The following is a 72089-nucleotide window of genomic DNA, read 5'->3' as shown; positions in this document are numbered from 1 at the left end:
TTCATTTGTAGGGAATGATCTGCAATGTCATAATTGTGTTTATTTATATTTTGACTGGTATTGTTTTATTTTTACTAAATTGGAGAAATTAACATATACAGTTGTAAAAACAGATTCTGGGCTTCATTTTGATGTATATGTTGTGGGGAGTTAAAAAAAATGCAGCATCCTCACCAGGTTTATGTACAGATCGATCCACAAACCCATGGGTCTGAACATCGATTGGATTCAAGTTTTAGAAACTGGTCAAAAAGAGACAAACAGCATTCCAAGTAGGCTTGAATTATTTTAAAAATTCCAGAAATGTTATGTGCAATAGTCCACCTTACACCCTCTCTTTCCCTTTTCTCTCTCATACACACACATTAACACTGAGAGCACACTCAGTCCTCAGTCCTGACAGTTGTGCTACTATAATGCATAAAGTTGGTAGTTTGCAGGTCAGGTTGTGTTCAGGTCGATGACTGATACCCTGACTTGTGTATCACTCAGCAGAACAGCACAGAACAGCACAGAACAGTCAGCTCTCAGCACGCTGCCTGATGTGTGCTTACTCAATGGGAGTGACTACAGTGATCACTTTTGTAATAAGTCTAATGTTGGAGACAAAATGGACCACAGTGATTTGAAGAGACATAACTGCTGATGCTCAAACATGGTGACTGCTGCCTCATTGTTAGAAACATATTAAAAAGGGCCACAAAGCCACAGAAACAATTAAAATATTTTTATTTTGCTGTAAATAATTGGCTGCAGAGCTATTAACCTTATGTACAGTCCTTGTGTAGGCTAGTTTTGCACTGAAATGGGTAATCTCTGAACTAAACATAATGATTGTACGTCTACTATCTGAAAATGTTAATATTTAAATGACATTTTGTCTCTTGCTCTTCACCGGCTATTCACTCTGACTTTGTAACAATTATAAATAGTTAATAATAGTTAATAGTTAATAGTTAATAAATTAATTTCTCATCTTGTCGACAACACATCTTACAAACTGGTTCTGAGTGAGCATAGCCAGAACTTTTAGTCAAACGATCACATTTACCACAAATGAATGTCTTTAACTGCAGTGGAGGGTCTGACAGAGAGATAACAGACAGTCCACTGTGGGAACTTTGAAAGACAAATGGCCGACAGTTTGACCGGTTGAAATGTTATGATTGTACTTGCATCAGATCTGTTGGCAGAGACTTCTAACAGTGCAGTTGACGACTTTAGGCTATCAGCTTTCTTTGGTATAATATCTTTGATATTTGATTGCAGTGGCTCACTTTTGTCAGTGCTTCCCTGTCAAGCTGTCAAATTCTTGAACCCTGCACACGATCAGAGCACTTGTAATTCTAATGATGTTTTTATGTTAATGAAAGAAAGCTAAAATGATAATTAGTATTATCTTATTTCATTTTAACTAAATTAACAGAACTAAATGCAGGTTTGTTAGCACATTTACCTTAGCTCTGCATCATGGCCCATTCTCCCTGTACGGTTAGCTTGGGCATTAATGAGGTTTTAACAAAGGCAAGAAACAACAACATTATTTAATGAACTATCCAGTTTTTCTTGATAAAATAGCCTCTTTTCTTACAATCCAACCCTGTCTTGGCAAAACACTGATTAATTCTGTGAACCTTGTTTAAGAATTTGCCCGGGGGTCTAGAAATGACTTTAATCCTCTTCCTTTAGTCTCTTTGAAAAGCAAAACAAAGGGACTGATTTGCAGTCTTTGAGATGCAATCCACCTAATCAACAACAGATTCCAGTAAATATCCTGGCCTTTTGACAGCATCCACATGCATCTTCCCTCAGTAGAAAACAATAAAGTACTTCAGTCGTTTGATCAAAATGGCTGGTCAGAACACATGCGCACCCACAATTATTTCAGCCAAGGTTAACATCACAGTAACAGAAAGAAGTGGGAGATTTCTGTGAGCTGCTTCCCTTGAAATGTTCAGCGGTCTCTGCACCCCACATTTGTTTTAGACCCGCAATTTCTACACTTTACTGGAAATGATCGGATTAGCCATACACATTATCTTTGGTCTGCTCAAATTTCAGTGTAATTATTCACATTGAAGAGACAAACCAGGAAATAAAGTCTACATGCCGTCGCCACTGAAGGCGCCCTTATCGCCCCGTTCAAACCAGCTCCAGCTGCAGAACCGGGATTTCTGCGGAGCGTCCCCTCTAAATGAAAGAAAAAAGGTTTTATCCATCCACACAATTAGAAGGAGACACTGAGCTGGGTTTGGCTCTATTGCCTGAAGTTATTAGCTCAGGGTAATTAAGTTTGCATTATTCTACCCCAACACTGAAATGATTTTTTTCAGTTTTCTGTCATTGTAGGCAGGGCGTTCGCTGGCCTGACTCGTGGAGATACCCGTGAGCCGACCCCGTGAGAGCATGAAGACATAGCACCAGGAGGAGGGGAGGGGATGACACAGACATAGACACTGTCCTCAGCAAAGTGAAAACCTTGTCAATGACTTCAAAGGTCTGTCAGTGTCTCTGTTGGATTTTGATTGCAAGGGTTTGGGATTTGAAAAGTTGTGAGACGGGCTGAATAAAAGAATTATGGTGACTACTTCTCCTGAATATATATTATGTAAAAATGTATGTTTTTAAGACTTTACGTAGCTATTGATAATGTTGATTAAGTAGGAAATTTGGGGTCACAGTGGCTTGTACGTATTTTACACTGTTATATAGATTCTTCAAATTGTGTCCAATAACCAGAAAAAAAGCCTGTGGCAACAGCTCCCCTGTTCTGAAATTTGATTGGTTCAATAATTCTATACAGGCACTAAAAAATAGTTTTTCATATCACTTAAACACAATGGCAGTTAACAAGCTTTGTAGCCATTGTTTAGTCCAGTCTTTGATTTGAACACTTTGTATTTTGTTTGTTTGTTTGTTTGTTTGTTTGTTTTTTGTTTTGTTTTTGTTCTCTAAATACCCTCAATGATCGATAGAATGTAGGTTGTTCAAGTGCAGTCAGGCAGTTATGAGTTATGAAAATGATGGAAATATTTAGCAGAGAGAGGGAGAGAGATGGTCCATAATTTGCATAAGCATATGCAAAGTGCATAAAGTCCTTGTTCTTTGTATATGAACTGTATGAACTCTTTTAAGTTCTGTAATTAAAACAATACTGAAAATTAAATAACTATCTAATTTTCTGCACTGGGTCAAAGCAACAGCTATAGCTTGATTTAAGTAAAAAAAAAAAAACTTTTTCCACCACTGCTCATACATAAAGATATGATGGAAGAATTCTATGGCAGGCACAGAAACAACAAAATGAAAATGAAGGTATATATTTAATCACAGGTGAAAAAAAATATGTGGAAAATGTTGGCCAAAAACTATGTTTGTGTTTACATAGGAGATATTATCTCCTACATAAGAGATACTATACTTACTATCCATGGTGCTGAAATAATGGCTAAGCAAAACCCAACCTGTAAATCAAATGTGTGCAGTAGGCTAATTACAGTTTTATGTTGGTGTTGTATCAATAATTTTTATGCAAAAATATATTACTCAATCTCTTTTTTTCATGCACACTCACCTGCTGACTGAGTAGACTGCATATGTGTTTGTGTGGGAACTAAGACATTGCAGATAAGCCATTCTTGTGCGTATAATGTGGAAATCTGATGGCACAACTGTACAGTTTAGTTATTTTATACAGTGGGCATTTGTAGTTTGTTAACTGAGAGGGTAAAACATATTGTTTATAAAATCTCATATGTGGGAGATAAAGTTGCTTAACATTTCCTGCAAAAACAAAAACAAAAAAAAAAAAAAAACCTTGCCTCTCAGGGCTTCCACACTGATTCCATATATTGAAATGTTCTATAATTCATTGCTTCCGTCTTGTGACTGTGAAACCTTTTTTTCTGACAGCGACAATGGTATAAAACACATATGTCTCACAAAAACAAACAAGCCCAGCGCAGGAACACGTGTACTGTAAAATGCACTGGAGTCGCCGTGGGACCGTACAGGCTCAACTTGTTCTGTCAGTGCAAAGCAGTGAGCCGGCTGAGATGCCAGCTAAAATAAACATAGCATTCTCTTCTCACAACCAAGGTAAAAGCTCATAGCCCTTTATTAATTCAGCGGCCTTTACTGCATTTTTGGATGACTCTCGGTTTGCCTGTCAGTATGTCTCAGATAATAAATAAATTAAAAGCAACTGGAGCTGTAGATGCTGATGACTGTAATGTAGCCTGAAATTCCCTTTTTCATCCTCTCAACAGTGACTTTAGCTCTGTATACTTCAGCTATATATATATATATACACACACACACACACACACACACACACACACACACACACATACACACACATATATATATATATATATATATATATATTTAATTATACTTTTTATGTGGTTAAGACAAACTGAACAGTTATTGGCCATGTCTACTTCCACATTACAAGTACATGTCAAATATGTTCCTGAAGCGTTATTGTAGAAAATAGCATGCAGGATGAAAAAAAAAAAAAAAACCAGCAATTTAAAACTAAGTGGGGCCCACATTTCATCTAAGCGTCTAATGCATTCTGATTTACCTCTAATGGATCAGAGTCTGAGTTGGTGTATGAACTGAAGTCATACCTTTCATACTAATGCAGGTGAAACAAAATGAGACTGTCTTCCATATCCATCACTTTGAGCCAATCAACATCTGTGCAAGCCTTCAACCCACCTGATGCCTGAGAAAGTGACACTCATTGCTTGCTATTTTGCTAAAAGCTACAGAAGAAACTTACACAGCAGAAGCAAGATGGCAACCTTGTGATTTCGATTGAGTCTCAACTTCAGAAAGTGAATGTATGTAAATTGTATCTGCATTCATGGCGGTTTGCTGCTCTTAATTTGCATTCATACTCTATTGTCCATGTTGGAGCAGGAGCTTGATGTGTAAGATTACAGTGGCCCAAACACTGGGAAAGCATGCTGAAGTAGCATTTGCCCTTCACTTATTACCTACTGGTGATGTACCCTTGAATAGGAAACTCAGTGACCAAGACTGAGGTTGTGGTTGTACTGGGAAGCTTCCAGTTGAGACTGTTTGATTGAACAGCAGGGCATTGCAGGAAAATTCATGCTAGCAGCATGGCTCTAGAGATGGCAGTGTTGGTTTGTCAGATGGTCCAACGGTTTGTTCTGGACTGAAATATCTTAACAACTGTTGGGTAGACCGCCATGAAATTTCCTAGTGATATCCATTGTGCCAAGAAAATGTATTTTAATGACTTTGGTTGACTTTTCTTCTTCCACTAACACAAGGTCAAAATTCCAATTTGCCTTGCACTTGACAAAATGCCTGTATTCTTATCAGCCTCAGCTTGTGTTTAGTGGTAATTATCAAATGTTAGTAGCTTACTTGCTGAAGTGAGATGGTTAATATTACACCTGTGTAACAATGGCACATTGGCATTGTCATGGTAAGCATGCTAATATGCCAGTGTGTCCAAGAACAGCCTCAAAGAGCTGCTACCATGGCTGTAGACTCTAGTCTCATTATTTTCAGAGCAGTCTTCAAAGGAATATATTTCTTTTAATAAGTGTTTCAATTTAAGTCTATTTTTATATTGTGAAGTTTGGTGAAAATTATCTCAGTTGGGCTCAGGGACACTTCAAAGCAATATCAGAGTGCATAAAGTTTTGTCAGATCAAGTCTTTTGGTGTTTAAAGCCCCTATGTGTAGTTTTTAAACATTTCTGACTCTGGTGCCCCTATGGTAGCCCTGAGAGGCAAAAGAGAGAAAAACCTATGGTTTTCTCTCCTCTTTTTATGACTTGAGAACAGGTGAAGAAAATAAAGCTTTGCTAGGATAACCTTTTTAAGTCTTTAATGTTTTTTTTTTCATCTGTGAAACAAATGGGGAAAGAATTGCCATGTGAAAAGAGAAGAACTGTTTTTCCAAGTTACTAAAATCTATGAAAATAAAAACAGATGTGAAAAATGTTTGGCAGATAAAAACAGTTTCTTTAGTCAAAATCTGTTGTAAAACTCATCCTGGACACAAGAGGTTAAAGCGCACCATTAGCCTACCATATGTTCAGGATTAAAAGCATTCATGTTTACTTCCATGTAAGTAAAAAATGCACTGTGTCAAGCCACAAAAAACACTATAATCAAATAAAAATTCTAAAAATATAAGATTTACATACTGAATTTTCCTTTAAGCTATAGCACCCCCTGAAAGGCAAGGAAATGTATATCCAAATACAAAAATTCAACAATCAGGTTCCTCATCTTTGATTTTTTAATCATAAACCTTCAGTCTAGAGTAAAGCCCCCGCTAGGCCAATCAGTGTAACTCCATAGAAGAGACCTATTCTACATTTCCATTTTCTGAATATTCTTTGAAGTAAACCAGTTCACTGAATTAAGTCCAAAGATGACAGCCATTGTCCTCCTAGGTTTTGTCACCATGAGTCCATATCGCATCTGACAGACAGACTCCAACACCAGTCATTAGGTAGGATAGGATAATACCCTTCTGTAGCACAGAGCATCCTAACAGATTAGAGTTCCAGTTGTTTTGTTTTCTGTTCTGTAGAAATCCTTTTTGTCATTCACCTCAGCCTCCACCTCACTCGACCTGCTGTCTCTCGGGCTCTGAATAACTTGGCTAAATTAGTCAGATAGAGTTGGCATCCCAGATGGATTATTGTGTGGATAGTCATCCGCAGGCCAGTGTGAATTTAAAAATTTTATCTTTGGATGCCTTTGCTCAGTGACATATACAAACTGATCTTTAACCTATGTATTCCACACGTCACACAGAAAAAAGCACACTGGAACTCTTCAGTTACTTTACCGTTTTCAATGCTGATCATATCTTGTAACAATTACCGCTTGCTGACTTTTCTGTAAAGGTTTGAATGTGTTGCATTGAAGTAAAAGTATTGAAATCCATCTGATGTGTGACTGTGTTGTCATTCTGGCAATTTTCCATTCTTACTATCCAACAGTTTGCGACAACAATTGATAAGAAAAGGGCAACAGATAGTGATAACAGGATCCAATCTTAATCTGTAGAAATACTTTTGGCAGAAGCACAAAAGGGTCTGTGGCTCTTTAACAGTTCATTTGATATGGTTGAAAATCCCCTCCAGCGCTCAAAGCTGACATTGTGAACCTTAACATCACAGTCATTGTCTCATTTCACAGTCAAAGTACGATGAGAATGAGGCCGAAAGCTTCCTGATGTGCCTCAGTCTGAATACTCACAGAGCTGTGCCTTCGCAGATGTTTGCCCAAATCCTTTCACTTTTTCAACCTGAAGTATAAACACTGAAAGAGAACCTGACCTTAAACCATGTCAAACAATCAGTTTCTGTCAGTAGCATCTGCCATTGTTCTAATAAATCCCATGAACACAGCTCCATCCTGCTCTCAAGGACAAAATATAATAATAGCATGTATTTATTAGCACACTTCATTGTGCCAGACATCTCAGAGGACTGTTGCTTTGCTTTAAGATGTGCAGGAGGTTTGAGAGGATTCTCGTCCTTCATTGTAAAGAAACACAGGCTATAGAGCTCAAGGTCCTGGTAGCTTTGGCAGCATGCAGTGGTTCAGGAAAAGATGGACTCATACTGTTTACATTACATTTACTGAAGAATGTGTAGCCCTGTCCACCCACGTATCATATTGTGGCTGGTAGCCAAGATCATATGATATATGTATAATACATATAAACAAGATGTATTTAAATAATAGTTTATAGTTATATAGTACATAGTATAGGGCTAGTTATATAGTATATAGTACTAATCCAAGATTAAGCAACCAAATTTTTAAAAAACAACATTTTAAAAAATAAGTCTGACAAAAACTGTATAGGTCGCTTACGCATATCAAAATACACTTGTTATGTCAACCAATAATGAATAAGAACAAGCTGAAATTATATGCAATCTTTTTCTGGATATTTAGCCGTGGGATACATATTCAGATGTAATTAAAATACTTTATGTTAAAATGCTCCAAGTAAATGTTACTTAAAAGTACATGCTTTAAGGTCTAGTGCATAGGATTAAGTTGGTCATCTAGCATTGAAAGTTCAAAAGTGAATCTTCTCCCATGTGCCAAGCATGTAGGAGAACTATGTAGGAGAAAACATTAATGGCCTTATTTAGAGCCAATGTTTGAGTTCTGGGAGAAACAGCATTGCAGATACTGAGGAAGAGGGCATGTTCCATTTGTTGATATAAACAACTCATTCTAAGCAAACAAAAACACAAAAGTTATTATTTCCTATAATAGAACTTAATGTAGAAAAATGCTGTCAGTTAGTTTTACATATTATTATGGTTGCTTAGTTTGTGTGGGGGAAGCAAATTTAATTTTCCTTTTTCTTTTTTCTTTGTTAATATACTGTTGGGTAGTATAATTTCCTTAAATATCCATTATATGTATGAATAACATGTTATAATCTATGTCGTTTAATTTTTTGTTTGCTTTTGTTTGTTTTTGTTTTTGTAGTGGTGAAAAAAAGTACAACATTTTCTTCTGAAATACAGCAGAGGAAAAGTACTTCAAATATAAGATAGGCCTATACATGTACAGTTTGTGTATATTATAATTTTTTTGTGTAACTGCAATCAGGAACATTTTACCACTGGAAATCTGCACATCAGAGCAAAAAAATCAGTCCAATTTTTGAGTTTTTTCCTCCTACTAATTCATATTTATTTGCTAATAATGTTTGCCAAATGCCATATTGGTTTTCAGCAAACAGAGGTCCATCATTTAACTTGTCCAGTTAAGTACATAATCAGTGATGTTATCTGAGGATCAGCGTCTTATCAGCTTTTTTTGATCCACCACTCTCAGCAAGACAACAGGAGGATTGATCAGTCCCTGGAAAGTGTCCAGGCAACATGTATAATCTATGGATGACTCCTCTTAATCTGCAACCATCATAAAACCCTGCCTGCAGCCTGTGCTATAATATGTGCACATCTGTGATCCCCCAGGAGACTTTCACAAATGATTCTGCCCTGTGCACCCACCTCCCTCTTGGTGGTCCACCTCCCCAGGGAGAGGTGTCCTGCATGCCTGCTCGGTTAATCTCGGCCTGCCAGGAGGCTGCAGGGTTTGTGGAAAGACAACTGTGTGACCTTCCTTGATGAGCACATACTGTGTACATCACTCCTAGCTGCGCCGTCAAGCCCTGATACTCTGTCATCTTCTCATCATCAGGCCGGTTCTCCCAGGACACAGTCAGCTCACTTTTAGTTCCTGTGCTGATATTTCAGACAGCAGCACATTGTTTGGACTAAGCATGGTCACTGATGTGAATTGGAGCTGAAAATACTGCTACACTTTGAACTGTCTGTCTTAAACTGCTCAGTTGACCCTCTCGGCTGTGGCTTCTCCCCCGCTCTGATGAAAGTGGAGCCACGCCATGCTGGTTGGAGTATCTCGCCTTCAGCACCTGGCTGTCACACCAGTGATGACTCTCTCCTCCCAGCGCTTAGAGCTTAAGATGTCTTACAGTCCTTCTTTTGTGGCACAGGGGGCATAATATTCACTCAGCAGAAGAAGCTGGAGAGGCAGAGAAAGACAATATAAACCTACTGAATCGGGAAGTTGACACAATGAGGCCTGGTCTATCAGTGGTAAGAACCAGATCTTATGGTCCATCGCCTGCTCCCATCCCGTCCATGCAGCTTGCTGCTTTATTTCTACCATCTTATTGGGGTGTGACACTTGCACTGTTCTTAGCACGTCCTCCAGGAGCTGTTGCCAGTGGAACAACTGCTTCCTGTCCATCTGGATGGCATCAGCATCATACAAAACTGGGGCACAAAGTGGCTGAATTCAGCTTAACTCTGTCCACAAGATTTCTACGTGCCCAGAATCCTCTTTTCCACAAGTAACTACAAAATGCAATTCTATCTTGTCCTTATGTTTGATATTCCCCTGGGAGCCCTCAACAGCAGGATTTGCAGACAAATCCAGGTCTTGATCTCACCTGGCAGCCTTGATGTCCTCACTGCCACCAAAAACATGGTCTAACACCAAAATTATCACCATGGGCGCTGTGTCCTTCAAGTTGCAGTCAAACCATGAATGGGATAATCGATGAAATCACTTCCCATCTTCAACAGCAGAGAGCTTGTTTTGCTGTGGCTCATCTCCACCCAGACAATGTGAATTTTGAGGTTCTAGATCACTAGTTTTTTTATGTAACAATCACTATAAAATGACTTTTTTCATAAGGAACAACAACAACTACAACAGATTTCCTCTCTTGACCAAACGTGTTAATCCTCATATTGAAGCACTGCTGCCGCAGACTATAACACAGGCAAATATATAATTTAGTTTTGACTATATCATTTCTGTTGCAATTAGGTTTCTAGACCTACACTCCTGTTTTCAATTACATTTCCTCCCTTCGCATGTGTGAAGAAGAAGTGTTAAAAGACATGGCGCTACCCTCAAGCGTTTGCACATAAAGCCATCTTTCCTCATGGAGAGACAGGGAGGAAAGAAATCACATGCACATAAATAATGCATTGTTTTGAGTTGTTACAGAGCACTCAGCAAGAGGAGAGAAAAGCAAACGCGACATATTAGAAAGATTCCAGTTTGTTCTTGTTCTTGCTCAGCTCTCGCAACATGGAGACTATTTTCACACATCTGCTGCTGCACAGGAGGCTTCTGTTAGAGTTATGATACCAAACAAGTTCAAGCAAAACCAGTCAGAGGTACAGTAAGATAAGTGATGGCCAAATATGCAGCTTGAATGGAGACTGCTCCTGTTTCTCACATAACCTGGATGATGGGGGCTAGGTTTGGGGTTAAGGTTAGGGAAGGGTTTTGGGGAGGAACAGATTTAATGATAATGACCAGTGATAAGCTGCATTTTTAATCTTTACATTGTTTATTTCCTGTAATGAATTAATGCCAAATAAACTTTTTTAATGACGTAATAATATTAATAAATAGTTACTCTTTGTAATAGGCTACAACCATGAGCAGATTACAAATGGACCCTGGACATGGACATGTAAAAGGCCCCCAACCCTTCCAGGAACAAGGCACACAGAACGAAAGATACAATGTGGCTGAGTCCTTTGCAGTTCTTTTGTGTCTCTTCGTAATAGTTTTGCATCTCTTTGTGATCACCCTAGTGTTCCCCATAAAGGGCATAATGCTCAATTCCAGTTATTTCACTGAATCTGATCTTTCTGCTTAGACTGTTTACATCCATGTTTGAAGTTACCCATATCCGACATCAGTGTGTTTCATATTTGCAAAACAGCCATGTGATAGAAAATGGATGACATAGTAGTGCAAGCTTCATCTTTGAATGATGATTGTTTTTGATAATAATTAACCACATGCTTCTGTTTGGGTGAGTGTATAGAATATTTTTGGAGAAATGCCCCTTCACAGAGCAACGGGCATTTGTTTTTAGGATAACTGGCTGTCGTACAAATGGGCTTGTGATCTACTAGCTCTGTTAGCAGCTACTGTTGGTAGTTCGTGGAGAGAGAGGTGTGGGTGTGGCCTGGAAAAAAGCTGCGATGTGGAAGGTTTCAAAGAGAAAAAGCTCCTCCAAATATCCAGGGCAACACTCCAATATCTCTGTTAGTGCCTTATGAATACAGTCACGGCATGTAGGCAAGCTGTTCCCGTCAGAGAGGGAAGCTGGGCTCTGTTGGCTGGCAAAAGCTAGCAGGCTTCTGTAGTTTAAGTGGACCGCTGCAGCACTGTATGTTGCATGATCTGTGCCTGCGCATTCAAGTATAACGTTGAAAAACCATGGATATATGGGGGGGGGGACACATAAATTCAGATATGAGCGTTTTCACTGCCATCACATGGTCAGTTATCAGATCAGTATAGGTCTGGGATCACATATGTAAGTGGCCCAGATTTGATCAGAAAAAAATTCAGATTTCTGTCATATATGGGGGAAAAAATCAGATTTGGGATACATTTGCTTGTCGGTGAACATATCCTTTACATTTGTTTCACATCATTATGTGTAAGTTTGTGTCTGTAGTCATTTTGGGTCTCTTTGTAGTCATAGCACATCTTTTTGTTGTCATTTTGTCATCTTTTTGGGCCCCTTTGTAATTATTTTGCATCTCTTTGTGGTCATCCTGCACCTCTTTGTGATTGTTTTGCATCATTTTGCATCACTTTGCAGTTGTTCTGCATTTCCTTGAGGCAATTTTGCCTCCTTTTGTGTCTCCTTGTAGTTGTTTTTGCCCAGCCAAACCTCTCTTCATATACACCATCTCAATATAATCACTCTCTGTTTATCATGAACAATTATCGAAACACAGAATGATTCTCTACATACTATGTCAGGTTTTGTTTTGGTCCAAACGGAAGTCTTTGTCTGTGTTGTGCAGAGCATTTAAACATTTGTCTGGATTTCTAGTCACAGCAGTTTAAGCTCAGGGCAGGGAGCCGCAGCCACAGTGTTTATAATGGATGTGGTTTCATCCACATGCTATAAAGCTGATACTCACTCACTGGTTTATTGCAGCATTTGCTGCTTTCTCGAAGGGTGCATCGAATGAAGGAACACTCTGTGTGAGTTAGATTTGCTCAGTGACCCTCTTTATAACACTAATGTTCATTACTGGCTAATGTGAAACTTTGAAGTTCCCCAGATGGTGGTGGTTGTTATTATTCATGCTCAGTGTTCAGGCTTCATGACCTGTAAATAATACTCTAAACTGTGTTGTTTTCAAAGCTGGAACTACATATGGGAGCCTTGCTTTTTCAGATTTTCAACTGTCACTTTTACAGGCTCTTTTAACTAAACAGCCGCACTGCTGTGGAAAATACGTGTATCTTTTTTTCATTTTTTTTTTTTTTTTTGATAAATTGTGCTCACCATTTCTCAACTTCATATTATTCTGAAGCTGGTGACAATAAATTAAATGAGTTTAACAATTCCTTGCTGGATCACGGCAGAACTCTGCAGTCGCAAAACACCAGTGTGCAAAGCATAGAGCATTTATACATAAATAAACAGGAGTGCACCAGCGAGCCTGCATAGCGTAATAAAGGGAATACATTGCATTAATAAAGTAAGCTTGAATAAGCTGGTTGTAATACAACTGAAACAATAACATTTTTTAAAAAATGACAAGAGAGAAATGTTGAAAAATTAAAATTTGAACAAAAAGTAAAAAGTCTGTGGCAACATAATTCCTGTTTACCCATATCTTAATGATAGGAAAGATAAGATTCAGCCTGCTGATTCACATAGATCCATTAAGCCAACACCCCTAGATTCAAAAGCACAACATTTAATGCTGAACAGAGAAATTATTTAAGTGATCATCATACAAAAGATATAAGAAGTCTTTGCCTACAACAAAGGGAGTACAGAGAGGTGAAATTAAGCACTCACATTACGTATTTACATATCCCCCAAAAAAGGCTAAGCTCCTAACATAAGTCCAGTTCTACAAAATCAAAGAGGATTTTACCTCATTGTAACATAAAACCTAGGCTTTGCTTTATTTGCCTAATAGAAATAGGACTTGACTTGAATGTGAGGACCTTTTTTTTTTTTAAAATGCCAGCTAAATTTTAATAGACCAAGTCTGCATATTTGGATTTTTCTGAAGTGGATAAGGGGTGAGAGTGAGCACCTATTTCTTATCTGGACTCGTTGGTCATGCTATCCGTTACCTTGGACCTTGTCTGGCCTGTTAAATGGATTACAGATAAATCAGTTATGTTTTGGTTGGCGTATTTAGCTTATCACTCACTGCAAATTTGAGCTGTGTGAGTGATATTTTCTGATTCCTCTGCACAGTAATTTGGATGAATAAGAGACTCTCTTTGGTATGCAGGTGTGGTTATGGTGGCTATTAGAGTAGCTTTACACCTCAGGAATCAGAAAGAGAGCTCCTGATCCTGACTGATCCTGTGCTCAGGGCAGGCCTCTGCTACCAGCACAATGATTCATCCTTTCATAAGATATATTTATGTTAAGGATAATATTTGATGATATAAAGACATTTTCAATGTCCTTATACCTACAGCATATTGTGCAAAGGCCAAACGTCTCTATTCTAGCTTAAACTAACCACTGTTTTATCTTCCTTTCACTGGCTGTTCACAATTCCTGAGCTTTTTCAATAATAACTCATGGTCATTAAAATGGGAAGCCTAAGGTTTTTAGGGGCCAAAAACAATTTTCTAAAATGCTATATAAACATACCAATAACACACTTAAATCTGCTTATAGAGCTATATAATTATAATTATAGTTACAATCACATAATGCTTTAGAACAATAATTCAAATATTATAAAGAATTTAATAAGGACTTATAAGTTAGAGTATCATAATAATTCATAATTGCTGGTCATTCACTGGCATCTCTGTACAAGGATCATATACTGTAGCATGATAATTTTATAAAGAAAGCACTGTATTTTTAGTTTTTGTGAAAACATTACATTAGTGTAATTTGTGCATCATTTAGTTGTTTATCATCAAAAATGTTTGTCAACTTTTTTTTATGAAGATATCACAATGTACCCCTCTGTTCCCTTTACATCTCCTCTCAAATATATGCAAAAACCACAGCACATACACTAGTGGGAATTATCAACAAATATGAAGACAACAAGGGCTGATATTAACAAATAACATTTCCACAAAAAAACAAAGGGGTGGCTTCAAACATCTATTTGAAATCAAATTTAAGTAAAGTAAATCAAAGGAATTAATATAACAAAAGGAAACATAATTGAAATAAATAACACATGGTAAATAAAAAAAACGACATTTATTTAAAAAAAATAGAAAATTAAGTTAGAAGAATTAAGCTGTATTCAATGTTTTATTGCAAGATTGGACATAAACATTATTCTGATATGTTCAGATATGTTAATAAACAACATTTCCTCATTCTTTTAATAGAAACATAAAGCAGTAGGCATTGCAGTTCCTTTGAAACATTTTTTTCTGTTGCTAATTAGTTGAATATAATAATATCTGAGTGAAAATAACCTGACTCTGAAAATGTGCAGGATATAAATGAGTTTGTGGTGCTCTGTGTTCAGGCTGGCTGCTGGACGTAGCCTGACAAATCTCCCGTGTAAATTATGCGACACACAAAACAACACCGAGGTATGTTAGTCAAAACTATAATGCCCGTGAAGACCATGTCTGATGAGCCAAACCAGTGAGTTGGTGAGTTGGATTTGTTCAGTCATTTCATTGTAAACCAAATGAATCCGTTTGCTTTCCAGCTCACAGATTCTTCATTCATTATGTCTGACCATCTGCTACATGAAACACGGCTGATTTCAACAGTGGGAGGACACCAACGATTAGTGTCATACCCCCCGTTCATCCATCCATTGCCTATACCTGCCTTTTCTCTCTATTCGAGCTCCAAATGTGGGAAAATGCAGGGAAACATCTGGGACAGGTCAGCAGTCTATCAACGGCTAACACACTTTCACCCTCACATTCACACATGTGGGAAAGTCAGACACTGCAGTAAGCCTGACCTGCTTGTCTTTGGACTGCGGGAGGGAACTAGAGCACCCAGAGGAAAAGCCTTGTGAAGTCAAGTCAAGTTTATTTGTACGGCTCAATATCACATAAAATGTCTCAATGGGCTTTACAGGCTCACAACGGCAAAGGTTTCCGACCCAGCTCAAGCTCTCTAAAAAAGGACGAGGAAAAACTCAGTAAAAAAGATAAGTACTGAAGGAAAAAAGAGGAAAACCTCAGGAGAAACAACTCAATGAGAGATTCCCCTTCCTCTGACAGCTGGGGTGCAATATGAGTTATAAGTGAGAGAATGGCAAAAGAGTTGTAACAGATAATAGAAATGTTACATCTCAAATTCAGTTTAATGTAACTTTATTTCAGACACATAAGTCCATATCTATAAATAAATAAATAAATAAATAAATAAATGCAAGGACAACAACACAGGGATATACAGTTGCAGCTCATAAAACATACAGAAATTTTTTCAGTGTTTCCAAAAACAAGAGGAATACCTTGTGTCACTCTGTGTGGTTAAGCCCATTATAATTACATTTTTTAATCAATTAATCCACACATGTATTTGCACATAAAATTCCTCAACACAGCATGATAAATGAGCTGAAAGCTTCAATCATCTGAAACGCAACATGTGGGTTTCCTGTTTGTAGTCTGGAAGTGCTACGTAGTCTTTACAATTAGATGACCACCCACATACTTAGACACCTAGTGGTAAAAGACTATAATTATAAAGTTGATTGACCCCCACTGTGGTGATTGAGTTTTCAGCAGTGCGATTATGCACATTTTTAGATTTGATTTAATTTATGAGGCTTTTCTTCCTTAAGAATCAGTTCCCCTGATAACTCGTGCTGACTGCATGATAAAAAAATACCCTCTAATATATTTGAACTGTGTGGTAATAGGTTATCAGATTATGGTAATGCAATCCAATTGCCAGGAAAAAAAATGTTGGCTTGTTACGTGTCTGCAAACCACATATATGTTACATTTTCACATTATTATGCAGCAGATATGTTGAAACTGTACGTTTCAATAATGTTGGTTAATATATGGTCAAGTCCCGGCTATGGTTAGAAAAAGATCATGTTTTGGCTTGAAATGCCCAGTTTTGGGGACACTGCTGTCAGAAAGAGCAGTGATGTGTTGGCACAAAACAATCGCTCTTCAGGGCACTTTCGCCGCTGACAGGCTGCTACAAAACATCTACATTTGCAGCCTAAAAAGTCAATGAAAACACAATGTGAACACAAAAACTGATCATTATGAAACGCCAATGTTTGGAGCCTAAAAAGCTGATGAAAACTACTGCACAGGTTGCTACAAACAATCACATTCAGAGCCTAAAAAGCTGATGGAAACACAAAAAAAAAACATTTTTGTTGTTTTTTTTTTTTTCGAACAGTGGTTTGCAGCTTGGCAGCTATATTGCCTGGGTGACCTACCATCCACCATCCCATCCACCTGCCTATGAGTTTAAAGTCAGCCTATGTATACATCATTGTACGAACGCTTATGTGATACATATAAAACATACAAATGTAACGGCTTGCAGAAATGCACAATGCCAACAGTTTCATCTGGTGGCTGGGCTGGGTACTGAACATTAAATACAAATTTCATGATCTCAGATGTTTCAGTAGTAACTTTATTCAAAACAGAAACCAATCAGTTTACCAAGTTTTAGACTTCATGTTGTATTCCAGACCACCTTACATGCTTGTGCAGCCCTAATTGATTGATCAAAGTTTATCGATAAGTTGGAGATGTTGTGTGAGATCCAAAAAACCAAAAAAAGTGTAAAACATACAGTTAAAGGGAATTGAGATTCCAGTAAGCAGGTACTCATCAATATAATAATCCTCAATTTTTACACTTGTTTGGTGATGCACAGTCATTGCTTCAGTGTTTTTCACATTACATATGTATAGAGTGTGTTTCCTAACATAAACCACATTATATGCTTTGAATTTTAGCAAGTAAAAAATAGTTCAGCATGGCTCTGGAGCAGCAGAATTACACTCAAATGTTATCTGGATGTTAATGTTCCACTGTATAATCAATGCTGTTATCATACACAGCTGGAGGTAATATATACAGTAAATGAGAGAAAATGAGAACTCGAGGCAAAGCAGTTTAGCGTATGGAAATGTGGTATTTATTCACTTTGTGTTTAGTATCTTAGGGGTGTATCTTGTGCATAAAAATAGCCATGCTATTCTGTCACATAACTGAAAACAAAAGAAAATGGCTTAACTTTTGTTCCCTGTCATGACAACAACATAGCATAAGACATTCATTTGGACACAAATCTCACAGAAAAAGTAGGGTGATGAAGTGGGAGGATCCCAGCTTTCACCATCTTGGCGATGGCTGACTCAACCTGACTCCTAGCTAATTAAAAAATAGGCAAAAAGGTGGAGTGTGGGTGAAGCTGAAGTGGACATAATGAAACCTGATTACTAAAACACAAGAAAGGTTACAATCAGCATTCATTCTGGCATCAAATGACTCTGCAGTAGGCACAGGTATTTTTTGTTTCCAGCTCAAATCAGCTTCCATCAACAGAAATGGAAATACAATACACAGGTGTTTCGCACTAATCTTTTGCTAGCGTGATACAATGATACCACAATTACCATACATCTCACTCAACTATCATTCCAAATTTGTCTGCACCAAGTTTAAAACAGAGTCTGAATAAGAGATATAAGAAAAAGAAGTAGCCATCATAAAACACTTTCACTGGCCTCCACGCAGTTTTACTGTTTATTCACGTGTTGTCCAGCATGCCCATGGTGTCAAGCATAAAATACCTATAAGAAAACTCACACACACAAAGAAAGACATCCTGATCTGCTGCAGAGCCGTGTGCACAGCTCTTGTCTACTTGCGTTGAAAGTCTACCGCCTATTTTTAGTGGGTTTTCCTGTGTTTAAAAAAACTGTGTATGCGTGCGGATTTTAGTGGGAAAAGGGGACCATTTTCATTTTTTCTTTTTTTAGCTTATTTTCTTGCAGTATACTGCAGTATCTATGACACTACAAACTTAACAGCCTGAGTTCATGCAAAAGATATTTGCACTTTCTTTGACCTGTCCTAAACATTATATTACCTGTTGCAATAATAAAAAGAGAATGTATATGATGATGTGACATTAGTGCATAGCAGGCTTTGGACCATATGGATAATTTAGGGCAAGGCTATACATGTAGCTCAAAGCAGCATTGTGCTAATTACATTTAATTATTCTCATCACCTGTTATATTCCCTTTTGATTAAAAAAACATCAGCAGCTCGAAAAAAAGAAGAAAACCCTTTCCTGACATTCCTTTATCAGGACCTGCATGACCCACAGGAGTCATGCAATTATGCAGGCTGTCAGGTACAATTCAAGGAACATGGGAATACATGTACAAAATGATTGAGATGGACTCACATGAAGCCCTACGGATGCCACCTGCTCTGGATTCAGCAATACAGACGGAAGTTTAAGTGTTCCAATATGTCAAACAGCACCACAGCATGACAAATTGAAGGTTTAAAAGCCAAAGATTTTGATGCAATTAGAAAATTAAGTTGATTTGTTCAGGCACCCTATGGATCACTGCATCAGACACAGATAAGACGAATATCCCCAGCTGAAATTATTCTTGCTTGTTTATCCAAAGGAGCAGAATGGGGTGCCAGAACTAGCCATTACCTCAAATTACATTTGCATCTTTTCAAAGAATTACAACCACTTAAGATAAAAGCAGATGTATCTCAGTGTAAGCAGGATTGTTTCAGTAGTCTGCTCTGGAAAAGATCTTCAGCCCTCATCTCTCTTGTGAGGAAGACACTCCTCCAACAAAGCATGTCTAATTTGAAAAAGAATGAGGTGGGGAAAAAAGCGATTTCAATGAGCCAGGAAATGTAATGCATCTGGCCCAGCAGCTTTGATGGGAGTCTATCAACTCCAATATTAATGCGAGGATTTGAGTGGCCATTCATGTGTTGTGCTCTCGAGCTGAGAGAGAACACAGTTGTTCTATTACATGGGTTAGCACTTCTGTGGAGATCACCTGAGACCTGCTGGACATTTTCCCTTCATATCCTCTCTTGCATTTTCACTGCTGTGCTGAGTGAAGCGAAGTCAAACAAATGACACCTACAGTATGCAGATGAGACAAGCCTGAAAACGGCCAATGTATTGTTTGTTGTTTGATTCACTTAAGAGCATCGAGAGGCAAATTATGGAGCTCTTTCATGGCCAGTGAATGGGAGACTGATTTGCAGACATGGTAGCAGCACAAAGTTTGATTTTACCAAAATATGGGCATATATTCTGATTCATAACAGTACAATGAAATGAAACAAATTATTCTGTCCAATGCTGCCTGCTTATGATAAATTTTATCCTTCATTGGGCATCACTGTTGGTCATAATAACTGCACATTGTTTGAAAAAATTGAAGCAACAATCTGGACTTCTTCAGATTTTATTGAAAGATCAATTCTGCCTTTTAGGAAATACATTCTTGCAGAGAGAAAATTGATATGACTCTCATATCTTTGTGGTAACAATGACGCTACCATTAGCAGCTAGTTAGTTTAGCCAAAGGAGAAAGTCAAGTGATGTAGTACAAAGAGTTAGAAAGTCTTCATAAGCAGGTGGTCGGGATAGATGGATGGGTCAAACAAACAGGACTTTGAACCAGCAGACCACTGTTAGTTTTAAACAAAAAGTCAATGGTATTTTAACAAGTACATTCATGTGATGACGTGTCACATGACATGCGTTACGTTATGTTATTAACAAGCATATTTATTTTACCCGAGCCCAGAGGTCGCTACTTTAAGAAATGCTCCTGTGGTGGTATTAGAGGGTAGGAACAAACAACTTCTGTGGTCGTATAGGTTGGAGGACTTGTTGAGATTTTGCCATTTTTTTAAAGAGCCAGACAAGCTGTTGAATGTAGCCTTAAGCTTACTGTACAAAAATGAGCGTATCACCAATTTTTTATCTCAGTCCTAATCTAAGTGTTGGCAAGAATGTAAGGAATGGTATTTCCCAAAATATCCCATTAAGTTTGAAACATTTATCGGTAAAATGTTTATTCTCAATAGCAACTCAAAGTGCCTGCTCAAAGATTAACCATTCAGAAACCATCACATTAGGTTTAGTATTCGAAAATAATACATTCAAAGGCAACTAAATACACGCGGTGGATTCAAGCTCTGAGGCACCCGGGGTACTTTCTTGAAATTATCTTTCTGATCACAGATATGGGAATTGGGATAAACCAAGTATGCCAACATGATGGCAGCAGTCTGGCAATTCATAAGTTCAAATGTCAAAGGACATTTAGGTGCAGTGAAGAGCATGCAGAGGTTGGAGCTTCTCGAACAGGCAGCAGCACAGCTCACCAGCAGTGGGAAATGGAGGACATCTTGCCAGGGTTATGACTTCAAACATGTAACAGCCTCAGCAGCTCCAGGCCAAGGGAACAGATTGCTCCAATTACAGCAAGCCTCACGCACCAGAGTCCCCTTGACACATGCAACGGTCTATTGGAGTGGACTTAGGGTAGTGGTATGTTGCTCTGGAGCACTGGGGGCCCTCACATCCCATTGCCAATCTGTATTCTATTTGAACCCGCAGACATCTCCTTTTACCCCTGCTTTCGTTTCAAATTCTGTTCAGACTGGGTGTTTTTGGCTGCCAACACAGGTGATTGGCACCTTCTCTCTGAATTTATAACAAAATCAATTCTCTAACAGCATCCCTGAGCACATCAATCTAAGAGAGATGCTTTCTACCCCCTCATTTTCAGCTTCACAGGCACAGAGTGGTTATAGATGAATCCCTCAGTATACTTACCCGTATCGCCTCTGAGAGCTGTGGCGGAGCACTGCTTTAATTGGCAGCGTCAAGTAATGCACAACATGTTGGGAGCCAGCAGCATTGGGAATCACCTTGTTAATTGAGGGCCGCAGTTGAGAGATTGACTAATTGATCAAGGCCTTTACAGAGGTAGATAATTCATGGCGGCAACACTGCAGGAGGAGGAGCCTTGTCAAAGATGATTCATGTGTCTGTTGGAGTAGAGTTGGTCTCCATGGTCTATTTTGCTCCGTAGGCTCGACGTGAAGGGGATTGTATCATCAGCACCTTCGCCCAACTGCTCGCTTCTCCCTCTAAATCAGAATTAAAAAGGTGAGGCTGGTGTTGATAGGTTGCCACAAATGATACAGTGTTGTATGTCTGTATGCTTCCCCAGATGGTTGCAGCGCTCCCCGAACACCATCAAGATACAGGAAAGATGTATGGTTGTGTTGTAATGAAAGCATGAAGGGACCCCAAGTCATGGAGGGAATGTCTCCATCACACAGGTAGAGAGGTAATCATGCCCCTGTGTACTGTACTCTGGGAAAAAAATGAAATGTGTGGCAACAATGCAGAGCTTATAAATTGAGGGAGAGACTGAAAAACATGTCATCAGATCTGTGGACTGAGGAGGTGCACTATGTTGTGTAGATTAATCCTGAGTTTGTGTCTTTCATCCAAAATATTTTTGTAAAGGGTGGATTTAGTATAGACAGGACAGTGAGCAGAACTGAGGAACATAGTGAGAGTAATGGAAGAAAATTTTGTTTCAGGGCAAATTGATCAAAGGGGATGGATGAATTAATCTTTATTTTGAATATGTAAAAATGGGATCTCAGACAATTGTATTTTGACACCAAATCCTGTGGCTTTAATGGTGGTAACACCACCAACCCTTGTCCACAGGTGCCTCTATAATCAACAAAATCTTATTAGTTAACCCAACTCCTCATTAATATACCTCTTTAGAAAGGTTTTTCATACATCTTTGTTTGTACCTTTTTTAAGCTCCTGCTCCAAACCATTCCACAAATTCACCCCTCAGATTGATATGCACATACTTTTCATTGTTGTACAAACACAAGTTTTTTTTAATTATGCTCTCCTCTGAAATTATAACTGCCCTCGCTCTCTGGGAACATATATATATTGCTTGGAAGCTTTTTTTTTTTTTTTGGTTTCTTTAATCTTACCACATCCATATATTTCAAGGTTTGTGATTTTATAAACCATGGGTTAGAGTGTTTTTTTGTTGTTGTTTTTTTTATAACATCCTTATGGCTCTTGTTTGTAGTATGCATAATGGCTGTAGGGTGCTTTTGTAGGTACTACCCCATACCTCCACATAGTAACTTAGATACAGTAATACCAGTGGTCAGTACAGAGCGTATAATGATTTTGATCCAGAATGTGTTGTGTTTCCCAAAACTGCAATGCACTTCGCCAACTTTGCTCTCACATTGCTTATATGTGGATTCTAGCAGATTTTGTGATCAGGAATCACACCAAGAAATTTGCTTCATATACTCTTTCTATGTATACATGTATCATTACTTGTACTTGAAAGTTTAGTTTATATTTTCCAGATATCATAATTTTTCTTAATGGTTGTGATTACCTCCAAAAGCTGCTGCAAATTCTCCCAAAAACCAAAGCACAACAATACTAGCAAGTATTACTCCTGTTTGGGTAAAGTTTGAAAACTACAAAGCCCAACTCTTTCAGTTTTACCTATTTTTTAAATGAGTAAATCTTTGTTTCAGGGGTCGCATAGTTTTTTGTTCTGTTTTGGGTTTTTTTGAGATAATATAAAGTCATTAGTGTTTTTCTTAAGATTTACATCTTTAGAGGCAAGTATAATGATGTCAGCTCAGAGGATGAGTTCTTGACTATAAAACAGCAGTGCACACAGCCATGTTGCAATATCCACAAAACCAGTCACTGAACAGATGCAGAAGCCAGTGTGTAACACAGAACACTATGTATATGAACATAAAACAATTGGCTCTAAATGCTTGTGAGGGGTGTCTGAAAGCAGCACAAGAAAGGTGATGTCACTCCACTCAAAGGGATAATGTGTTGATGTTTTTGTTTTCTGGTGTTGCTGTTATTATAGTTGTGTGTTTATTTATCTGATGACTGGTGTATGGCACACAATTAATTTCTGAGAGGACAAATAAATATCTATCTGTCTTGTAGTCTTGTAGTGGATGTATAGCAAAACATCCATGCATTTGATAATTAATTGAAACTACAGGAAAACATGCAGAATAATACAGACCTTTTTCCTTATGAATGGAGCATAGGGAGATACAGCATGTTTTGTTATGTTGGTATGTTTTTTTCAGATGTGCATCATTCTTCTGTTTGCGCAGCAGCAGCGTCTGCTGTTTATATTTTCTCCCAGAACTGAGCGCATCACTTCCAGCTGAAACCAAGCAGAATTGGAAGGTCTCCAAATTTAATTTTGCGAGTGTCTCAGGGGAATTCGAATAAAATACATTTTTGCACAGTTGTAATTTAGGGGCAATTCCTTATTGTAAGACTTGGTTCTGATATTAAAGGTGAAATCTCTGTGTATTAGTTTTCTTTAAAGGACACCTGTTATGTTTATTTTCAGGTTCATACTTGTATTTTGGGTTGCTAAAAACAAGTTATTTTCCTCTTGCTGTCAGTGCTTGAACACCTGTATTCACCCTCTGAGACATTTCATTTTAGTGCTTCTCTCAATAAGCCCTTCTCCAGGAAAGCCCAGTCTGCACTGATTGGTCAGCATGTCTGGGTCTTCTGTATCTCAGCATCTCTGCACCATCATTGCTGCCGTAAAAATGACTAACGGAGGAAAGTGGGTCCTTCTATGAAAAATGACCAATAAAAGCTTCTAAGCCAAAATTCTTACAAACTGATATGTTCCAGCAGGAATATGATCTGAAAATTAGCAATATCTGCAATCAAGATTTCAGATTTTCCTGACATTAGCATGTATCGACATTTAGCAGTGTAGGCTACGTAATGAAAAAACTTGCAGTGCTGTGCCTAAAGCAAATGACAATATAAAAAAGAAAAAAATCTGTCACGAGTTGACATCAGCTTGTCTTAAGAGTATAAAAAATGTTGGAAATAGATTATTCAGAACCATCTGACTCCTGAGGTTTTTGCTAACAAGGCTTACTTTCACATAAGTTTATCTCATTATATGAAACACTGACCACATTTAGCATGAAAATCCAACATTGTAACATCATATATGATATTGATTGTATTCTCTATAGTGTTTATTTTTATGTAGTGTAAGAATGCATGGAATGCATCTATGTATCACTGTGTGCAAATACAAGTGTGCATTTATTCTCTGTTTTGAAGATTCACTGACTGCACTGACAGATGACTTGAGGTGAACAGCTTGAATTATTCTCATGATTTCACACAGACTACTTTCTGCTACAATATTACCATAACGAATCACAATATTTCTATGTTGTACTTCGAATTAGCATCAAGATTAGCGGGGCATATCAGGGGAGAGGCTTGAGTTCGTTACACCAGTGATACCAGATAGACTCTAGTCTATCCGAGCTCAAATACAAACTTGTGAGACTTGCCAAGTTTGCCTGAAGCGTAATCTTCCACATCCTACAAGTAAAGGATTCATCTCAGTGTTTTAACAGCAGAAAATATGGCATCTGGAAATGTTTTCTGTGGCCAGACAGAGAATCAAAGGGTCTTCCCACTCACATTTCATCTGTTTTTGATGGATTAAGTCCACAAAGTGTGTTATTGATTATAGCATAACTACTAAAACCTCTTTGCTTTGCTGCAAATAAAGGTGTGTTGTGAATAATGTTGATAAAATTACACTTTTGGTGAGGAAAATCATCCTGATCATCAGTGTCGTAGTACTGAATTGATTTTTTTGAAACCATGCTGCTGAATCAGTTAAGTTCTGGGATAGGTTTTTCGATTGTCAATGTCAAAAACACAATCAAGTTAACATGAAAGAAACTGTGAGGCCCACAGGCAGTGCAATATAAATCTCCCCCAAGGCAAATCTTCTCTGAAGCAGACAGAAGAGACTAATAAATTGGTTGGGTTTTTGATTTCAAAGGAAATATAAGAAGCTTATAGATGACAGCAGTCCTTCAGCCAGTTCAGCTGTGAGTTTAGATGTTTATTGATTCCTGTTTTAGCTGATTTTAAAAAAAAACAAAACACATTATGCAACAATGTATTCAATTTTTTCATAAACGTTTCATTAAAGGTGTTCACAGTTTCTCATTTTCACCAACGAGACAGGAGCACATTAAAGTTGATTTACGACATATTGCATGAAAGTTGTTGATGGTTGAATAATCTGAAATTTTGAAGGACCCTTGCAACAGCCATTTCAAACAAGACTGCAGTTTCCAAGGTTACCAGTAATGCAGCTTTGTTTTTTTTTTTTTTTAGGTAGCAGGACTTGGGAATAGATCACAATTTGTTTTTTGATGAGGAGCAACAAGGAGATGAAAAATCTGTAATAGGAAATTTGTAAAAGTCTGTTGTATTGGGTGGTAAAAATGAGTGCACAAAAGACTGGCAATCTTGTTGAAATATCCCTCAATAAGACAAAAAAAACACATCATAAAGGGTGGCATAAACACACTCAAGCCCACACATTTTACACAGTAGAATTGTGTGGATATTAAAATTCATTTTTGTTAATTCCAGCTCAAAAAACATGAACATTCAGCTCATTCAAACATATTAACATTTTTTTTTTTTCTGAGAGGTCAAAGTGTCAAAATGTGAACACAGAATTTGGATGATGGATCAGCACCCATTTGACAGCTGGATGTGCTAAGAGCCTGTGGACATGCTCAGAGATGTGTCTGTGTATTGGTGGTTGAAGGACTGCACTGCTTCATTCATGTTTTGGCTTCAGTTCATGCAAAGCACTTTTGATACAATGCAAGGAAGGTAATGTATATCTGTGCAGTTTTGAAGGGGGTTTGAAATGATAATGACTGTCATTAAAAACAATGGAACTTTTGATGGCTCTCCCTGCCATATGGAGCATCTGTGTCACACATGCAGAAGTGAAGCAGGAGCCAGTGAAAGCTCATTGTTCAGAGTCCAGAGTGGAAATCATCAATCAGCTCCTGAGGATTCCTAAATCAATACCATGCGATGAAACTTTGGCAGCGCTCTGCATTTGTCCCCCCAAAGACTGTTGGGCTACAAAGAAAAAAAGAAAGACTCTGTCACGATACATCCTTCTCTCTTCCTCTTTATTCGCCAAGGCAGTTGTTTGTGACGGAAACAGTGGCAGGTCACAGGTGCCATGAAAATAAACCATCTTCCTCCTTCCACTGCAAACAAGTGCGAACATTTACCCTCCCATACACCGACATACAGCTCTGCGGATGCATTCAGCCGGCGCTTTAGATTTCGACTTGCGCACAAATGAAGAATAGACTCCTTTTCACAAGTAGAGGTGACTGCTGACCCAGTTCGAAGCTGGTAACGTGTGCCAAGGTCAGACACCCACCGCTTTTATTTGTTCACAACCGCCAAAAGGCATTTTTGACTCAGGTGTATTCATCGGAGTGTGTTGTTTTTGAGCATGTTCATTTTCAATTCTGGGTGTCTCTCTGGTCTTCTGTCACCTTTGTGAGCCTGTGCAGAACAAAGACAAGAATAAAGGATCCTTTTTTGTACCTGTAATAGCTGCAAAATAGGTTTTACATCTCTTTTTTTTTATTGTAATCTCTTGTTTTAATCTTCCAGCTTTAAATTCAACAAATATGAAACAAGAAAAAGAGACTGAAACCTATAATCTATGTACGTTTTTCAGTTTAGGAAGTTATCTTTTGGCCATTTTGTGTTCTGGATCAGACACACCTATTTATTTACCTGAAGTAATCGTCCTATATATAGGAAAAAGTACAGTAAATCCTGTCAGTTAGTCTGTAGTGCACATAGCTAATAATAATAATGTTGTGTTTCTTGACAGGATTTTGAAGTCTTAATCTCTGTTTTTCAGCCTCTCTGTGTAATTTTAGGGATGTCATTCATAAATCTGACCTGATGAAAAGCTTTTGGAGTCAAAACACTGTCAACAAAGAAAGCATGAGATGCGTGACTATCTCTGCTTCCTCTTTGCATACTAAGTTATTAAGTCATGATGGGGGAGGACTTTGCTGCCACAACACTGCTCTCTGCTGGTAAATGGACCTCTCGTGTGAGACTGACCTTTGAACTGTTTCGAGATGGAGAGAATGAGTGTCTGTGGAGCAAAACATCTTTTTGCCATTTAGAAAAAGTTCTCTTTTGATTCAACACGTTAATTCAGATCCCTGAATGAGTGTGCACTGATATGACATCATTAAAAATGCACACAGTGTATGTTTGAATATGTATGAAGAGAGATTAATCATGAAACCAGAGTCATAAATTATTTTTTTCCTACACCACAGATGTGTAGCACTCATGCATACTGTGTATAGACAGATTTGATCTATGTTTAAGGGATGCATCCTCCACCGTGTGACTTACAGACTGTTAGGGGGGCATGCAATTTTAGTAATGATATCCAGGATCCCCAGCTGCAGGGGCTTGTCAAGCATTTGGAGTAATATAATTTTGCTCAGATCCAACAGTTGTAAGTATGGGCTCCACATTCACACCTTGTCAGGAGCTTAGAATTTCCTCATGGAGCCCCTGGAGCTGACCACCCACCTCTTTTTAGCCTTGTTAAAGAACCAAGGGGAAATCATATTTCAAGATGGATCCCCTTTCTCTTCATCTACACTATGCATATTACTGCATCCAAGAAAGATCAAAGCTACCTAAAGTACCCTCAGAGCTCGCAGCCCCCTGAAGATTCTTCACAGTACTAGAATAACGAGGTGAAGACTGCCTTCACTTTTATCTTCACCTTGCTTAGCAAGTGAGTCATATTTGTCAGAAGTGAGTCTTTTTTGGCCCGAAGTGCCATGCTCTTCTTATCCATGCTCTGAGGGAGCGTTGATTATTCAAGCAGGCATACACATTCAATGTCATTATTACTTTTTTATTCGCCACTAAAGGGTGAAAGCGCACAGTGCCTCGCTGCCAGGTATTGATTTATGTATCAGCATTATCCAAAACTTGCAGAAATAATCAAATGTGACCAGTATCAAGCGGTGACTGAGTCAACAGACTAACCCGGGGACCCTCTCCCTCTCTGTCTATCCTGAAACAGCTGTTTGGGCTCTAATTAAAGGGAAGTAGCAGGTGTCACCTGAGCCCCAACTGCAGGGGCACACCTGGTTGCATTAATTTGATCCAAAGTGGTTTTGACGGACTGCCTGCACTCTGGCGTCCCACATTAAGCCACTGGAACTGAACACCTGCTTGGAGCGAGCAGGCGAGAGCGCTTCGCTAACGCCGCTCTATGGAGAACGCCAAGCTGGCGAGCCCGTGTCTTCGCAGTGACCCGGGGGACGGCTTCGTCATCCCTGACACCGACTCACCAGCAACATCTGTAAGTGAGCAGACCTGCAACAGCTGACCTGTAGTCACGCCGAGCTGGGGGCTGGGTGTGCCCAAGATAATTGTCTGTGGAAGCCTCCCTGAGGCTGTAAAGGCAGCTTGTTTCAGATCTCCTGATGATTTCACAGGACATTTAACTTTACACCTCTCATTTGTTACCTCTTCAGGGCATTTCCAAATACCCATTACCAGGTTCCCAAGGAATGTAGCAACCCTTAACCTCCACTAGCTTTTATGTATGCATAAATTGCCTTGGGGATAAATGTGACACTGCATTTGGAGGTGCAGACGTGTTTGTATACAAGCTTAAGCAAACAGATGACCTTGAAAACTGAGCTGTGACAAGAAAATAACCAGATTGTGGAATTACAGATCACTAGTGGTACCTTGATGACCAAAGAAATGCAGCAAAGGTGCTCTCTTGGATGCCCCTATGGAAGATACAACATGATAAAATACCCTCTAGGGTGCCCTTCCAGTTGAGAAAATAAGATGAGGGGCCTTCTACGGTGGCCTTACAATTGAGAAAATGTAATTCAGTGCCATACAGGTTGACCTACATGCTATAACTTTATATGTTAGCGCCCTTTCACATGCAGCTGGTGCCCTTTTTAATTTCTTTGCCCCTGCCCCACATACAGCCTAACTCCAATACTGTTGCAGATGCAGTGTTGTCTCTCTGACACTTCAATTGCCTAATGAAATTTACATCCGCCAAGAATGAAGCTGCAGTGGTTTGAATGGGTCCTGCCTCGGGTCATGCTGCACTCTCTGTTGCAACAGTTTCTTTGTGCCACGACAATACATTAATTTCATGAGTCAGCAGGCTACGACTGGCAGTTTGTGTCGAGCTAAACAGTGTTTAATTGGATTCTGATCCATGGCAACACCACCGGAGGCTTGTTTCCATCTTTTATTTCAGCAGCACCTGGAGCGTAATGGTGGTGATTACATCCCTCCTGTGGTGCCCTGGTGGTTCAGACTTCGCAGGCCCCTGGGAATACGTTGCTAACAGTCACGGTCCATGCTGCCCTGCTGCCCTGTTTGGCTGCTGGCAAACCAGAAGCTGCTGCTGATGCTGCTGCTGCTGCTGCTGCTGCTCGGAGGTTCTGTTATAGCATCGCTGAGACCGTCCTGGGTTCAAAGGGAATCGTGATAATACAAACCAAATGAATTGTTTACTGCACAAACTCAGGCACAGTTGAGACTCCAAACAATGGATCAAGACAGAGTTGTATTTGTATAGGCATAAAATTAAAACTGTTCACTTCAAAGTAAATTTAATTCACTTTGAGGAGACTTTTAGGAAACACAATCAATTCACTGATGATCAAAAACAAACACATAGCACTCATGGTTATAGTGAAGATTAACTGTCAACTGATTCAGGGGGATTTAAGTATTAACACATCAGGGAGAACAAAAAAGTACAGCCCAATTAGGAATAAACAAAAATACTGATTTTCTCAGAGGGTCAGAGTGGGTTGAATGCTGGGATTTAACGTTCATTCTTGACCAGCAGTCAGCGAAAACAGTCTCACCACATGGTCCGTTCAGTAAATGCCATGGAGCTTTCATATCACTACAATCCTCCTCACCAATTCAGGCAACCCCAGTATATATGCTTACAGTATATATGCTAAGCTAAGCTAACTTGGTCTAAGAGTTGTGATTATCGAACTCTTGGTAGGACAGCAAATCAGAATATTTCCTAAAATGTCAAACTATTTCTTTAAGATACAAAGCCTCTCATTTAGGTGGATTTTTTTTTTAAGAAAGATGTGAACAACCATCTTGAAACAAACAAAAAAAAACTGTCAGTTTGTCAGAGCAGATTAAAGGTGTTTAGAAAACCTCTGCTTGATTCTTGAAATCACCAAAACACTTCACAAAATAGTGCCATTGGAAAGGATGCATCATCAGAATTTAAATTCTTAAAATATAGTTATCTATGAATGAGTCCTAAATCCCAGAAATGAACATTTTAGCACTCCTGGTTCCCTTGTCTAGAAGTCAGTGGGGTTTTTGAATGGGTTTTTAGTTTGGAGCCTGAAAAAAAGGTCTGTGGTTAACACAAGAGACTGTCACACTCTTTACTACGGCATGAAATTTGTTATTTAATACCCTGCTTGTAAATTCTGACGCCTTTATTTTGCTTACAAATTACAAGTAGCTAAATAAAGAACGTCATCAGTCTTTGCAGCCTTTGCATTATCTTGTTGGAAAATAAAAACATGTAAGTATCCTTTTGTTCACCGAAGATCTTATATTCTGCAATAATCCAAAATCCAATGGAAAATCCCATTGGCTTTTTGTCAAGGGAACCAGAGTGATGCTAACTTTTGAGTTGACCAAATAAATAAAAATGTGAAAGAAGAAAAAAATTGCACACAGCATTTTAAAATGAAATCTTTCAATATCTTCAGAGCGACACCAGCTAACGAGGCCCTGGGAGGATCGGATAGAGCGATCGCAATCCCCTTCCCCATAAACATTGGAAAGGTCACTGACCCCTGCCGATGGAGAGTTGGGAGGACGACCTGCACATGAAGTCAGCGCTGACAGCACTGGGAGGAATAACATCGCTGGGCCTCTGACCTTCAGTGTAGCCCCACACCGTCTTACAACCACAGAGTCAGACACATCTGAATAATACATCGGTCTCTCCTGCTGGGACTACCCCCACCGCTCACACAAGCAGAGAAACACAACACAGCTTTCACATCATGGTGAGAGTTTGTCTCCCAAAGCATCCTGCACGATAATGAACACATTGTGTTTGACCAGCTAAAGCCAGGTCCCACTACCTTCCAATATGTTTATTAACAGACTTTTTTTAGCTGCAACGTGAGTTGGCCCAGATGCATTTTGCCCCAAATTCAATTTAAATTGATTGTTATTCTGTTTTTATGTTTATTTTTTCTGTGCAGATCAGTCAATCAAACAGATTTTGTCTCCTCTCAATCCTTTCCTTTATTCCTTTACATTCCTTTAGTAATTACCTTTTTTTCTTGCTTTCCCTTTATTCCAAAAGCAATAGTAAAGGCTTAAAAGAGAAGGAAAAAAGCAACACTGCAGTTTTGGCCTCTACAGCAATTTCTCACCTCCATGCGAGTAAGTGAACAATAGCTTGAGCCACGAGAATTCTGCTGTTTACACAGCAAGAATGAACAGAAATGCATGAAACATTTGAAAATCCCCTGTGATTCCCGTAAAGGCGGGCTGTCTCTCTCTTGTCTCCATCTGCTTTACATACAGGGACGGCTCGGCGGTTTGCACTGAGATTATTTGAATTTCATAGAGTGTTTGACATTTGATAATGGTGCCTTGTGTTTATAGATTCTAGATTTTCCTGCCCCAGCCTAAGGGTTTCCTATCATATTTGTTCAGGTTTCTCCCCCACTCCCCCCACAAAAGCAATTGAATATACGAAAAACTCAAATATCTCTGTGTGACATCAAAGACAAACCCAATTATTGTTTTAGCTCCGCGTGAGGAGATACATATCAATCAGCCTTCTAGGAATAACTGTATTTACATAAAACATTCTGAGTAGCAGGAGCAATGAAAAGAAGAGGGAAACAAATATTTGTGTAACCATTATTTATTATGATGTAAAAATTGTTGTCGCATAATAACTGGAGTCTGTTGTTCACCTGTTGATAAACAGATTTATTATTTATTTAATGTGGCTTTTGTGTATGTAAATCAGGCCGTGTTGTTGCAGGAGCGCTGTTTTATTTTAATTGACTGATTTTACTACAGTTGGTTTATAATCTGAAAAAGAAAGAGAGATGCGAGTGCAGCTATGAGGCTGAGAGGTTGTGGACAGATGTGACAGTGTAGGAGCAGAGTGTAGGCGGGTGCGTGCACAATATGATACTGGCAACATATGACAAACACATGCATGTACTCTGTGTGTGTGTGTGTGTGTGTGTGTGTGTTGACAGGTAGTGCAATGCAACAAAGTAATAGTACTATGCTACAGTACTTAAGTATTTTTTGGGAATACCTGTGCTTTATTTGAATTTTTATATTTCTGTCAACATTCACTTTTACACGACATTTCCCCATCTTAGCAACCTACTACAAAAAGGGAAGGAAAGGACCGACAGAAAAATGGGACAAAAAGGAATGGGAGGGAAAGACAAACTGGATTTTGTTATCAAAATCCTTGAAGTTGTAAAAAAAAAAAAAAAGTGTAAGAGTAATGTAAGCTCCATTTTTAAGGTGGTGGTGTATGCTACTGAGAACTAAACTTAAAAATTCTCAAAATTCTGACCTCTAGCTTTTTCATTGACAGCATTTACTTGTACTTTTACTTTACTTAAGCACACCTATATTATTTGATACTTAAGTACAGTAGCCTAAACATCAGACACTTTAATACTTTTACTTAAGTAATATTCTAATAGGTGTCATTTTCTGGTGAGAAATGTGTTCTTATAATAATGAATAATAAACTTTATTTTTTTATACAAGGATGCAGCTCAAAGTGTTTCACAATAAAAATGCAACACAAAAGCAAAAACATAGCAAGACTAGATAATCAAAAGACAGTTGGTGATAAACAAAACATAAAAATGCAGGTAAAAATGTACAGACCAGTCTGAATGGTTAAATGAGAGAATTGGTATAGAATAATAATTACAAGAATTACATTAATTGAACTTTTATTCAAGTATGGCTTTCAGGAAGGCTACTTCACCCACCACTGGTCTTCTATATAATTCATCATGTATGCGCAGAGGTTACCACCCTCTACTGGAGCACAAAGTGAATGCATATCACGTTATGCCACAAAAGTAAATAAAAATTTAAAAAAAAACGTCGGCATGCTTATAATTGCTCAAAAGGTAATAACTCTGAGCTCACGCATTTTTGCAGCATGTGAGAAGCTTTTTATTCCTGTTTTGGACAACTTGAACGTAGCGCGGAACTAATGTTCTGTGCTATCGGCGTTCCAATCCGGTGTGTTTTTGTTGTCACACCGGCATTAAAGCTGTTTTCGTGGAGGCAATTTTTGTTGCTGAATTAAGTCTCTTGATTCAGAGATAATATTGGATTAACGGTGTAAATTTCGTGATATCAGGTAGATAAACCATTTACCGTATTCGACTGAGCTTTAGCTGGCACTTTTAAAATAATGCTTCGGTTTTCCTGCACATGCTCTCTGGTTTTGAATTTGTCTAAAGGTACCTTGCAAATTAACACGTGTTTGCACCTGTTACTTTATTTAACTTCAGCAAATTTTGCTTCGTTTCCAACTGCTGGCTCTAAATGCCACATTTAACATGTTCCTCAGGTTGCACAATAACGTTACATTGGAGCTGTGGTTGTTGTCATTTCCGACTACTTCTGAGACGCTTTACCAGCAGTCTGTCCATGAGACGTCAGAAAAAGAAAACGTGAGAAGAAATGACATAGTTTTGCATAAACATAAAGAATTTAATGGTTTATATTTAGCCATGACTATTTTTTTTTTTTTTTTTTTTTTGTATTTGCCAAGGAAAGCAGGATCAAACTTAATGCATTTAGCCAAATCTTCCCATTCCAGGTGTTTGAAGGGATACTAAATACACAAAATGACCATTTGTTAGTCAGTTAGTCATTATCTGTAATTTATGAAGAAAACTTTCCTCACATGCCTCCACAGAAAGCGAAGAATAGAACTGTATTGATTTTTTGATTGACTGGGGACCATATCATAAATACATAAATAGAATAGGTCCTATTTATATATGTTCTAGGACAGGATAGAATAAATAGGAAGGTTTTTAAGCAAAAAAGCAAGAAGTACTGAGCATACGACTGAATAAATGAGGCTTGGATTACACTGCATGAGCTGAGTTTTAAATAGATGTTTTGATGAAGTTGCAATTGTGCTGTTTTTGAAGTTGGTCGTTAGTAAATCAAGTTATTTGCCGTTTACTTTGGAAGCATGCAAGAAAAAAAAAGTTTTTTTCACAAATTCAAGGTTACACAGCTTGACTAAACCTGATATACAAAAGGTCATTTTTGAGTGGAGTGAAGGGCAAAATCATGCATATGTATATATAGGCACTTAACATAGAATAAAATTAAATAGAATAAAATAAAAAATAATAATAACATATGTACAGAGTACAAACAAACAAACAAACAAAATGCCTAAAAGATTAAAAGGAGCAATAAAAAAGAAAAAATGTGGAAATAAGTGTGCAAAAGTGAAGATGGACTTTATGTGATTCAGCCTTGCAACAACAAAGCTGACATCAGGTCCTTAAGAGCATCTCTTTATTCTTTTTTTTAACTGAGATTGAAGACTAAACATAATGAACAGAGTGGATACACTATCCATTCTAAAAATGATGTTTTGTAAAAATGACACTAGAGTCCAATGTCTTAGTTATTTCCTCCCACAGTTGAACTAAAGGTGAACTTTCAGTGACGGATCACTCTGCCCATCACCCTTAATGACTTCCATAATAATATTTGACAGTAGGACTGTAATTCCCCTGAATAATTGGAATTTCTTCTTGTTTTATATTTGCAAAATGTGCATGAAGTCAAACGTTGCACAGTTGTTTCAGCTGATGTGACTGTGCAGACTGGTGTGACTCCTGTTTGAGGGCTCTGCTTGGTCATAACTGTCCTGTCATTGGTGATTACCTCAGGCATGCGGCATATTAAATGCAACCATTCATTTGGATACTGCTCGGCCTGCCTCAAAGTTCACAAGGCTTCATTCTATACTCAAATGGATCAGGTGCTCAGAGTTGGCTGCCTTGTACTTTGGCTTCATTTCCAGCTTCACAGAGCATCCAAACATGGATGGAGTTGCATGTAGACAGAATTGGCGGTTACAGATACCATGTGACAGAGCGGCATCACCGTGCATGTGTCATACTCGCAATTCTGGCTCATGATGTCCTCACCTGTGTTTTGTGGTTGCCAGTTTTGAAATTAGGTGTGTACATCTGTTTCATTGCAGCACAGAAGCTCTCAGTGACAGAAAAAGCAAGTGTCCCCCTCGTGTATGTGTGAAATGATGTCGGGCAGTTTTAGCTAATTGTGGACCCATGACCACCTGAGCTCAGAGCAAGTGATTAACTGACAACCTTTGCCTCCAGTGAGTTTTTAAGTAACTTCCAAACAGTGAACATGTAAATAAAGCTGTGCATCATCATTAAGGATTCAGTCTGAACAAGTGCTGCCCTAACTCACCTCCACTGTCTGTCCACACAGAATAAATAAAGACCCTCTCATCAATGGCCACGCTGTGGTCAAAGATCTCTGCTGTTCTGCCGCATAATGAGGAACAGTTTCCACTGCAGTTCAGCGACAAAGTGGAGTCAAGTGTGGTGGAAATGCTGAAACGGTCCACGCGGCAGCTGTACAGCGACACTACAAGCACCAGCAGAATGCTTAATGCTCAGATCATTTTGGACTATTCATGGGAGAAACTCAACACAGGAACATGGCGCCATGTGGACAAAGAATGGAGACGTGTTTATTCGTATGGATGCCTCTTCAAAGTGGCGGCTCTGTGTCATAAAGATGCTTCAGCAGATGAGGTCCTGCAGGCGGTGAGGACTTGTGACATGGGTTTGCTCATGGGTGCAGCCATCATGGATAACATACTTCAGGTCATTGTTCGGATTCTGCAGGATGAAGTCAGGAAATCCTCTAAAGAAGAAGAAGAAAGTGAACATGCCCAAGTCAAGGTTAGTGGTCTTTATTTAAAACACGCATTATTTTATGTGATGTTGTCACTTTAGTTTTTTGCAAGTTATTAGGTACATCAGAAGCACCATCAAAAGTCTTGAAACGGGGATAATGCTTTGATGTTTCTGTAAGATTTTAGTTTAATACAACTTTAAAATATTGTTTTTCTAGAATTCAAAAGGCCTAAATTTTACCAAAAGCTAAAGTATTTTCTTATCTATCTAATTAAAAAAACAAAAAGGAAGGAACTCATAAGTGATTGTCATTAAATAAATGTTTTCTGCTGGTTTCATTTAGGTGACCACTAACTTAAGGCTGAGTTGTCTTAGCCACGGAGAATGACATAGTTAGGTCGTGCTTCCCTAAGCTTTAGAGAAGCGGTTTTATGTGGCACAGCCACAACCTTGATTCTCAGTGCTTTAAAGCTTGTGACAATCAGTAACCGATCAGGACATTTTAGAATAAGCTTTTCGGAAGTTTAAGGGAAGTATTTCCTTTGTCGCCCTTCATTTTCTGGCACTACATTAAATGTCACTGAAGATCAAGTGCAACAAACGCTCAAATGTCAGATCACTTTGTTTAGATGCCATCAAACTCGAGATGGAGAGTTTAGAGCAAAGTTGGCAGGATTTTCTGGATTACATTGTTATTCACCCAGACTTATCAAATATATTCAATTACCTTACATAATTATGTCTATTTCCACTCCAGAATGGGACTGCAGCCAACAGCTTCTTTAATTTGCCAGTTATTTTCCTAGTTAATCAATTAATTGGTCAGTTAAGTGTAACGAGAAATCACCATGAAGATCCTTGTTTTGCAGTCTTTTTTACAGTCTAAAACTGAATGATATTATAAGACAAAGAAAATACGCCAAACCTTAAAAAGCTGAAAAATCTATGGCCCTTAAGCTTACAAAATTACTTCAGTGATGTTTTTGTTGTTGTTTTTTCCCTTCAAGTTCTTTATTTTAGAACTGAAATAAAGACTTGACTAACCCTTGTTGCTTTGGCATCATTAACAGAGGATAAAGATCGAGTGCCCACGCAATCAAAAAGTTCCTGCAATCAAAGAAGAGTTGTCAGTTCCCAGGATAAAGTGTCCTTCACTGGAGAGCTTCAACACAAACTACCTGCTCCCCCTCAAACCAGTGATTTTAGAGGGAGTCATTGAGCACTGGCCCGCCCTCAACGAACACCCCTGGAGGTTTGTTTTGTTTTAGTGTGTGTTCTTGTTCAATTTAAGAGTGCCATTTTTTGTGTGTAGATGACATCACTGTTAGTCATTTTCCCAGTTATGAAGCCATTTTCATAATGTTGAACTCATTCGGCCTAACTCTCTATTAAAGGTTTGACAGAAAATTATAGATTAGTTTAAATATGTACATTTTCATTTAGAATACCACCCACATTATTAGTAATAGCATATACACCTGTTGGTCCATCATGGTTAAACACTACATTGTTATCAGACTGATTTACACTTGTGATGCTAGCTGAGTGCACTTTACAGAGCTGAGAGGACAGAAAACCTGCAGCACTCTGGCACCGAAGCACCACTGACATGTAGCGCGCAATCAGTTGGTGACCTGGTACTATGATGTATCATGTCAGTCTTAATTGCCCTAAAATGTGTGAAGAACATAAACTGAATTTGGGTTGGTTTACCTGTCACAACACTCCCAATTCCTGACTCTAATGTCTGACACCAGAGTCTGATAGAACTGCCTCTCCTTTTTAAGATTATCCTTCACTGTCCTCCCTCTCTTTGCCGACTCCTGACAGCTGACTATTCACTCTGACATCTGACATACGGCTCCTGGCATCAGCTCTGGTGGTGGAGGAGGACATCCAGAAGTGCACACATGACATGTTTTTGAGCATTGCTAGAATCCCGAATGACCATTGTGTGCTGTTGTATTACAGTACTGTTTAATTCATTCATTTTCTCCCTCCCGCAAAGCATAGAGTACTTGAGGTCTGTTGCTGGCTGTCGTACTGTTCCTGTTGAAGTGGGATCCAGGTACACGGATGAGGAATGGTCACAGACACTGCTTACGGTCAATGAATTCATTGATCGATACATTTTTAATAAAGTAAGTGCATCCTCATCAAGTTTTGCTGCCGTGCTGCATCATTAACATGAGCAAAGAAAAATCTATACGTGATTTCTAATGCAGTATTTTGGTTTTAATTTGCTCCGCGGACCAAAATCACCCAGGACGGAGCAAAAGGTTTGGGCTATCTTGCTCAACACCAGCTTTTTGATCAGGTATTGTATCATCTTTTCTGACTGCATGATTATGGAAATGATTATTAATTTTGTCAGCTTTCCAATTGATTATTCAGCTTTATTTTTTGGCTCCATGAAGAATTGAATTCTCCTCATTTCCAGCTGTAAACCTCACACCACGTTGCTTTGAACAGTATTGACTTTCTAGTCCCAATTTTACCATACAGGTCAATAAATTGTCTTGATTAGACTTTATGAAAAGGGCACCTTGTCAGGCTAAGAGCTGGGTATTTTGGGCTGATTGATAGATCAGAATGAGGCCGAACTCAGATGTTTCAGATTGCATCCTCATCCCTCAGGAATCACCTGTAATCTCCTAGACGTATGTTAAATATTATGTATCTAGAAACTGATTTTTTTTCCCACACAAAATGCAAAAATAAGACAAGACATTAAATCATTACATCATAAATAATTTATAACATCAACAAAATTAAATAAAACAAAAGCAAGAGACAGCAGCAGCTATCTTGCATTAATAGTGTCACCACATTAGCACATCTTCAAAGTAAACCAGTAAAGCCCATAAACTAGGCACATAGTAATATATGCAATTGCAACTGATTTCTTTGTTTAATAATTGCTATACTTATTTTCTTTTTAAACCTTACCCTACTGGTAACCTGGGTAAAGTATCGTGGTAGTTTATTCCAGGCTGACAGAGCTCTGTACATTACAGTTTTCTTTAAAGCATCGGTCTTAGGTTATGGTAATGGGAAGCTTCCCGTGCAGGCATGTCTGGTGTCACGATGCTGTCTATCAGAAGTGTGTGTTAGCTGTGAATATGGGTGTGTAGGTTTTCTTAAGGCACAGATATTTCTTATGGACTGGATCAGGCTGCATGCCAGTCTGTCATCCACTCTCATCCATGACAGCCTGGCAGCCCCAGGCTGGGGTACCTTTTAAAGTTTTTAAAGTGCCTTTTTAAGTTGTTTGTGCCTCACCTAAGCCACAATTAAAAACACAAGTTCCTTCTCAGTGCCTGACCCATTTTGCAGCACCCATTCCCCTCTCATATATAACGAAAAGTCCATATCCCTACCCACCGCGGGAGTCTGGCAACTAGAAGCACGCACAATGTGCCTAATCCAGTTACAGTCCGACGAAGGTGTTTACATGACAGGGCAAATCGACTTCTAATCACATTATCTAGATGTGTTAGTCTGACTTTGAAAAATTCGATGTAGTATAATTTAGCACAGTCTCAGGAACAACAGGAATAGCGTGTATGCAGAGGTGTTTTTAAACAGTAAGGTTTTAGTGAAAATGCATGTGTTTGGAAAGTACGGAGTATACTGCAGATGGATACCTGAGTGTTGGATCATACTGCATGAGTTGTGTGTGTTTGTGAACAGATTTTTTTTATGGAGTTTTTCTGTTGTTAAGTATGGACCCCCATGACCCCTATAAGAATTTTGTCCATTTTAGGATTCTTTATTCACTGTGAAGCCATGCAAAAAATAAAACTAAATAATTTTAAAAAAGTTTTCAAAGTTCTCTTCCTGGATTCAGTGTTACATGGATGAGTAATAACAATACAAATGCTTGTCTGGGAGGTGAAGTAGTCCTGTAAATACCCACCTGATGTGATTTTGTTTGTTTGATGTTACCTTAGATACCAGAACTGAAGGAAGACATCCGCCTTCCTGATTATTGCTGCCTGGGCGAAGGAGATGAAGATGACATTACTGTGAACGCATGGTTTGGGCCCAGAGGTACAGTGTCTCCTCTTCACCAAGACCCTCAGCAGAACTTCCTGGCTCAGGTGACGATATCAAGGCTATTTTATGAATCTAGTTAGTGTCAAAGACCTGTCACATGATCGCAGTTTGTTTACCTCGTGGGATTTTTCCCCCTGTATATACATCAGGTTGTGGGAAGCAAATACATTCGCCTATATTCCCCCGAGGACACAGACAAGCTGTACCCTCATCAATCACAACTCCTTCACAATACCAGTCAGGTACGATTGACAGTCCTCAGAGATAGTACATGTGGAGCCTGCAAATATATGCAGCATTTCCAATTTCTGACTCCTTCCACACAGGTGGAGGTGGAGAATCCAGACACAGAGCGCTTCCCGGAGTTTGCCAAGGCTCCCTATCTGGAATGTGTGTTGCAGCCGGGAGACTTGCTGTTCATACCTGTTCGACACTGGCATTATGTCCGTTCCTTAGAGCTCAGCTTCTCTGTCAGCTTCTGGTGGTCATGACTGCAGATCCATAATAAAGAGTTATTTTTGTAGAGTAAAATTTAAGCTTAGCTTGGTTTTCTGATTCTGCGTAAGGAAATCAGCTTGGAGTTTTTAACTAACCCAAGGCTAATTCTCATAAATCTTAGGACAAACGCTGATCACACAAACCCTTGATCCATGAACAATGAACACACACTGCTGAATGATTAGTTTAATTGTGCTGCTGATTATTGCAACAACATCTATTGTGTGCAAAGCTATGCTAGAAAAAAAAACAAAGCAAATGAGCAGTTAAAACTGTTTGTGCTCATTTCATCCTGCATATAATTATGGAGGGTTGTTAGTCATCTAATTTGATAGGATATGTTTCTCTTTTCAAATTGGCATATTTAATTGTGTTCTCAACCTTATTCCTACAACTATCCTCAGATGTGTGATTTCCATAATTCATGGAAATGAGGCAAGTCTTCAAATTTAATAACCGAGTGAGCTACAGGTACAACGTTGTGGTAATAAACATGGTTCTCTGGTTAAACTGACAGTCGGAGGCAATCAAGCAGGTCACAGATGAAAATTAATAAATGAAATGAATTAATCCCCTGGGAACAGACAGACTTTGAAATTAAAACTGTCTCACTGGTTAAGTACGCTGACAGTACAAATCTTGTCGAGCTCCAAAAACACAACACCTGACTACAAAGACAGCAGCACTTCATCTCACATTTCAGACGTCTGACAAGCCCCAGTCATGTATCCCGTAGGTCCATTTCAATCGAACCCTCTAATTAGAACCATGAAGTATGTGAGGATGTGACACAATTAACTACATCAGCACTGATGTACACATTTGATCTGCTTTTCGACCAAATTCGCAGCTCAAGCAGTGTTCTGGGAAATCAAGGCTATGCAAGGCAGAATACTTGTGAGAAGAAATGTGAAGAGATGTTTGGGAACATAATAATCCAAGAAAATGTAATCAAATAACATTTTTTTTCTGATTTTGAAAAAAAAGGAGAATTTTGAGTATGAACAAAGAAAGTACAAACTATGATAATGTGACTAAAACAAGCATGCAGTTTGCTACAAATGTAAAACATAAATTAGGTTTAAAGGAATACTTAACCACCCATATGATAATTTGTGTATCATTTACTTTTCTCATGTTTCCTTTGAATTCAGGATTTTTTTTTGTATTTTATATTGTGTAATAACAGACTATGTAAAGATGAGCGCAGCAACATATAAATAGACAAAAACGACAGACAAACAACAAAATAAAAACTATTGAGAAAACAATAACACAAAACAGATAAACTATAAAAAAAAAAAAAAAAGAAGTACGACACAGGCTCAAACTATGCAGGAAATGGCAAAAACAGGTCCAGCAAATACTGTGATTACGAGTTTATGTGTGTGTGAGATCGGGATGATGAGTGTTCTTCTCGCAAGCCTCTGTGGTGAATGATGAATCCAAAAAGGGCGAACATTCTTGATGAATATAACTAAAGGAGTGCCGCACTTAACTAAAGCAAAACTATATTGAACATCCGTTTACAAATTCTCACACAACCCCTGCTGTATAATCCAAGTCTCGTTTATCCAGTGGTATGTTCAGTGCTTCCAGTACTTCCCAAACATATGGTCACTCTTCGGTCAGTCTTCATTTTGATGAATAATAAAATAAACTTAATGAGCCACAGTGGATTTTACATGAATAGGTTTATTGACAACACAAATGAGATCCGAGAAACTCATGGTACCAGAAACTTAGAATAACAGACTAATGATTCAGCCTGATAAAGTGTATGTCACACATCGTACAGCTGTGTCTGGCACTGAGTCTGAAAATCTACAAGGTCTTGATTTTACAGTATTTTAACCTTTGGACACTTTGGAGCCTCCTCAAATGCCTGCATGCAGACAGTGAAGGATTTTGGAAGTACCTAAACTATGAGCTTAGATGGATCATACATTCATACAATTACTATTGTCATACATAGTGACTTTCAAATACTGTCATACTGTAAGTGTTTCCACAACATAATTAAAACACTTCTGCATAGACAGCAAAAGTGCACTACTTGTCCCTGCCTGAGACTGTATGTGTGGAATTGTTTTACGTTTTTGCGAAAATGCATGTTTGGGAAGTATTGAGTGGGGGTGAGCAAGTACGCCATTATCTGTACCTGTTCAAACAAAATAATCTGTATCTGCATCCATAATCAAGGGTGCAGGGTTAAAATTCAAGTAAGTAAACCTGGAGTGGGTTTGACCTAAGCGGAACTTGTTGTTTTAAGCCTGAAATTGATATTGGTTGATTATAAGTTGCTTCATTTATTATTAAAGAACTATTTTCAGAACAGTCCTAGAGCTTTGCTTTAGACAACTTTTGATCTTAAGTGTAAGAGACTGAGCACAGTTACCGAAATGAGTATTTTCCTTCATTGTGATGATGGATATTGACACATTTTATGCAGACGATTCTCTTGTACTCATAAAATGACATCATCCACAATAGAAACTTGTTTCATCTGAGCATTTGGTTCAGTACTGAGCATATCACTTAATAAATGAGACTTGGATCATATTGCACAGGTTGCATGAAAGTTTGTAAACTGAGATTTTGATATGGTTTTGCTTTTGATAAATGTGGCCTCCCTGTGACTTAAATTCATCAACAATTTTATCCGTTTTTTAAACATTTTTATTCATTGTGGAGGCATGCAAATTAAAGAGTTTTCTTTACGCATTCAACATAACATGGAATGAATAACTGATATGCCAATGATCATTTGGTGGAGCAAGGTATTGCTTTAAATTGTCTAACTTGACTAGGAGTTGCTTTGTGATTGAAAATGGAATCACTGTTTTCTCTAAGTGTTTGTAAATATGATAAATATGTGCTCATAAATGCATTTTAATTATAGATTTACTTATCACAGCAGCTCCTATGACAGTGCTTGTTATGATTTTCAACTGAGAAACATTGCGGATTACTTAATAGCTGATGCGTTTAACATGCCCTTGTTCAGGTAATAGGCTTATCCAAAACTAGTTACCTTCCTTCAGAGGCCGTCTCCCTAAACTAATAATATGAACCCTGCCAGAGTTTAATTCTGAGAGTAAACTCTGTGTTCTTCACTTAGCCCATCAGTGCTTCGTTGTTGTCAAGTTTGTGGCACAATTGACTTAAGATCACACAAAACTGCTTACTCTCAGTGTAATGTAATCAATACTCAATTACCAGTGAAGTAATGTGGGACCTCTGCGCCTATAACCCTTCCTCTTCCACCTCTCCTCCTGCTCGTCTTTTGATTAATGGCCTCATGGATTTTCAAATAAATCTGGCAAATCAGGATTAAAAGCAGTAGATTTATCTTGTTTTGTGGTACAATAAACTGGATGTACATTAACTATGTTGTGGTGGGTAAACCCCCAAACCACTTAAATCCGAAACACAGGTTGAAGTAAAATGGAACGGTTTCAGGTGTTTCCCTTCTGAATGAAAATTTAAATTGTTTTGCAACTTAGTTCAGTGGTGAAACATTCAAGTGTGGGCCCCCAATTTGTCGAGGCAACTTTATCAGTAAACAAAACCTATATGTAAATATTTCTCTGCATTAATATTAATTTACAGATCAAAACAAGGCAACTGAAAACAGTTGTTTTCAGTTGCCTTGACTATGTTCTACTTTGGAACTATGTGTTTAATACCAAATACTACATAATACAGATTCAATTAAATCACCGAAAATGCAAAAAGCATAAAACTTTATTCATAACGGATTCACAAAATCTGGGGTAAAACACTAACAACATGCAAAATTTACAAAAAAAAAAGATTAAGATTGATTGTCAGGAATCAATTAGTTAAGGTTTTTCTGAAACATGGCAGGAAAAAATGTTGCATTATTTTCTCTCATTTATGTTTATCAAACTGTCAATCATGATGACAAACTATAAACAGCTTCAAGAGTAACAGTTTTAGATACATAAAATATTTTCAACAACATGACACAGTCTTTAATAACAAACCTGAGCTGGAAGCAATGCAAATAAGCATGAGATAAGGTGAGTGGTTATTTTTCTTTATATGTTACAGTCATACCAACAGTGCAGCAGTGCAGTGAAGAAATTATATTAATAATTAACATTGATACTGTTTAGTTTGAATAAGAACAGAACGTGTTCAAGGTACAATCCAGGCTAATCTATAACCATATTATGCTATTCAAATCTTTTCTTAAGGCAACTGGACTTCAGTAGTGGATACAATTGAAACTATTTTGAGTGTCAATGTTATCCAAATGCATATGACCTTCAGTGCATTTTCAAGAAAAATAGATCTTAAAGGGAAACTTCACCTATTTCAAAATTAATGTTATTACCATAGTCTAGGACAGTCCAAAAACATAAGTAGCCTTACACAAACAACTCTATCCTGAATCCAAAAACGAGAGTGGTAAAAAATCAATTTGTGATGTCACAGGGTTTTTTAGATGACACTGCAAGCACCCAGGAGAATGCTCTGAGTATATGGGTATGTTTTATGTTTCAGAGTTGGAACACTACAAAGAAACTCATTCAGATATTTGAAAAAAAAAAAGAAAAACATTATGTGGGTCCACAAAATCAGGCTCCCATCCATTGTCTATGGAGCAGCTCCAGACCTTATACCCTACAACATCACAAGGTTGAGACTTTTTCTCTGGTTTCTGGCTTTGAGAGAGACTAGCTCAACTTGCCAAGGCCATGTAAATGAAATATTGGAATTATTAATCTAGGTGGTGTTCCCCTTTAAAATAAACCCTCGTAAAATAATAGATACAGGATTGTTTTTTTTTTTTTTCTCAGGTGGTCATAGATTCTCTCTCAAAACAATCAAGTCTCCTTTCTAATATTCTTGTAAATCCACAGAGATGTTCTGCATCCTCTCCACCACGAAGAAGCACAGCGTTCCAGTGAAGCCCAGGATGACCATCAGCAGGAGCTGCCACTTCAACAGGAGGTAACCGCTGTAGAAGAATGCCACCGCTGCAAAAACAGACTGACAGAGGATAAGAGATTTTTAATAGATCAAATCTGCTAGCAACAGTTCAGCTGATAAAAGCCACGGTCGTCGATTTAAAAGTTCATAGGTTAGTGGACAAGTTTCATGACGGAACTTTGTTTCGTACAGTTCATTTGATTTATGCATAAGAAGAAAAGAACTATCAACAAATGGCAACTTCTTTTATTAGACCCATGTAGCCACATGCTTATTGTTATTTAACAACTCTTTTTTCTTACATATTACATAGTACATACATGTAAATTACTGTTATGTTCAAAATAGTTTTAATAGTATAGTATATAAATAGTATATAATAGTAGTAATAGTTTAATATTTTAAAGCAACTGAAATCACATTTAGTCATCCCTCTTTGTAGTCAAAAATAGTATCAATATGTTGTTTTTTTTTAACAAATAGGTAGTAGGTTATATATATATATATATATATTATATATATATATATTTATATACACACACACACACACACATATTATACATTATATGTATATGTATATATGTGTGTGTATGTATATATATTTATATATATTAAAAAATAAGTTTCTGGTTTATAAAACATTCAATCGGCTTTACTGAAATAAGGTTTTCATGCATCGAGACTGATCATTTTTCTGTCAAATAAAAGCAGAACTACAGGGCCAAAAAATATAAAATATAAATTTTCTCCCTATTGGTTTCTAATTATCTAAGAGAACTCAGGGGCAAGGGATTTTCAGAGCAAATATGTATGCTTTAACAGAAAAAAAATGCAATTTAATTTGAGTTGAACTTAAAATACCACAATTTCTAGGGCTTATTTCTTGTTTTAGAGACCAATTTTGCAGCAAAGACAAAGGGAAGATTAAGAGGCGCATGTGGGTCTTGTTCCTTTCCTTTTTAATAGGCCTGCAGGTGAATTCATTTCATACTTGACAAGAAAACATTTTAACCCGGCTTTGCTCGGCTCTGCTAACAATGCCTGGGAATTGGCAACTCGGGATTACCTGGATGAATTTAAAGATGGCAAAGGCAGGCGTGCTTTGTTCAGCATAAACACAGCCTAATATGCTGTAGAGCTGTGTGTTGAAACAACTGTCACCAAGTCCAAGTAAGAAGCTGCACAGCAGGGCAATGGATATACTAAGAGAGAAAAAATAGATTATTAAAAAAACAGGACTGTGACATGTTCACTCTTCTGTACTGTTAAATTGTAAGAATAATTACCTACCTTGGAGTTAGATACGGTTTACTTTGGGTGGTGGTATTAAAGACGACAGGGGCATCATCAGGCATGTTGAGAAAGATCAAATAGACAGCAACGAAATGGACAAACCATTCCCAAAAACACCACAGACGTCCGTCTGAAGCGATTGTTCTTAAACAACAATCCAAATAAGCCTCCACCTGATGAGAAACAACATATTTATAAATCCAGTGGCCTCCAGTGACTTCAAAACACCTGAACGAGATACAACGGAGGAATATTAACTTACCCACAATTTCTCCTATGCCTACCACAATCCCAGAGATCCCAATCAAGCCTTTAGCTGCTTCTCCAAAGTGTGTAGTTGCTCCAATACATGTCCCATACACTCACTGTAGAAAGATAGCTCCAGGCCTGCAGAAAAGGAGGGAACACTGTAGCTGCGAGCCTTCTCTGGACGTTTAGATACGTATTATATTAATACATTCTCCATGTGACTTACCACTGTACGCCATGCAGGGACTCAGAAGCAGTATAGTTTTAGTCTTAAGGAGTTGCAGGATGGTTTCTATACAGGAGGACACACAATGTAGGGATTTGAATTGCAAATAAATATATTCATAAAACTTAAATACCTTTTTAATACCTTTTCTAATTTAAAAAAAATGCAGACATTGCCCCAAACAATTCAAGTTCAATGTCGATAAAAGACGGCAAAATATTCTGTCTCAACGAGCCAAAAAGCCACATCTAAATATAAATGCAGGTGGAGGAACACCCAACAGAGAATTTCACCCAGGCGGTTCAGATTTTAAACAGAAGAAATCCCACTAGTTTTGTTTATATATGCCTGGATGCCCTCTCTTGACATGAATCAGTGTGCATCTTCGATAAACCCTGATACCTTTGAGGCAGGTGTACACAAGTCTACATGCACACAAGATACACCAAAGACAAAGAGTAATCTCATCATCCAAACAACTTCAGGCTGCACCGAAGGCAGGTGCAAGTGCAGCACAGTTTCCTGTTGACAAAAACGATATAATCTGAAACAGGTAGTTACTGCATACTCTCTTGTAATGCTAAGAGATTTTTATATCCATATGAAAGGAATTTTCACTTGAAGAAAAACACAACTGCCTGCTAGTTTCAGACCAAAAGAGAGAGTGTGGAGGACTAAAGGTTATTGGGAGCACAAAAAGAAAATAATATTTCTGTTATGTCTTATAGTGCATTTCCTATCATTTATATTGAATATGAAAAATCTCAGATTATAAAGATTTACACAGTAAAGTAAAAAGAGTATAACATCTATTGCATTTACAGTTTTAGCCATGCTCGCAGCTGAAATACTGTATCTCAACAATAGTCTTTATACAAACATTCTTGCCTGGGTCCAGACCTGATTCCACAAAGTCTGAATTTAATGACTCACCTGGCATTGTGCAAGGAAACAGCACTTTCTCAGTCAAACTAAAAAGCTTCCAATGAACGCCACTGGGAGACTTGATTAGCCAATCAGCACCACAGACTGGACTAATGCTGTTATCAAGCTGTCTTCAAGCCATGCCGGAACCAGTAAGGAGTAATAACAACAGTCTGCTATAGGCTAGATAGATGCTACTATTGAGGCTGTCCTTAGTCTTTGTCTTGTCAGTATCGCCACACATAACGAAACGGAGTGCAACGAGTTGGCATTTATTGCTCATATAAGGCAAAAGACATTCATGGTCCCCCAAGGAAGAATCCTACTGACTTTGGTGATCTTAAACTTTTTGTTTAGTGTCACCTGCAGGTAAAAGTCTTCATTTATCCAGTGAAATGTTTACTCATCCATACTGTCTCAAATCCATACTACATGCTCTTCTAAACAGTAGTTGTTTATGTATAAAAAACTAACTGTCATAGTTTATCATTTCAGCAGGTAGTAGCCTATTTAAGAAAATCGTCATACTTCCCATTTTATACTAAAAGGAGACAATACAATCAAAAATACAGATAGATATAAAAATTCTCTGTTATCTGTTATTTGAAACGAAGTTTTAGTTTACCAGGACCTTTCTGGTGTTGTCTCCAAGTCTAGAGTACCCACAGTTTCCACACAATTCACATTTTTTCCCTGTAAGCAGCTCCTCAGTGTCCTCTGTGTATTGCATCATGGGAGGATAGTGTGTATCAACAGCACAGTAAAAAATCGATTTGGTTTACTATGTGTACTGTTTGGTAGGAGTAAACTTCAATTTGTCATTTTTCCAGGATGATACATTCTTCCTGCTTAATATGAGTATGTAGTATGGATTTGGGGCACACTCTGTTAATCTTGTTACAACATTAGGTGTGTTGAGTATATATATATATACACACTAGGTATATACATAATTAAATAATAAAACTTACTGAAATCCGATTTGGCATCCTGCATGGCAGTGTTTGCTCTGTGCTTATACCTAAACAACATACAGTAAATGAATTTTAGCTCTGACAAAGTTGAAATGAATAAGGAGAAATAAATAGCACACACAAATGATGATAAAACTTCCTCCAAGTGACAAACAGGTGAAACTGATTTACAAATCAAAGACACTTTGGCTGCATGAACATCACGAGGATTTCTGAAAATTCCAACACACTACAAAAAAAAAGTGTTTTTCTCAATAAATGATGGCTCCCTATAGGATTCTTTGTTTTGCTGTTGGAATCATGCACACACTCAAACTCCGCCAATAAGCAAGGATCAAATAGCTGGAGATAATCATAACAGCTTCTAAACACAAACTGCTGCCGCAAGACAGACACAGACAGACATAGAGAACACATTTTGTTTAAAATTAGCACACTAACTAAATTTCTACTAATTTCAGTCTCATCGTGTTTTTCTCAAAGCTGATTTTCTCAGTCTTAACATATACAAACTACACATACCCTCACATCTGGGCTTGTTTTGGGCATGTTCTTTTTCTGTGACTTACACCTGTCTTTGATGCCAGCTATGTTTTTCATATTTTTGTCTATCTAGTGATTTTGAGTTAAACTTTGTCCAGATTCAAGCCATAAAAGCTGAAATAATGTTAAGGGCTGTGCCTGGAGAATTTGGGGTCTTTAACCGAGTCACTCTCAAAGAGAAACTCTCCATCCCAGCTGCCCCAAATCTGCCTGATTGCACTCTACTTGTATAAAGTGCGATGATTAGGCTTGACGTCAAAATTGCAATGATCTGTAGAAAAACGGTCGGTCATTTTTGTGAAGGAGAAGAGTGATTTACAGCCCCTGCAGAACTGTAGTGCTAAGTCATCTTGGAAAACCCTTGCAAAAATTCAATGTGGGTAATTTGAGGAAAAATATGTTTTAGGTGGTTTACTTTATAGCTTATAAATGGATAACTAATTTCAACATATTTACTCCACTATATCTGTATATGTTGTATAAATTACAGCCTACCATTCACTTTTTATTCATCACTTGAGGTTCGTACCCTCTTTGTCCTTTTCCGGCAGTGGTTCAGACATTTTTATACATTCTGAGTGATTTTGACTGCAGTGAAAAAGGTGTAATTATCTAAAGGATATTCATTTACATCATACGAGTTGAGAGCAGCGACTGCCCTTCCTCTTCAGAGAGCATCTCCTCTTCATGATGACTCTTTCTCAACACCAGAAAGCTGAGTGTGCCGACTACGGAGGTGACCAACAGGGACAGAAAAATGTTTTTCCTGCTGCTGTCTGAAAGAGGAAGATTAAAATAAACCGCTTAATTAAAACACACAAGATATATTAACAACATTAAGCTAGGAGCATATTCAGAATAACCAGTAGCTCATATAATCCTCTTGGTATTCTGCTTTCATCATCATGCTGCATTTTGCTATTATAGTCACAACAGTACTCATTCAGGTTTAACCTTACCTGATATCTCTGTTTTTCCATTCCAGTCAAAATAAATGTAAAGATTGCCAAACACCATGCTGTAAAAAAGATAAAATGGGAAAATCAAGTGAGTTAATGACAGAGGTCAATCATATCATATCATATTACATGATCTTCATCAGCAGACAGAATGTGCTCCATGTCATGAAATTGCTGATAGTCAGATTTCCAATTAATTTGAGAACTTTAAAGAAGTATTTTACTGCTGGAACGATGTTCTTTTCATTAAACCAGGCAGTCAATAGTCAATGCAGCAGGAAGACACAAATGCTTTTGAAATTGGTGCTACACGACCAGCGAAAACAGAGAAAAAGGACTTTGGCATTCACTTTTGCTCAAGAGGAAAACAACCTACAACTACCAGAATGCACTGCGCCACAGTTTTGACACAGCAAACAATAAGGTGGTCGGGTGGACACAAATGACCTTGAATTACAGTTAAATGGTGAGTTTAAATATGTTTCTGAAAAAATTTAGGGTGAGAAATAGGCAACGCAAGAACAGAATCTGGGTCGATATTTGATCGTCAGTGCTTAGTTTTACCGTTTGATCTCAGTATTTTCGGCGTCTGTTTTTACAAAACAGGAAACAGTATGGTGTGTACTTCCTGTTCACAAATTCTCTCATAGCAGTCATACGGTGCACCGAAATGTGTCTTTCAAGACATTTTAACAAGAAATAGGCGACGCAGAGACAGAATCTTGGTTCATATTTAATGAAAGCTGCTTAGATTTACCATTTGATCTCAGTATTTTCAGCCTCCGTTTTTTCAATTCAGAAGGCAGTATGGGACCCACTTCCTGTTCACAAATTCTAGTATAACAGCCAAACAATGTACTGAAATATGTTTCTGGGGACATTTTAGGTGAGAAATAGGCAATATTGTAACATAATCTTTGTTTATATTTTAATCAGCACTGCCTAGTTTTACCATTTGGTCAGAGTTTGGTCAGCTTTTGAGGGGGGGGGGGGGGGGGGGGGGGGGGCAACACTCTCTCAATTCAGTTCTTTACTCTGTGTCTACGAAAATGTGGAAGTGCAATCTATAGTTTGAGCAACAGCCCAAGAGCCCGCAAAAATCTGCCAAATAACAAGATTTGAGGTGAGATGAACAGGGAGATCTGGGTGCTGGTGAGATGGAGGGAAGTTTACATAGTTCCTTTACACATATTACCCACATTGTTATGATAAAAAATATATATATATAAAATCAGTAAAGTATGCCTTTAACAATGCAGATTTTCTAATATGATTGAAAGTCCAGACGAGCTGCTACCTTAAAACTTGAGGACAAAGATACAAAGTACAAAGTACATTTTGTTCCCCACAAATGATGCACTCACCATTTGGACAAATCAGGGACAAGATAAATCTTCTCTCAAAAGTTTGTCATAATCAGAGCAAATTGTGCAGCAAGTTTTATGTCAATCAAATCTCTGGTGTAGGACTCTGCAGCTTTCACAGCTTAAAATGTTGACTTTTTAATTAAAATGATTCCATTAGGACAATCAGTGTTATTATTTTTTTTTTAATCACTGGCATTACACTGCTATCTCAAATGTCACCTGATAAATCAGGTCTGGCAGACAGAAAAGCAAGCAAGAAGGACTGGACTTTTTTTTTTTGGATCAAACACTGACTTTCTAAAAACAATAATCTGCATTTCTGCCTTTGAGGATGCTTCTTTCATTTTTATTTTAGGCTGTGTATTTGCCTTCCATGGTGAACAGGGCAGTCCTATAAAATGCTGTGATCTATTTCCGTCTTTAATTACATATCACCTAAACTGAAAAATGTAGATGAGCAATTAGTCCGTCCCAAAGCCTCAGCGAGGGATAACAGGGGTTATTCATAAAAGATAACAGTAACTGCATTCTGTGTGTACGTGTGTGTACGTGTGTGTGTGTGTGTGTGTGTGTGTGTGTGTGTGTGTGTGTGTGTGTGTGTGTCTGCAGGCTGTGAAGAACTGATTCATAAGTTTACTGTGGCAGGGATCACCACTGCAGAGTCAGATTAGCATTGCCCTATTGTGAGCTTTGGAGCAGGTGACAGCCAATGTAATTATTATACTAATTCAATTTGCATATTTTAACAAATACAAATTAGTTGTCCAAGCTAGCGTGCAGGAGCAGTGGGATGAATACAAGAGATGAAAAGGCCAAAACTCTCACCTGCAGAACTCTGTTTTAACAGGCTGTTTTTATTTATTTTATTTTTTTGCATAAAAAAAACTAATGACTCTGACAGATATGACAAATTGTAACATGATTTATTAAATATATTCTAAAATAAAGCATACAGTAATATCCTGTCAGGCTAAAAATACAGACCTGACAGTATTTTGGCTGCTGGAGTGTAACTATATCTTTGATCAACTGGAATAGCTGCATCAAACAAACAGACATGGTGATGTGTTTTAAGCACTGAATGCAATGAGGAGAGATAATATAATGCAGGCCACTTTAATAGCAACCTCGGGTTGGTTTAGGAAACAAATTAGAAGGAGGATTTTTAGACTCTCAAATAAAAATGAATATTTAATGAACTCAAGGATATAGTAGCTACTTTTCAGAGAATAATCCAAGTATTAAAATGCAATGTGGTTTAAAGGAGCAATGTGTAAGATAAAGGAGATTTAGTGGCGTCTCGTGGTGAGGATTGCATCAGCTGAAACTTCTTGCATTTAGAAATTCTCCACTGTTCAGGAGGTTTTCACTGGGAGCTGAATTTATCTCTAGATGTCACTTTCTCTCCAAAACGAACACACCCAGTGATTAAAACCAGTAAAAACACTGAATAAAGCAGTTTCACGTCACAAAACAGTGTTTCTCTAATGGGCTGCGAGCTCTGCTCAAGTGTGCTCACCTGTTTTCCCTGATAACCTAAAATCAAGACATTCAGGATGTTGTTATCTGGACCAAAAATTATCCACAAAGGTCTCTTACCCGTTGATTAAAACTATTAAAAACACTGAATAAAGCGGTTTCACCTTAAAAAAACATCTGTGTTTTTCCAACACTGCTCATCCCGAAAAAGGGGCTAACTATGGTGGCTGCTAAAAAAACGCAAGTGGTCTTGTCTAAAAACAGTCTTTGCTTAACCCGTTGTAGGTGACTGTAAAAACGTGGCGGTGCAACATGAACAAGAACTTGCTCCCTGTGATATCAGTTTTTCTTAAGAACAGAAACACAACAGTTCTTAATTTTGGGTGATTATACACTGTAATTGTCAAATCCATTCCTGTATCAAAGAAATCTGAGACACCTAACTGTCTTAACAGACATTTGTTGCCAAATTTAAATAAACTGAAATTAAAAATAGGGTACTTCTTTAGGAACAAATCGTGTTTTTTATTTAACGCCAGGAAACAGTTTGTTGCTGCTACTTAACCTCTTCTTGATTATGGTGACATTGTTTACAGGGATGCCTCTGCCAGCTCTCTTCAGATGTTGGACACTGTCTATCACAGAGCACTAAGATCCATAACTTGCTGTGAACCCCTCACTCACTATTGCACTTTATACTCCCTGGTCAACTGGTAATCATTATCCATATGTAGACTTTTGCATTGGTATAACTTAATTTACAAATCCATCCTTGGAATACTGCCAACATATTTATTCTCCTACATGTCACGCAATCAGTGTATATTATATTATATTATATTATTGCCAATATATCCCTCTAAATCCTACACACTGGAGTTTTAAATTAAGTAATGTGTAGAGGTAATGGCACAGGTTTGCATCTTTCTACCACTGAATGGCTTGAAAGACTTCAGTGTGTCAGTATGTCTACCTGCACTGTAGTAGAGCCCAGAACATCCCTGTGTTCCTGTTGATGGTGGAAGCCTCCGAGTTCTCCACCAGAAAGTGTCCTTGAGCGGTCCAGAGCACTGTAGAAAAATGAGGAAAAGAGGTCATTTGAGGGGGGTTGGGGGGAATTAACCAGTCAATTAATTGCCCACACAAAGTGAAAAATTATCTTTCTGTGTTGCTAAGTAATGCGTCGAACCGCACAGTAGCCCTGGGACAAGATGAAAATTCATCACACTGCAATGATTTGAAGCCACATTAAAAAAACAGCCTCAAATCGTTTTTCTTCATTTTTCTAGTAAAGGCTCTGTAAAGGGCTACACTCTCTGTGTTTTCTTTGACATCTTTGAACAAGCTCAAAGTGCTGCGCACTATTTACAGAGACGACTCCTAACCCATTTAAGGCCTAATTTAGGATCTATTGTTTATACACATCAGCACATCCCAGTCATGATAATCCCTGTATGCATGATTAAACACTATTTGGATTTTAACACAAAAACTGAGCTTGAATGGACTGCAAGAACCAACGGGAACCAAGTTACCAGTTTTTATGTGTGATTTTCTTGTAAATGGGATGTGATTTATTGTGTGCCAAATTTTTAAAAAGTAAAACAGTGTATTCTGATTTAAAAAAAACAAACTGTATGCTCGAGCTGAAATGATTAGTAAATTCATGTTTTAACGACTAACTAATTGCTTTCAAAATTTTCCAAGCAAAAATGCCAAACATTTCCCACTTTCAGCTTCTACAATGTGACATTTTGATGCTTTTCTTTTTCATATCTAGTTGTCTTCAGGGTTTGGAGTTAACGTGACAGTTGTAGATATCACCTATAGCTCTAGGCAATTACAATAATAAGCTTTCTAAATATTTTCTGGCAATTTATACACAAAATGATTTATCAAGAAAATATTAACCAGTAATAAATAATAATCAGAAACACAGTTCCAAAATTAAAATAAAGCTGTCTTAGATGACTATAATTTGCTCCAGTTTTTCTTTTTTAAACTTTACAAATCACCATCTTAGCTAACATTTTCAAAACAGTAGTAGCTTCAACATTATTGTAACTAGAGCTGGAACAATCAATAGATTAGTTGTCAACTATATAGTTAATCTACTAATTTAATAATCGATTAATCCGTTTGAGTTTTTTTTTTTTTCTTCCAGAATCGGGCTTTATTGCCAAGTACAAACAAGGACTTGACTGTTTTGGCGCAAAACAATTAACATAGAGAAAGAATAAAACAAGTAACTTTAAACAGAATAATATATATATAATATATGATAAAAGATATAGTAGAATATAAAGAACACAAAATGTGTGTACAAAAGGTGTAATGGAGACAAAGAAATCAAAGTCAAAGTTCTCTGATATCAGCTTCTTAACTGTGAATATTTTTTTTCGTCTCTTCACCACTCTGACAATCATCTGAATATCTTTGGGTTGTGGCAAAACAAGACACTTGCAATTTTCTCACATTTTACTTCCCAAACAACTAATCAATAACTCTGAAAAGTAATAATGAGATTAACCGACAAAGAACATAATCATCAGGTGCAGCCCCAATAGTATCCCAATACAAATAATTTTATATCTGGTAGAGGAACTTACTGGCTGCTCCGATGCCGATCAGTACAGAGGTCAAGTAAAAGGACCATGTTGAAGGGAAGATAAACACAGCAATGTACCCACTAAACAGAAAGCGTGTAGAACAGCAATGAGCAACATGTTTCATCATCTTTGTTACCATCCTCTATGTAATTACCATGGCAATGTTTACCTATAAAGTATGCCACTCAAGAACATAGTCATTTTTGGTCCAATTACTGCAACGACTGTTGGTGCAAGTAAATTGGAGAATGAAAAGACCCCATAGATGATTCCAAGACTGTAAAACAGAGACAAATACAAGTATTATTCCACTTTGTTTATTAAGATGAACATGTTGACTTCATCCTGAGTTGAGGATGTCAGGATGCATGACCTACCTGTGGTACCCACTCCCAGAGAAAGTATCATTCTGCAGGCTTTTCACCACAGTTTGCTGAGAATAAAATGAAACCACTGGGTTAGACCAGACAAAAAGAGTCATAAGTATGTCCTCAAGTCACTCATTCAGTTTGATTTTATTTCACAGACCATTGAAGAAAATTAGGAACACGAGGTGCGCCTGACATACAACCCTGATTGGCCTGTTTCCTAAATTAGATATCTGCAGCTGGATTTCTAATTTATTTATTAATGTACATTCACATATAAGCCCCCTACTTATCACAATATACTGCGTGCTCGGGTGTAGTGGTTGTCTTTAAAATGTTTGTAGACTTTTTCATTCAGACTTTTAAGTTGCACTCTTTGGTGTCTTTAGGCTATTTCAAAGTACTGTTGCAGGAATGTTGTACAACATCATCTATATGCCAATGCCAGGGTGTATTTTAGCTGGTCTTTCGGTTTTTCGGATTTTATGGATCACATAGCCAAGTAATGTACTTTTTCAGTATTCTTTCATAGAAACTTCATCTTGTGTTCTTGGGAATTGTTTGGGATAAAGTATGCAAATGCAAAAAAATGAACATTAAAAACATAATAATATAGGCCCAGTGTTTTATATTTCCTTTGCACATAACAGTGACAGAAGTTAGTAGCAGCATGATTTATCTTACAGTTTGAAATAACTTCCACATGGTGACAGGAAATCTGTTTTATACATTCAAATAAATAAATAAATAATAAATAGCCTAAACAAATTAGTGCAGTATCTGCAGGCTGTCCGAAATTTTTAAAAAAAAGACAAACAAATGTGGAATAGGACCACAGTGGGCTGTACAAAGCGGTTTATATTTGTAAAAACTAAGTAATTGAGCTGAACTTACTTCAATGTTCCCACAGGTGGTGAAGGCGGTGAAAATAAACAAAAAACCCAGTCCCAAAATCACAACGTTGAAGGTCCTTATGTCTGCCATGGTGTTTTGTTTTGTTTTTTTGTTGATGTTGTTTTTTTACTCGTCCTAACAATACATTTTTAACTTATTGCCGCCGGTAATGTTTGTTTTCCTATCGACTCATTTGGACTATAATTTTAGAAAAGACTCCCACGCGGATTTATAAACTATTCGGACAAATCCATTTGAACAAAGTCGCGCCACTAAAGCTGACCGTCCTAACTGTTTAGTTACAGTTTAATGCGCAAACAGCAGGAATAGGGACAGAGGACTAACGGAGAGTGTGCGGACAGTAACACTGTGGCTCTGTTATGAGGGCACTTCCCTTCTATCATGCTAAGTACGCATGACAACTTGTGACTTTAATTACAAGCAAGTTTTTGCGGTCTTCCTTGTTCTTTGACTGCTCCGTCATGTTTTTCCCTCAGTCGCTCCTGCCTCTTCTTCTTCTTCTTGCGTAATTTGCTGTCATTTACACTCATTTAGCTTTTGCTGCCTTCCAGAGGTAACCAGGAGGAATATTCTCCCATGAAAATCCCCTGAGATAATGAAGGCTTGTGAGCTTTTAGTGGAGGGAAACTCAACTTGTTTCCCAGGGGGCAATTTTTGCGAAATGACAGGAGGTCAAGGGGGGCATTTAATTAACAAACATCAATAATATTTATCTTATAAAAATGAGCGGCAGCAAAGACAAGTCACAAGTCAGGTGTACCCAGAGGCGTTTCTATACTGTAAAATCTGATAAGCTGATTTACTTTTAAAATATCGAAGAAACTGTTTGCCTAGAAAAATGTAAGTAGCCTAAATATAGGCCTTACTATTTATCCTAATAGGTCTACATAATAACTTAATATCTGATTGCTATTTAGTTATATTTACTTACTTTTGTGAAGTTGTTGCAACTTAAAAAGTGACTAATGTAATTAAATCATTCTTTCTAAGTTTTAGAAACTTCAGTAAACCACGTAGCTATAGTGTGCTACAGATCTGTTTTCTGCTGGTTGCATAATAGTCATATCTGTATATTTGTTTAACATGTTAAGAAAACAGAACTGATAGATCTCCTAACTTTATCACTGGCAAAATCCTCTTTGTCATTAACAAGTTACGTCAAATTGATTTAGTTTACTGAAGTTAACACTTGGAAAGAACACCGTAATTTCACTTGTTGTTTTAAGATGCAAACACTTCACAAAACTAATAGGCTACAGCTAAATTTCAAAACACTTTGATATATAGTAAACACAAGTTAAACATAAATTCTATTCTAAATTATACGTAAATGATTTATAGTTACATTTATATTCTTTTTTTCAAGGCAATCGGTTTCCAAGATTATTTTAAGATCAACTTTTCAGATTTTACAGTGAGATCATCAGGATTTCTGTTCGGGGTCACAGAGATTGTTCCTTGGCACCCTGGCATATATATATAAGTGCAAATAATAGCTAGTAAGAATCAGTTCATTTTCATTGTGAAAACTGTTGGCAGGCCACCCATGCTTTCTCAAGCCATATTTGCCCCACGGTTTATTTGGCACTTTGCCTCACAGTATAGCCAGGCAAATTTTTTAGATTCATACAATTAAGTAGCCAGTAGCCTAAATGAAAAGAGTTAGTTAAGTAGTAAGTTATTGGAGGCATTTCATGTCCATCATACACTTTCTTACTGGGTGGAGGTTTGCGTCAAGGCTTTGGGGGGGGGCATCGTAGTTGGACATGTTTCATAGAATCCAATAGTTGGCGATAATGCATAATTTTAAATCCTACACGTCATAAATTGTGGAATAAGAAGAAAAACTTAACCAATAGCCATTGAGTAAAGTGCCACCTCTCGGTGTCTGCTCTGGCTGCTACAACAACAAAGAACCTTAGCAAAGCGAGAAAAAAATCTTCCGAGCACTTCCGCGTTTGCCAAAAATCCCGTATGTGGCTACATCATGCAGTTCGTGTTTTCAGTAATTGAAAAGAAAGTCTTTGTTTTGTACCAGACTAAATTGATTTGTGCACACTATCCATATATAATATTGGCGTATTCACAGCTACAAGCGCTTTCTTCAAAAACAACTTTGTTTGCAGATATTTTTGAGAACGCATGCGCATATCCACTCTGTCGTCCTGTCCAACGATCATTTGAAATAAGTGTTTTAACGTTGTAACGGTAAGTAAAGCTATACTTGTTTTGCCATTTTTAAACATAGGTTATGTTTCTTCTGTTTGCTTTATTGTCATACGTAAATGTGCACTTGAACGCGACTTTCGCTGTAGTCTACTTTTTCTGTCTGAATATCCGATTTCATCCTGCTCTCTGCACACTCTTTGCCTCAACCTACAACAGATTGTACACAATCATCATGGCGACCCAGGATGGTGGGTATTGAGAAAATACAGCAGCATTTCCTTACACTGAGCTTAAACACTGTTAATCATGTAACCCGTAATTGTAATTGACATGATAATATATGATGCTATTAATGCAATGCTGTGTAGATTTACGTGTCTCCGTTACGATATTCTTTAAATGTTCACCAGTGTTGTGGCTAACGTTAGCTAACTTAACGTCTACGACTGCTAACAGCAGACAAATTTGTCGTTTGGGAAATTGTGGGGGACTAAAGTTATTGTTAGAAGATTTAACCAGTATTAGGTGTAAATTAGTTATTTCTTGCTGTTAGCGAGCTAATTAAATGTGGTTTGGTTGTGAATGGTAACGACGAAGTTTGTTACGTTAACGTTACCAATTTTGTAACCAGTAAGGCCAGCCGTATCACAAAATCCAGTGTTTTGAGAGTATCGTTGCGTATTTTCTTTCAAAAGCCATGTCTGTTTGTACTCAGGAAAAGGCTGTATTTATTTATCCTCTCACACAACAAACAAGTAAGAATTGCTTCCTATATGAAAAAAATGAGCAATGGAAAGAGCTAGAAAAACACGAGAGAGATAGAGAGGGGGTGAGCAGAAAAAGCGAAACTAACCTTAGTAACTGTCGACTCATAGTTTCATTTACACAAGCTAGCCAGTAATTTCGTGGAAGTGTGGGGAAATGCATGTGAAAAATCTATTTTAATCTATTTTTACTTCAAAAGAGAACCACTAGGATTGTAAACAAACGAGCTATGAGAAACCAACAGTTAATTTAATGCCTCAAATTCGACTTAATATCTCTTAAACTGGTACAGATAATCTTACTAGTCAAAAATAAAATTATAAATGGACAGTGTCAACTATATCACTTGAGATTAGTGTGTGATGTGTAAAAATGAAATAAAAGGTGAGCTGGGTTTCCCCCATAAGTCATTCAGGTCTAGACACATTTTGTCTCCTGATGTATTGAGTATTTATTCTAGCTTGACTCATTAATATGTGGCATTTGCTTTGTAAAAAGCATATCTGCTGATATATATACATACATACATGCATACATATATTTTTTTTTAAAGAGTAGTGATTTTTCATTCTGTCATTGGAGGTTGGTATTTCAGGTAGATGGTAAAACACTATTGAGATCACTTGTAAGCACCAATTTAGTTAATAATTGTATTAGAGGTAAAGGAACAGATTAATGGAAAGCGAGGAACTGAAAAGTTGTTGTACATTTAGCAAATAACAGAAATAATAATTTGTAAATATAAAATGTATGATCAAAATAACATTTCAGTATTACCATGATAGGACTATACTATGTGTGCTGTTGCTGTTTACGCCAAACATTGTATGTTGATAGAGTCAAGGAAACTATATAATACGAAAAAAAATTCTTGGCCGGAGGAGAGGACATAGTATTCTTGAGTTTGATCTTTCACCTTTTAGGCCTGTATTTTATGTTACCATGTTGTGTTTTTTTCCCTCTGTGCTACTGTATAGTAATTAGTGGCCTTTCCATTGATATGCCTATTTTTGTAGTATTACAGACCTGAATACAATTCAGTTTCAATTTCACAAACTAAATTGAAAACCATGCTTAATTTCATTATGTTTACTCCACACAAAGAAGAACAGAGAGGATTTCTAGAAATACAAATATCAGTCTTGTATAGACTTCATGTACTCTACTTTGTTGTAATGTCATTATTGCAGGACTTACATGCATGCTGACTATCTCTGTAGTTCATAGGATGTCATGCCACATGTGTACTTCTGAATATTTGCATCAGTGTGGGAAAATGTGGATTATACTATTCTGACAGCTTGAAAATTTGCAGCTAGCTACATAAAAATTCATTGAATGGATCTAAATCAGTGTTTTCGTGGTCTTCCAGGAAGTGAAGTCATAATGGAAACTGAGGCGAAGCCAAAAGAAGCTGAACCACTGGGTGAGGATGCTGAAAAAGGTGAAACAGAAAGTACGTCTCACACGGATGCAGGAGACGCCACAACTCAGGACTCTAGTATTAGCAATGGGGACGACGCAGATGGTGAGCTGGAGATGGTGGACTTGAAGATTATCTGGAACAAGAATAAATATGATCTAAAAATTCCTGTCGATAACACCGGAGCCAAACTAAAAGAGAGGATCCATTCACTTACTGGTAAAAACACGCAGTTTTTAAACTTTAACTAAATGTCATAGTGGTTATTTAGAGTGATTCGCAAGTAGTAAATGTTCTTCTATGTCTTCATAGGTCTTCCACCTGCAATGCAGAAAGTGATGTACAAAGGATTGCTTCCAGAGGACAAGACGCTACGTGAAATAAAGATTACAAATGGTGCAAAAATAATGGTTGTAGGCTCTACAATAAATGATGTATTAGCTGTGAATACACCCAAAGAGGTCATTCAGCAGGAAGTTAAAGCTGAAGAAAACAAGAAAGAGCCTTTATGCAGGCAAAAGGTGAGATTAGTGATATTTCTGCAGAATGGAGTAAAATATGTGTTTTGTGATATTAAACCTACACCGTTATTTCAGCAACACCGGAAAGTTTTGGACAAAGGTAAACCAGATGACATAATGCCATCTATTAAAGGAACAAAGGTGAGATAAGATGGAATGAGGTCAATCACTGTTTTCACAGATGTTTGTTAATAATATGAGTTTAATAAAAGATGCGAATAATTAACTGCTTTTTCCTGCCAACAGGAACGATTACCAACAGTGCCTTTATCCGGAATGTATAACAAATCCGGAGGAAAAGTTAGACTCACATTCAAACTGGAGCAGGATCAGTTGTGGATTGGAACAAAGGGTGAGATCACAGCTGGCCTAATTGTTTGCTAAATTCACCACAACGCAAAGATGCTGATGATTAAATTCTCTTCATGTTTGTGTGTTTATCTCTACAGAGAGAACAGAGAAAGTCCCAATGGGCTCCATTAAAAACGTAGTGTCTGAACCCATCGAAGGCCATGAGGACTATCACATGATGGTAAGTGTTCTTGCTGCTTCCTGCATTTCAGACTTACAAAACGCTGAAATGCAAAAATGCCCTGCGGCAACTGTGCACATTAGTCCTTCGAACAAAGCAAAATTAAGTAGGTGAAATTCATGGTAATTGTATAGGCAGAATCACAATGTTTGTTTACAATAACTTAAAAAAAACCTGCATCATGTACCTAAAATCAAATGGCGGTGAGATAACACTGCCTTGATTGGTAAGTTTTAAATAGGCTCACCTAAAAAAATCAGTACAAGTGTATGATATATTTCGTATATTTTCACGCGTTACCTTGCTGTCAGACAGCCTTATTCAATAGGGAACTCAGGCCATTATATCAGAGACACCAGACTCTGTTGAGAAAAACTTTCATTTTAGCTGCTGGTCTATTGCTGCATCAATTGGTTACTTTGTAAGTTAAACCTGAGAGAATATTCTTAAGAGAGCGCACACTTAAACTGATATTGATTGTTTGAGGTGGGGCCTTTTTTAGATTGCTAAAACTTGTGCTGCGGTCCCCGTCCACAGGAGTACATTGTTCAGCTTCCACCCGGGTAGATTTCATTTAACAAAGACACAAGCAAAGCAAGACAGTACATAAAATAATCACAGGAGAAACTTCAGATAGGTGATAGGTACAGGGTAGATTTATTTGTCATTTTTTTAAGCAGTTTTGAAAAAAAAGAAATCAGAATTTTTCCTTGATCCTGCTACATCTTTGGAGTTGAAGGATGAGTTGGTTAAAATCACCAGCTACTATGAGAATTCCACCCGGCTGCTTGGACATGTTACTGCTGATGGCATCATACAATTCCTGCAGTACTTTTTTCGAATTTCCATCAGAGTCTTCCACTCTGAACAAGGTCCGCCCATCCAGTGCAATAGCTTGATCCAGGATGTTAGGGGTTAACCATGTCTCTGTGAAGATGTGCGCAGAGCAGTCTCTGACTTCCCATTGCTGAGTGAGCCTCAGTTGCATCTCATCAACTTCATTCTCCTGCGACCGGACATTAGCCAGAGGATAGGTTGTACTACAGCATTTTAAACTCTACAGTTATAGCTTAAAATTACAACAGAAATTTGTAAGTTTGCCGATGTCTTTACAATAGAATTCAACATCCATTTGTATACAAAAAGGGGATCTTTGTTATCGCATCATCACAGTGATTAGATTTATAGGCAACAGCTAAAGAACAGAACAGATTTGTTTGTTGTGGTTTTACATGTTTTAGTTTGGTTATGCTTTGTCTATAAAAGGTTTTTGTGAGTGAACAGTGCAGGTTGAGCTGTTCACTGAAGTCACTGTAGTATGTGTGCATCCGAGTGATGGGGGTCATCGTTTGCTGTTTTGGGCTCTGCAGTGGAGCGGGAAATGTCAGCGCTTTCTCTAGATTGACCTTTTTGTCTGAAGGCTCTTGTGTTCCTATTTTTCTGCAAAATGGAAATCCCTGAACAAGTGACTTAATTTAATCGGTTCGTCTCATGGAGATCAAGATCCTGTTCTAAGAGAACAAAATAAAGTGTCATAACAGCACTGATGTAAAGATTGTAAATTTAAGAGAATGCAGTAAAGCTCAGTTGTTGAATCTTTCAGCCACAAAACCTATGTGTTTTTGATCTTGATATTTTGATCAGCGGAAAGTAAACAAGACCAAAAAAAAGTCATTCGATACATTTACATTTAGTAAAAAACTGAGTGCAATGCTCATAAAATCATAACATCTAAGCTACTGTCAGAGTGAAATTCAAGGGGATTTCTATTTTTTCTTGCTTCCTTGTTGTTGAGGTGTACTACCACCTCCCACTGTCTGAACATGTAGATCGGAGAGATTGTACCTTGTAGCCAGTAAAAAACGTGTGGGAGTTAAGTCCTGTACAATTCAACTGTCTTGATACAGTCAAAAACTGGCAGCTACTTGCTCAAAGCATGTTGTTGCATCACTGAAGAGTTGATAATGTATGAAGAAGAGATGGAAGAGGAGATGAGGATTTAAATGTCAGTAGGCAGAGAGCTTCTTTTTTCTCTAAAATAGCGAGCCAATCATTGATATAAGTGATCCATCCTGTTTACTTTAACTAATGGGGCTAAAGAGAAGTCATTTACACATAAATATCAGGTCTTTGAGGCAGAATCAGAAATACTTTATTGATCTCGGGGACAAATTGTGGTTCGTTACAGTCACTGTGATCCCAAGCATAGAAAATTATAGGAAGTAGTAATAAGTACCAGCACAAAGTATTAAAAATCTAAAATATAAATACAGTAACAAAAGAATTTACACTTGTATGTGAATACTTAAAAATTATAAATTTGTCTAATATGCTGAGTTTGTAAAAATATCAAGTATATAAAACAATAATAATAAGAAACAATTAGCACTAGTATATGAATATTTAAAATTATAAATATGTATAATGTGCAGTGTAAAAGTGTGTGAAAATTATAAAACTATGTGCCTCATCTTACAACACAATGTATAAAACCAGTATGTTACGTTAGAAGTATAAAATATGTGTATGATGCTATAATGTACTACAGATATCAACACAAGTAAAAAGAACAATAAAAATAATATAATAATATATAAAATCTATAAAATATGTGTAGCATGTTAAATATAGCCTACAGTCAAGGGTTGAAGAAATATTGCACATTTAAATATTTGCACAGAAGGTTGTTATAGTTGACTTATTGCACCAATTATTGCAGTTAGGACGGTGTATAAAAAATTACTGCAGCTTAAAAAAAACAAAAAAATGTCGAGTCATTTAAAAGCCTCGTTAAGGTGCAAACATGCTGGAATCATTCCAGATGAACTTACTGTAGACTGTTAAATGTCATTTAATACATACATGTCATATTGATATGCAGCTAAATGGTTGAACTTGCTTCCCATTTTTTCTTTCATAGGCTTTTCAGTTGGGTCCAACAGAAGCGTCTCAATATTGGGTCTACTGGGTGCCTGCACAGTTTGTCGATGCAATCAAAGACACAGTCCTTGGAAAATGGCAGTATTTCTAATGTGCCTCTTTTTTTGAACTGGGTTTGAGAGGAGGAGCCAATGAAAAATGAAACTGGAGTCAACAGCGAGGCTTAAAGGAACTTCTTGGAATACATTTAAAACGAAACGGACGGATGCCTGTGGACTAATCATATTGTTTTTAGGTTAAAAGTGCACTATGTGGCAGCATAAAAATTTCTCAGCCCTGTTGATCATTCAAGGTTTTCAGCAAATCCAAGGGAAAATGATGAAACAATTGTACAGAAATTGCTAACACTTTTCTTCAGTTATTCGTAAAGAAATAAAACTTATTTAATGAAATGATTTCACTACGGCATTGTTGTTTGTCCTTTATGTGTTCAGCGCTGTAACCTCCCAGACTTGACATTACTACATGTATTTTTGATCTACTTTGTTAGGAACCAAAGTTTTACATACTTGAGCAGCACAGGTTTTCCCAGACTCTTTACAAAACGGCTCAAACTCTCGTCTAGTTGTATTTGTTTGAGTGAAGAGCATCAGGTCCTCCTATCAACTGTAGATTAGACTTAAGTCTGGACTTAAATGTTGGCATTTTAAAGAGCTATTGTCTTGCTGAAAAATTAACCTCCCAAGTTGCAGTTCTCTTGCAGAATGCAGCATGTTTTCCTGCAGGGTTTCTCTGTATTTACAAGGCCTCACAGCCTGGCTGTGATGTGTGGTGTTTGGCTATTAAACACAGCTTTTAGTATGATTGCCAAAATTCTTGATCTTGGTCTCAGACCATAGAACTGTGTTACAGTGTACCCCACAAAGTGTTTTATTCAATCCAAGAAAGTGTTTCATTCAGCAGAATACATCTGAATGGAGGGAACAACACTGGCTTTAGAAAAACCCACATTAGACCAATAATTTAAACCTCCGCATTTCTCCAGTCATTACTGGGATGAGTACCATTCACACAATAAATTGACAAATCACAATTATTTTTAATGATTTGCAGGGTCAGTTGATGTATTATTTCAAGGCGGCATGACAGAAGAATAAACACCCCTGTATTTTAATGTGAATGTTTTCTTTTTTTAATGAATAGCACAACTTGACTATTTAGTTATTTTCAGGGCAGTATTTATCTCAGTCAAGCAGTATTCATCAAAGTCAAAGGATGTTTGTGCTTAGTACCAATATTTTAACAATGAGTCATTCATCCTCATAAATTGCACCACCAAAAAATGGTGCTCACATTACACTTGAAGAAAAACAGGGTCTTTCTAATGACTTAAAGGTTTTAAAGAACAAAATCCAGGTTTTCCTTCCCTCCCATTTCTTCATTAGCCCATCTGTCCCCTCCTCCCTTCCTCGGTTCCTTCCCTGTTTTGTAGCAGTACATAAAATGCTCAGGGAAAATGTTGTGGAGAAGAAGTATACACTTTATTCTGGAAATGAATTGGAATAATAGTGAAAGAATACGGAAATACAAAAACTCAAGTAGAGATCAGATACTCAAAAAAACCCATCAAAAAACATAAGTACTGTGACAAAGTACTATTACTTTGTTACATTACACAACTGATCATTCAGCTTTCATGTTATAGGCTACACAGCAAAAGTGGAAAAATCACCTGACAGGTCAAACCAGTAGGAAGTTAACAGTTTTTAAAAATGTGTTTGTAAGCCTGATCTTTGTACCGTAAAACGGTTAAATGATAGATTCAAAATGCCCAACTTATTATGCATGTATTATCATGTCAATGAAATGCTATGTACACTCGGTGCCATTGAAAGTGAGGGTCTCCCTCAATTACTCTCGAGTTTAAATAAATAAATAATAACCTGAAACCTGAGCAAACTGGTTTGATTTCTTTCAAAACTTGGAGAAGAGATTGAGCAACTTAAAAAGACATGGCATAAAAAATAGCCACAAATGAGTTAATCATGAACATGAAGATTACCTGGGAAAAATGCAGTAGAAGAAAAGTGAAACAAGAAAATAGCCCCTCACAAAAAAATCCTGAAAAATCCTACATTTTTGAAAATGATATTATATTATATTCAACAAGTATAATGTTTTCATAAAATACATTTTTTAGGTCATTTTCTCGTCACCTTTTACCAATATTTTGCAATTTGTGGGACATCTCTTGCTAAGTCACTCATTGCCTTTTCCCCCATTTTCGAAAAAAAATCATCCCACTTCGCAGGTTTTAAACGGTTAAATATCTTGTGAAAGGCGTCTGATCGCAGCGCAAGAAAACTGACGTCGATCCAGGCTTCAAAGAGTTATTATAAAAAAGAAAATGCACATTGGGCACATCACTATGTATTTGACAGGCTGAGGTGATGCTTTTACTTCGAAAGATTCCAGACCGGAACAGAACGTGTTGCTTCCGTCAAAATAGGTTCACAACTTCCGGTACTGTGAGTGGCGGGACGCGGTCAAAACAAACATTTCAGGCCTCGATCCATTTATAAATGACAATCGCGGTCGGTTATGTACAAAACGGTGCAAACAACCGCAGAGAGGAAACGTCCACCGCCGATTAAAGTGCTGTCCGGTCAGCTGAGGACAGCAGAGAGCCGGGGGACAGTAGACAGCGGGGACGGATGTGTTATCAAGCTGGGCAGGGGCCGCTCTCTGCTGGTCTCACTGGTGTGGATGCAGGGAACTGTACTGGAGGTCCAGCTGGACAGAAACACCGTGCTGCTGATGGATGAGACGGGGACGTTTGTTGTTCAGGGCGTCAACAACATTCCCAAAGGGAAACCGTGTTTGTCTCAAGGTAAAGTTAACGTCTGTTATATATTTACAGTCTAAGTTTAAGTTTGTCCCATTTGAGTTCCTGTTGCGCCACCCTTTGTTGTGTTTGCATCACTGTAAGATTTCAATCCTGGCTCAGATTTAGAAAACACTGACTTTTGAATGATTTAATGACATACTATGGCCTTTTTTTGTGATATATTATACGATTAATTGTTTATATTTTGTATATTAGAGGTTGACAGATATTTGCCCGGCGATTATCGAGGCCGATATCTAGCTTTTTGAGGATTATCTGTATAGATGTTTAATTTTGATGATCGCTGATAAAATTAATTAATGAAATATTGTACGTATTGCAGTCAACCAACCAGGATTTTTTGACATCCAATATTATATGTTTTTGGTGACATACTAAACTATCACGTTTTATGGCCTACTTTAATGTGGCATTATTCAGTACTATCCTATGACAGTTTTTGTGACATACTGTGCAAATTACTTATTTAAAAAAAAGGTAAATCCTGTATATACTACTATATACTATACAAACATTAAACTTTGATATGTTTTTGTGACATTTTATACTATGACATCTTTTTTTGTGACATACTATTCCATGACTTTTTATGACTTTTTTTAGCATACTATACTATGACATTTTTTTGTGATATACTATACTATGCTAATTTTGTTTTGCGGCATAATATACTATCACTTTTTTCAGACATACTATAATATAATGTTCTTTTTGACATACAGAACTATGGCACACTACACTATATACTATGCTATGACTTTTTAAAAAATAAAAATCATTTTTACACACTATATACTACTATTTTATGACAACTCTGTAGTTAGAAAAGCACTATAGAAATAAAGTTCATTATTTTAATAATGTACCATGACATTTTTGTTTTATCTACTATACAATGGCATTGTCATATTTTTTTCTATGCTTTTTTCTATGCTGTATTTTTTGTGGCATACTATGCAATGACATTTCTTGTGACATAATTTACTATACAGTTTACATGATTTCTTTTGACAGACTATAATATAACATTTCTTGAAATACCAAATATGACTGTATTTGTGACATATTATACTATGACTTTTTTATGATTTTTTTTACATACTATACCATGACATTTATTGTGCCAAACAATTTTTTCATGACATACTATACTCTGACTTTTTTGTTTTTTATTTTTATTTGGAGACAGTGTACAATGACTTTCTTTCATTCTGTAATAGGGTGTTTTTTGCGACATACTATACCGTGACTTTATTATGCTTTTGACACACTAAACTATGACATTTTTTAAAATACTATACCATGACTTTTTTTTTTAAAACTTTATTTTTCACATACTATACCACGGCAATGTATGACATAATACACAATGACTTTTGTTCCTGATTTTTTTCACATACTACTTGACCTATTTAAAAGGTATTACATTTCATGTCAAATAAAGGTTTTGTGTTTGATTCAAAGAAATGTTTTTTACCGTCCACTACTGCCAATTCTGTATGGTTTGTAATAACTATTTAGTGTTAAGACCACGGACATGGCTATTGTTTGATCATTCAAATCATATGATTTATTTACATGAAAGCCTTTCACAGCCAGCTCTCTGAGTTGCAAATTGTGTGCCTGAAGAAGGAACGTCATCCTCTCCAAAAAGGACCACACATAAATGTCTGAAACACAGCCACACCTCCCCATATAACCATTTTTGTTTCCTTGAATCTGTTCTCAGTGAACAATTGGCCACCTGCTGCTGTTTTCACAGGCAAATATGTCATGGTGATGGGTGTCATCCAGGCCTTCTCCCCAGAGCCAGTCATCCGTGCAGTGAAGATGGCAGACCTCTCCGAGCTCGCCGCTCTTCACAGACGGATGTGGAAGTTGGAGGTGGAGGACCTACAGCTGATGCTGGCCTGAATGCTGAGCTGTTTGTGAAGGTGCCACAGGACAGGACGCTGGAAGCAGGATGACCTGCTCCCGTCATGTGTGTCCAGCATTAAGGTGATTGTTGGAAAAACTACCTCACAGTAGTAAACAGCGGATTCTACTTGATGTCAGGCTTCTGACTTGGAGATATGATGATTTATGACTTTCGAAACAGACTTGTATTCGCGCATCCCGTATTTATGCTGTGCAGTGTGATGCTTAAATAAGAGAAACTTCCCCACTTGACTCCTACTGCAGTCGTATAAAGAAGAAACGGAACTATTATTACTATTATAAGTTCTTCTGGACCCTGTTCATCTATGGGGTTTTTCTAAGTGACTAATGAAGAAAGCTATTTTGGAATTTTTTCTAGTATTGGGAAACACAGGATCCTGTAAACAAATAAATTGTAGTTGTTGTAAGTCCTGACAGAATATACCACTAGTTCCATCTGTAATAATTTTTATTCATTTAGAGTAGATTTAAGATGATAGATAGTTATGAAATTATTGAATAAAGTAAATTATTTTATAGTACTCCGTCTACTTTTCTCTAATAAGATCTGAATTTAAATGTTTATAAATACATGCATCAGACCTAACAAATTAACATAAGAAAAATGTTTTTCAAGGACAAAATATTAAGCTCCATCTTGTTTTCTGCAGATGCAGGATTGTAATGACTTTTATTTTTTAACTTTTAATTTAGATGGAATGGAAGTTGTTTTTTTTTTGTCATTTTTTTTTTATAAAGATTTTTAATAAAAATGTAAGAGTCATTGGGCCTCATGTAAGAAATAATATATGAACAAATTTTCTCTTATTTTTGCTTTTCTGTAAAGTAAGCAAAACTTTTAGGAGTGGACAGGAGCACTCTAAACAATTTGAGAGGGAAAAACATCTGATTTTCACAGTCCACAAATTACTGTTACTGTGCGTCCCTCTGTG

The 72089-nt window shown here is 37.5% G+C and overlaps 4 protein-coding genes across 8 annotated transcripts; 3 read left to right on the top strand and 1 right to left on the bottom strand.

Annotated features, from left to right (window-relative positions):
- The first annotated feature begins 33930 nt into the window (after positions 1 to 33930).
- kdm8 (lysine (K)-specific demethylase 8) lies at positions 33931 to 41448 on the top strand. 4 transcript variants are annotated; one of them, XM_042505270.1, is made up of 9 exons: positions 33931 to 34027; positions 35909 to 36046; positions 36163 to 36641; positions 37667 to 37848; positions 38605 to 38737; positions 38863 to 38913; positions 40550 to 40699; positions 40805 to 40897; positions 40982 to 41447. In XM_042505270.1, the coding sequence occupies exons 3-9, from the start codon at positions 36186 to 36188 to the stop codon at positions 41144 to 41146; spliced, it is 1230 nt and encodes a 409-aa protein (XP_042361204.1). In that variant the 5' UTR covers positions 33931 to 34027; positions 35909 to 36046; positions 36163 to 36185; the 3' UTR covers positions 41147 to 41447. The 4 variants fall into 4 exon arrangements, with proteins under 4 accessions (XP_042361204.1, XP_042361207.1, XP_042361205.1 ...); XM_042505273.1 differs by lacking the exon at positions 38863 to 38913 and having other exon boundaries at positions 40982 to 41448; XM_042505271.1 differs by lacking the exon at positions 35909 to 36046.
- A 3434-nt stretch (positions 41449 to 44882) lies between these two features.
- LOC121956990 (UNC93-like protein MFSD11) lies at positions 44883 to 58499 on the bottom strand. The gene is given in 15 exon segments (XM_042505449.1): positions 44883 to 46175; positions 47182 to 47317; positions 47406 to 47506; positions 47508 to 47581; positions 47671 to 47772; positions 47775 to 47795; positions 47884 to 47949; positions 49779 to 49828; positions 50956 to 51100; positions 51284 to 51342; positions 55103 to 55199; positions 56739 to 56818; positions 56908 to 57015; positions 57116 to 57171; positions 58001 to 58499. Coding segments are annotated over 15 exon segments (1338 nt in total). The 5' UTR covers positions 58091 to 58499; the 3' UTR covers positions 44883 to 46022.
- A 1673-nt stretch (positions 58500 to 60172) lies between these two features.
- Positions 60173 to 66774, top strand: ubfd1 (ubiquitin family domain containing 1). Of its 2 annotated transcripts, none has more exons than XM_042505103.1 (7): positions 60173 to 60229; positions 62328 to 62597; positions 62691 to 62899; positions 62975 to 63040; positions 63146 to 63251; positions 63349 to 63431; positions 66352 to 66774. In XM_042505103.1, exons 2-7 carry the CDS (start codon positions 62342 to 62344, stop codon positions 66460 to 66462), a joined length of 831 nt encoding a protein of 276 aa, XP_042361037.1. In that variant the 5' UTR covers positions 60173 to 60229; positions 62328 to 62341; the 3' UTR covers positions 66463 to 66774. The 2 variants fall into 2 exon arrangements, with proteins under 2 accessions (XP_042361037.1, XP_042361038.1); XM_042505104.1 differs by lacking the exon at positions 60173 to 60229 and adding an exon at positions 60368 to 60438.
- A 2060-nt stretch (positions 66775 to 68834) lies between these two features.
- Positions 68835 to 71524, top strand: rmi2 (RecQ mediated genome instability 2). Its single transcript, XM_042505705.1, has 2 exons — positions 68835 to 69201; positions 70982 to 71524. The coding sequence occupies exons 1-2, from the start codon at positions 68913 to 68915 to the stop codon at positions 71131 to 71133; spliced, it is 441 nt and encodes a 146-aa protein (XP_042361639.1). The 5' UTR covers positions 68835 to 68912; the 3' UTR covers positions 71134 to 71524.
- Positions 71525 to 72089: the final 565 nt, after the last annotated feature.

Source organism: Plectropomus leopardus, chromosome 17, assembly GCF_008729295.1.
Source record: "Plectropomus leopardus isolate mb chromosome 17, YSFRI_Pleo_2.0, whole genome shotgun sequence".
NCBI classification, from domain to species: Eukaryota; Metazoa; Chordata; class Actinopteri; order Perciformes; family Serranidae; genus Plectropomus; species Plectropomus leopardus.
This window is presented reverse-complemented; position numbering and strand designations above follow the sequence as displayed.

Excerpts from the sequence above, each read along its gene's own strand:
- kdm8 (XM_042505271.1), top strand. The coding sequence starts at position 36,186 with ATGGCCACGCTGTGGTCAAAGATCTCTGCTGTTCTGCCGCATAATGAG. Across the intron at positions 36,642-37,666 it reads GTGAACATGCCCAAGTCAAG|AGGATAAAGATCGAGTGCCC; the intron begins GTTAGTGGTCTT and ends CATCATTAACAG. Across the intron at positions 37,849-38,604 it reads CTCAACGAACACCCCTGGAG|CATAGAGTACTTGAGGTCTG; the intron begins GTTTGTTTTGTT and ends CCTCCCGCAAAG.
- ubfd1 (XM_042505104.1), top strand. Across the intron at positions 62,598-62,690 it reads GAGGATCCATTCACTTACTG|GTCTTCCACCTGCAATGCAG; the intron begins GTAAAAACACGC and ends ATGTCTTCATAG. Across the intron at positions 62,900-62,974 it reads AGCCTTTATGCAGGCAAAAG|CAACACCGGAAAGTTTTGGA; the intron begins GTGAGATTAGTG and ends CCGTTATTTCAG.
- rmi2 (XM_042505705.1), top strand. The coding sequence starts at position 68,913 with ATGTACAAAACGGTGCAAACAACCGCAGAGAGGAAACGTCCACCGCCG. Across the intron at positions 69,202-70,981 it reads GAAACCGTGTTTGTCTCAAG|GCAAATATGTCATGGTGATG; the intron begins GTAAAGTTAACG and ends CTGTTTTCACAG.